We start from the raw sequence: 71,846 nt of genomic DNA, 5'->3' as shown, positions 1-71,846 counted from the left end.
GGTCCAAATGTCAGTTTCAGTGCAGCTTCAAAGAGCTCTACATGATCCCAGACGAGGAATAAGAGTCTTATCTAGAGAAATGATCTGTCATTTTCTAAAAAAAATTAAAATACTGTACTTTTTAACCACAAATGCTTGTCTTGCACTGCTCTGCGATGTGCCACGCTGTCACGATTCCTGTCCTGCACTCCAATTCCCATAATCCTCCCTGCCAGTCACCTGCACACACTCCACCCAGCTGCAGAACATTAACCAGACTATAAAAGACTTTCATTCACCATACATCATTGCTAAGTCTTGTTAACCTTTGTTGCAATTCTGAGCGTTATTATACTGCCTGTCTGCCTGTCACCGATCCTGTCTGTTTACCCGTTTACGATTCTTTGCCACCTGCCTTTGGACTGTTTATTGTTACCTGGATCTGTGAGTGATATCTGCCTGCCCCGATCTACTATCCTGACCACGATTCTGCCTGTCCCTTGTTATACCTGTCTGCTCCTGTTTGACCCTGCCTGTTGGACCATGCTCTTTTTTAATAAATTGCAATTGGATCCCTGCCTGAGTCCCGCTTCATTACACACGCATTACGTAATCACGTTATAAAGATCATGCGTGTTTTGGCCGGAAGTACCGATCCAGTGTCTACAAAGCGAATATGTAAAGACTAACTCAAACGGCCTTTACAATACAAAAAAAAAAGAAGTAAAAGAATGATGTCAGATGATTTTGAACTTGGAGGAGATAATTTTGCTGTAATTTGGCCTATGTCACGCATGACCTTTCCAAAGTGATTACATAATGCATGGCACATTACAGAGCTATTTTACATAAAAACAGCTGTTATTATCATTTTTGAATCTCGCATATTTAAAAAAAACACCCATTTTCCTTCAAAAAACATAGTTGGAGATACAAGAGACCTTGAGCAGTTGTTTAAAACATCAAGGGCCCTATTTTAATGATCTAAGCACATGGTCTGAAGCACACAGTGCAAGTGCACTTGTGTGTCTGAATCCATTTTTGCTAGTTTAACAATGGGAAAAATGGTTGGCGCACTAGGCGCATGGTCTAAAAGGGTTGTCACTATTCTCTTAATGTGAGTAATGGGTGTGTTTTGGGCTTAATGTGCAATAAACCAATCAGAGTGTCATCTCCCATTTCATTTAAAAGCCAGTTGCACCATGGCGGATTTGCTATTTAGATGAATTTGAAAGTGAAAAAACTGAATGTTTCTCTAGCAAGGAAATGCAAGGTTAAAGCGCGAGCAGACCATCAACGGGAAAAGCCGGATTCCACCAAAGCATTTATATCTTTATGCACAGAATAATAATCTTTTATATGTGTGTAATAAGCAGTGTGAAAGCACCTTGTGCACCGTATAGGCGTATATTACTAACAAACACAACTTAAATAGATAGACAAACCATACAAATGAGAACCAGCTGAGGGCCGTAAACCCAGATGTGTATTGGGCAAAAGGACTCTGGGAAATAGAGTTCATAGCAGTGTTGCTGTGGAAGGGGAAGGAGTGCCTTCTGTGGACAACTAGGGTACAACAGCGAGGTACTGTGACAATAGTATCAGCCAGCAATCTAAACAATTTTTCAAAAAGGTGGTATGTTTAGGCTACATATAAATAGCATCTAAACATCTACATTCTCACCTAAAAAACTCCTAAAACTACATTCCGTGAGACAATAATGGTAGTATTTTAAAATTATAGTTGGTTTGCTCTTCATTGACACTCGCTGTGAGAAATGCTGCCTGTATATATCCAGCAGAAACAAGCAAAGTGATTCAAAGTGTGAAACGGTTTTTGAGGCTGGAAAGACTCAGATTCGAGGACCAGATGTAACTGTTGTATAAATATATATATACAGCAAAACAAAACAAAAAAATCATTATTCAATATCAAAAGCATGTTAAATACAATTCAGACATTCAAAAACAAAACATTCAATAACATTACCTACATTAATGTTAGGACAGGGTCCGTGTTTGATTTCAAAAGCACGACTGTTTGTTTGCAGTCGACGGCTTTGAAACCATCTGAACTAAAGATATTTAGGCTTTGTTAAATGCATTGTTTAAATGCGAAATCGTTCTTGTATCATAGAGTAAACAACCAACATGGCTTAAAAATGACCTTCGGTGAATGAATGTTTTTTTCATGAATTCAGTGTTTATTCCTTAACTAAGCCTTTCTGTAGCTACTGTTTGTTTTGCCCTTTAAAGTTTTATACTTTCCGTTTCACTTTTAGAACCATTACTGGAATTGATGACTGCTAGTGGGTGGCGATTATCTGGTGATGGTTTTTTTGTGTGTGTGTGTGTTTGACTGTGCTTTTTTTAACACATTGTTTTAAAGACTTGACAGCTGCAGTGGTAAGTCACACCAACTGTACTATTATTTTATAGTAGGCCAATATTACATTTACATAACAATTAAATTGAAAGTCTTGATCCATGTGGAAATTGTTCTCGTGTGTCTATGATAGAATCAGGTGTCTGCAAACCTTTAGAATTTCATTTATTGCTCATCAATTTTTTAGTTTCTATTATTGGTTATCATTGGCTATTACTGGCTATTGATTGCTTACTGATCATTTAAAATTCTGTAAAATACCACACAATTGTTCATTTTATTTCTTTTTGAGCCTTTAATCCAACATTGAGGGAAAAGTCATAGTTAGTAGTCAGTTAATAGTGGGAACTGGACCCTAAACTAAAGTGTGCTTTTGGTCACACTTTAGTTTAGGGTCCAGTTCTCACTATTAACTGACTACTAACTATGACTTTTCCCTCAATAAACTCCTAGTTACTGCTTATTATTAGTTAGTAAGGTAGTTGCTAAGTATAGGATTGGGTAGGATTATGGGATGTAGAATATGGTCATGCAGATTATGGCATTAATATGTGCTTTATAAGTACTAATAAACAGGCAATATTCTAGTAATATGCATGTTAAGAAGCAACTAGTTTATAGTGAGAATTGGACCCTAAACTAAAGTGCTACTGTACTCTTAAATATAATGTCTTAAAGATGACAAAATTACAAAAGTTGCTAATGATTTGAGGTTTGTCAGAACAGACATGGAAAGCAATGGTTGGAATTCAAGAACAAGAGGGACAACATTTTTTACATTTTTCCTGTAACTACTGCTTTAAGTTTAACATAGACATTACGATGCTCTGACATCATGATGTGCACTTTAAAATGAAATGTATAAAAAATATCTAAAAGAGTGTTTATTTATTTAATTGAAACGTTAAAGAATTAAAGAGTAGAAATAAATAACTGATACACACCCACCACCCACAGGCACACACAACCACCCCCACTCCCCTCACATGTGTGTGTGTGTGTGTGTGTGTGTGTGTGTGTGTGTGTGTGTGTGTGTGTGTGTGTGTGTGTATTCACATGGTCTTTGATGTAGATTAATTACAATAAATTAATAAAACAATGAATAAATCTGAATTTTTAATTGTTTCCCAGATGGCTTTTTCAACTGCTACTTATGGTAAAGGAAACTTTGGAAAGGTGTATAAAGTAACCTTTGGAAATACCCGTGCGGCTCTTAAAAAGGTGCCCTGTACTGTTGCAACTAAAGAAGAAATTCAGAAAGAGAAAAATATATATCGGTAAGTGTATATATATGCTACTTACTAATGCAACAATTCTAGCACATTTTATGCAATTTAAATGCATAAAATTCATACAAATTTGTAAATTGCAAGCTTACTTCACTGTTTTGAGACTACACGAATAATGAATAATATTTGTTGCATTAACTAAAACTGGGCAGTGGAGTTTTAGTTCCCATAATGCTTTGTATGAGACTCGATTGGGAGAATAAATGTTGAAATGAAGTGTTATTTTTTGCTAAAATTGAGCAAAATTGAGAAAGGGGAAGTTTAATTGGCTATAATGTTATGTGAGTGATTACTGCATTCATTACATATAAAATAAAAAAGAAATGACATATTTGGTATGCTAATGTACGCTGAGGCTTGCTGTTAATTTATTTGCATTCAAATGTTTTAGGACTTACTCAAGTCATTCAGGTTCTGGATCTTGGATACTTTCATTTATGATATTTCATATTTTGCACACATGATCTTATTGTAGGTCACTGAATCATTCCAATGTGGTGAAGCTCCTGGCAGATCCCTGGCTGGACTCTATGAGCATGTGGAATATTCCTTTGGAATTCATCTCTGGGAAAACTCTGGAAAAACTTATGTTCAGCTCACAGTCATACATGGAGGTAAAATATTTATTTATTATTATTATTATTTAAATTTTGGTTCATTTTTTTTTTCTTAAAGGTAACTTTTGGACCTTTAGCGGTTAATAAAAGAAAACCGCAGTTACAGTGAACTCTGTTAGAGAGCTACATATGGCAATTTATCCCTTATTCACCTGTTAGTGTTGAGTAATAAAACCCCATCTTCGCAACATATTTACAACATTTCAAATCCATCAGTTCTCATAATTTCCGAAAAAACAAATGTTGATTCTTGTATTATTACGAACTTTGTTGCATACTTTTTTGCCAACAGACTTTCCTTTGCTCAGCATAAAATGGGTAGAGATTTAGCGTGCTCCATTTCAGTGTTGTCAAAAATATTGATGTGTGAGTGATGAGTGATGTATGTACGCAATTTCTCGACAGGTCTTAAATATAAACACTTATAACAGGCTTGTGAATCAGGAAAAGACAAAAACACATTTTGGAAGAGGGATCGAAAACGTATTGACTCGTTATTTAAATATTGCTACTTCTGAACAAAAAAAGTTACATGATGTATCTAAAACTTGGCATTTAGTCAAACAATTACCATTAAATAATGCATCTCCTCCAAAAAGGTTCCAAAAGAGGTTTTTCATCCCGATGCAATTGAAGAACCATTTTATGATCCCTAAAGAACATTTATATATTATTCCCTAGTGTGAAGTATATTTTAATAATTGGAGGAAACTTTTTCCACTGTAAAGAACCTTTTGTGCAATGGATGTCAAAGTTGTTACAGACAGTATATGTTACAGATCCCTTGTTCTCCTAGACTCCATTTCCCAAGATCCTCCTGTTCTCCACACCTGCACTCACTTCCCTCGTCATCTCCCCATCATCACGGATCACCTGCACCTGGACTCTATTGTTAGCACTCCCTTTATATGACACTCACTCCCTTCACTCCTTGTCCGTTCTGAATGTTGTTTACCGTGTATGTTGGCGTTCCTTACCTTTGTTACATTAAAAGCATTATATTATTGTGGAAATCCGCATCTGCCTCATCTCTCTACCAGTACACGTAACAGAAGAACGGACCAAAAACGACCGGATTTTCCACAGGGAAAAAAAATAAAAAAAATAATGGAGACTTTCACCGGCTCCCTGGATCCAGCTCCTCCAACGCCTCTCACCCTGACAGCTAGCGATCGCCTTATTGGGCTCCTGCAGGTAGGTCGTTCGCTGGAGAGGTATGTGGAGGAGTTTGTTGAGCTCGCTTATTTGTCTGACTGGCCTGAAGCAGTTTTGATCTCCCTGTTTCTGGATGGACTAGATGATGACACCATCCGTTTTAGTGAACCCGATTATCGTTTCTCCTTAAGCGAAACCATAAATTCCATTTTATGGTTAAATGATTCCAAATTTATCGTGGATTGGGTTCAGGATGGGTGTCTGTCTCTAGTCCATCCAGAGACACGGTTGGCCGGGCCAGTCAGTCAACCTCCGGCTTCCTCTGCATACCTTTCCAGCGAACTCCCTGCCTGCCCCACACGGAACCTACAATCCTCAAATGGGTCCCGTAAGCGGAGGAGGAGGAAGCAAGCCGCTCCAGTATCTCCAGAGCCCGCTCCAGTATCTCCAGAGCCCGCTCCAGTATCTCCAGAGCCCGCTCCAGTATCTCCAGAGCCAGCTCCAGTATCTCCAGAGCCAGCTCCAGTCCCCACAGAGCCAGCTCCAGTGCCTGTGGGGATTTTAATTGTATTTGAGGGGATGAAATGGCCCTCAACCCCAGTCTCCTCCGAGCCAAGTTCTCCAGTCTCCTCCGAGCCAAGTTCTCCAGTCTCCTCCGAGCCAAGTTCTCCAGTCTCCTCCGAGCCAAGTTCTCCAGTCTCCTCCGAGCCAAGTTCTCCAGTCTCCTCCGAGCCAAGTTCTCCAGTCTCCTCCGAGCCAAGTTCTCCAGTCTCCTCCGAGCCAAGTTCTCCAGTCTCCTCCGAGCCAAGTTCTCCAGTCTCCTCCGAGCCAAGTTCTCCAGTCTCCTCCGAGCCAAGTTCTCCAGTCTCCTCCGAGCCAAGTTCTCCAGTCTCCTCCGAGCCAAGTTCTCCAGTCTCCTCCGAGCCAAGTTCTCCAGTCTCCTCCGAGCCAAGTTCTCCAGTCTCCTCCGAGCCAAGTTCTCCAGTCTCCTCCGAGCCAAGTTCTCCAGTCTCCTCCGAGCCAAGTTCTCCAGTCTCCTCCGAGCCAAGTTCTCCAGTCTCCTCCGAGCCAAGTTCTCCAGTCTCCTCCGAGCCAAGTTCCGCAGTCTCCTCCGAGCCAAGTTCTCCAGTCTCCTCCGAGCCAAGTTCTCCAGTCTCCTCCGAGCCAAGTTCTCCAGTCTCCTCCGAGCCAAGTTCTCCAGTCTCCTCCGAGCCAAGTTCTCCAGTCTCCTCCGAGCCAAGTTCTCCAGTCTCCTCCGAGCCAAGTTCTCCAGTCTCCTCCGAGCCAAGTTCTCCAGTCTCCTCCGAGCCAAGTTCTCCAGTCTCCTCCGAGCCAAGTTCTCCAGTCTCCTCCGAGCCAAGTTCTCCAGTCTCCTCCGAGCCAAGTTCTCCAGTCTCCTCCGAGCCAAGTTCTCCAGTCTCCTCCGAGCCAAGTTCTCCAGTCTCCTCCGAGCCAAGTTCTCCAGTCTCCTCCGAGCCAAGTTCTCCAGTCTCCGCCGCCGAGCAAGCAGCGCCAGTCTCCGCCGCCGAGCAAGCAGCGCCAGTCTCCGCCGCCGAGCAAGCAGCGCCAGTCTCCGCCGCCGAGCAAGCAGCGCCAGTCTCCGCCGCCGAGCAAGCAGCGCCAGTCTCCGCCGCCGAGCAAGCAGCGCCAGTCTCCGCCGCCGAGCAAGCAGCGCCAGTCTCCGCCGCCGAGCAAGCAGCGCCAGTCTCCGCCGCCGAGCAAGCAGCGCCAGTCTCCGCCGCCGAGCAAGCAGCGCCAGTCTCCGCCGCCGAGCAAGCAGCGCCAGTCTCCGCCGCCGAGCAAGCAGCGCCAGTCTCCGCCGCCGAGCAAGCAGCGCCAGTCTCCGCCGCCGAGCAAGCAGCGCCAGTCTCCGCCGCCGAGCAAGCAGCGCCAGTCTCCGCCGCCGAGCAAGCAGCGCCAGTCTCCGCCGCCGAGCAAGCAGCGCCAGTCTCCGCCGCCGAGCAAGCAGCGCCAGTCTCCGCCGCCGAGCAAGCAGCGCCAGTCTCCGCCGCCGAGCAAGCAGCGCCAGTCTCCGCCGCCGAGCAAGCAGCGCCAGTCTCCGCCGCCGAGCAAGCAGCGCCAGTCTCCGCCGCCGAGCAAGCAGCGCCAGTCTCCGCCGCCGAGCAAGCAGCGCCAGTCTCCGCCGCCGAGCAAAGTTCTCCAGTCTCCGCCGCCGAGCAAAGTTCTCCAGTCTCCGCCGCCGAGCAAAGTTCTCCAGTCTCCGCCGCCGAGCAAAGTTCTCCAGTCTCCGCCGCCGAGCAAAGTTCTCCAGTCTCCGCCGCCGAGCAAAGTTCTCCAGTCTCCGCCGCCGAGCAAAGTTCTCCAGTCTCCGCCGCCGAGCAAAGTTCTCCAGTCTCCGCCGCCGAGCAAAGTTCTCCAGTCTCCGCCGCCGAGCAAAGTTCTCCAGTCTCCGCCGCCGAGCAAAGTTCTCCAGTCTCCGCCGCCGAGCAAAGTTCTCCAGTCTCCGCCGCCGAGCAAAGTTCTCCAGTCTCCGCCGCCGAGCAAAGTTCTCCAGTCTCCGCCGCCGAGCCAAGTTCTCCAGTCTCCGCCGCCGAGCCAAGTTCTCCAGTCTCCGCCGCCGAGCCAAGTTCTCCAGTCTCCTCCGAGCCAAGTTCTCCAGTCTCCTCCGAGCCAAGTTCTCCAGTCTCCTCCGAGCCAAGTTCTCCAGTCTCCTCCGAGCCAAGTTCTCCAGTCTCCTCCGAGCCAAGTTCTCCAGTCTCCTCCGAGCCAAGTTCTCCAGTCTCCTCCGAGCCAAGTTCTCCAGTCTCCTCCGAGCCAAGTTCTCCAGTCTCCTCCGAGCCAAGTTCTCCAGTCTCCTCCGAGCCAAGTTCTCCAGTCTCCTCCGAGCCAAGTTCTCCAGTCTCCTCCGAGCCAAGTTCTCCAGTCTCCTCCGAGCCAAGTTCTCCAGTCTCCTCCGAGCCAAGTTCTCCAGTCTCCTCCGAGCCAAGTTCTCCAGTCTCCTCCGAGCCAAGTTCTCCAGTCTCCTCCGAGCCAAGTTCTCCAGTCTCCTCCGAGCCAAGTTCTCCAGTCTCCTCCGAGCCAAGTTCTCCAGTCTCCTCCGAGCCAAGTTCTCCAGTCTCCTCCGAGCCAAGTTCTCCAGTCTCCTCCGAGCCAAGTTCTCCAGTCTCCGCCGCCGAGCAAGCAGCGCCAGTCTCCGCCGCCGAGCAAGCAGCGCCAGTCTCCGCCGCCGAGCAAGCAGCGCCAGTCTCCGCCGCCGAGCAAGCAGCGCCAGTCTCCGCCGCCGAGCAAGCAGCGCCAGTCTCCGCCGCCGAGCAAGCAGCGCCAGTCTCCGCCGCCGAGCAAGCAGCGCCAGTCTCCGCCGCCGAGCAAGCAGCGCCAGTCTCCGCCGCCGAGCAAGCAGCGCCAGTCTCCGCCGCCGAGCAAGCAGCGCCAGTCTCCGCCGCCGAGCAAGCAGCGCCAGTCTCCGCCGCCGAGCAAGCAGCGCCAGTCTCCGCCGCCGAGCAAGCAGCGCCAGTCTCCGCCGCCGAGCAAGCAGCGCCAGTCTCCGCCGCCGAGCAAGCAGCGCCAGTCTCCGCCGCCGAGCAAGCAGCGCCAGTCTCCGCCGCCGAGCAAGCAGCGCCAGTCTCCGCCGCCGAGCAAGCAGCGCCAGTCTCCGCCGCCGAGCAAGCAGCGCCAGTCTCCGCCGCCGAGCAAGCAGCGCCAGTCTCCGCCGCCGAGCAACGTTCTCCAGTCTCCGCCGCCGAGCAACGAGCGCCAGTCTCCGCCGCCGAGCAACGTGCGCCAGTCTCCGCCGCCGAGCAATGTTCTCCAGTCTCCGCCGCCGAGCAAAGTTCTCCAGTCTCCGCCGCCGAGCAAAGTTCTCCAGTCTCCGCCGCCGAGCAAAGTTCTCCAGTCTCCGCCGCCGAGCAAAGTTCTCCAGTCTCCGCCGCCGAGCAAAGTTCTCCAGTCTCCGCCGCCGAGCAAAGTTCTCCAGTCTCCGCCGCCGAGCAAAGTTCTCCAGTCTCCGCCGCCGAGCAAAGTTCTCCAGTCTCCGCCGCCGAGCAAAGTTCTCCAGTCTCCGCCGCCGAGCAAAGTTCTCCAGTCTCCGCCGCCGAGCAAAGTTCTCCAGTCTCCGCCGCCGAGCAAAGTTCTCCAGTCTCCGCCGCCGAGCAAAGTTCTCCAGTCTCCGACGCCGAGCAAAGTTCTCCAGCCGCCGCCGCCTACGAGCCCTCAGCTCCAGCCGCCGCCGCCGAGCCAGCCGCTCCAGCCGCCGCCGCCGAGCCAGCCGCTCCAGCCGCCGAGCCAGCCGCTCCAGCCGCCGCCGCCGAGCCAGCCGCTCCAGCCGCCGCCGAGCCAGCCGCTCCAGCCGCCGCCGCCGAGCCAGCCGCTCCAGCCGCCGCCGCCGAGCCAGCCGCTCCAGCCGCCGCCGCCGAACCAACTGCTCCTATGAACTGTGTTTTTGAACTCTCCAGCCCAAAGACTGTTTCCCCTCCCTGCCTCCCTCTCCCGCCTCCGTCCATATGTCTCAGCACTGTACCTCCACCTCAAGCCCCTTCGCCCAGATCTCCACCTCGGACCTCTGGGCGATTACCTACACCCTGGCTCCAACCTCCCTCGTCTCCACCATGGCCCATCAGTCCACTAGTCTCACCAGTCTCCATCCTGCCCCCGTTCACACCTTGTTCCTTCGTCAGCCTGCCCTCACTTCTGGACTGCACCCCTCCGTCTCTGCTCCGTCCCTCCGTCCCTCAGTTCCAGTTGGCCTCCTCACTCTCCCCGGTGTTCACTTTGTTGTATGTCGCCTGCCTTCTACTGCGGCTTTCTGGAGCCCCGGCTGCGCTTCGGTCGGCGGAGCCGTGGATTCCGCCATCTCCCGCCGGTCCTTCAGCGCCGCCTGGGCTCGACGGCTTCAAGGTTTCGGCTCCTGACCCTCCATGGCTGCCTTCGGCCCCTGACCCTCCATGGCTGCCTTCGGCCCCTGACCCTCCATGGCTGCCTTCGGCCCCTGACCCGCCATGGCGTTTGAGCCCGCCCTGGAGACCTCCACTCCAGTCTGCTCTTCCCCCTGCTCCGGCTTGAGGTCTCCTGGGCGCCCACCCCCCTCCCGGTTGTTACATCTACGGCGCGAGGACGCGCCTACCGGGAGGGGGAGGTACTGTTACAGATCCCTTGTTCTCCTAGACTCCATTTCCCAAGATCCTCCTGTTCTCCACACCTGCACTCACTTCCCTCGTCATCTCCCCATCATCACGGATCACCTGCACCTGGACTCTATTGTTAGCACTCCCTTTATATGACACTCACTCCCTTCACTCCTTGTCCGTTCTGAATGTTGTTTACCGTGTATGTTGGCGTTCCTTACCTTTGTTACATTAAAAGCATTATATTATTGTGGAAATCCGCATCTGCCTCATCTCTCTACCAGTACACGTAACAGTATATGTATTAGAGGATTTTTTTATTAATGCAATCAGTGGTAATATCTTTTTCATTTCTTTCTCTACAGCTAACAAAGCCTGTCATAATCACCATTATCAATGGCATGTGTGAAGGCCTCGCTTACATGCACAGCAAGAGTATCGTCCATCAGGACCTCAAGCCTGACAACATCATGGTGAGATGCTTTGTGTGTCGAGAGTTTTTTTCCGAACAAATGCCCTGTGGACAGATAGACTGTTAATGACAACTATTAACACGATTTTAAGTCAATTTAAAATGTTTTGAGAAATGTAAGTCTAAAAAGGTTTTTTATCAATCTGTATTTCATAGATTATACTGTAGGCTACCACATTATGAACTTCACTCATTTGAAATGGTTTTTCTGTGCATATACTGGTTGCATGAGAATATGGTTATCTTCTCATCATGAGTGACTCGAACTAAAAAGCAACAAAAAGCTAATATTTGAACTTTTATCAGATTTTACAGCTCAGTCATTACAGCATGTCTCATTCACAGGTGGAACACAACACTTATCGGGCCGTCATAATTGACTTAGGACTCGCCAGATTTCAAAGGAACGGGCTTTGCTTTGGCGCAGAAGGAGGCAATTGGTGTTACTCTGCTCCGGAGATTTTCCAAGGAAAATACAGAGACCAGTACTCTGATGTGTGGGCGATGGGCAAAATCATAACAGAGCTCCTGATTGTGCCCAGAGCGAGACTTCCTCCGACCATCACCACTCTTCATGTGATCGCAGCCATGAATATGAATCCATATGCTTTCCCGGTCTCTAGAATGGTAAACAAACTTGTTTTATTCAGACCTTCAATGGCAGAGATTTTAGGACAGATTGTTCAGGCAGGGAGAAGCTGGATTTTGTATACTTCTCTTTTTGGGAACATAGGAATGTAGCTATTTAAAAGATTCTCTAGAAGCTGAGATTTGGCAATGAGTTTATTACTGACTGACAAACTTCACTAACACATTTGCTGTGTTCATGTGCCAGTTATGAACTCGATGAAGTATAAATCTCAAGATAGTAAATGACTACAATTACTGAAAAAAAGATGCATTAAGAAACATCTTTCAGGTTGTGCCTGGGAAATGTAATTAATTTTAATGTAGTTGATTAATACATTTATTTTACATGAATAAAAAGCTCTTTGATATTTTCAGTGCTCTTTGTTGAGATGTTTCACTTTCAGAAACTATCATGCGATGTTCCCTTAAGGAAATGTTTCTGTTCAGAAGTTGTTTTTTCATTCCTCAGAAGACTTCATGGAGATCTCATACTTGTTCAATTTAACTTTCTTTCAGATGTTTCTCTTAAAGGGATAGTTCACCCAAAAAAAAATAATAATAATAATAATAATAATTAATTTAAAAAAAATCCTACTCTGTTAGTCAATGGGGAGCGAGATCTGCTCGGTTACAAACATTCTTCCAAATATCACCCTTTGTGTTCAGCAGAACAAAGAAATATATACAGGTTTGGAAAAACTTGAGGGAGAGTAAATGATGACAGAATTTTCATTTTGGAGTGAACTATCCTTTAAAAGAGTGGCAGTTTGTTTCAGTTTGTAGTTCAACCACTAGAGGGCGTGTTTGATCACCGTTGTTCACAGTTGTTTAAATTATAGACAATTATGAAAAGTGTGATTTTAACATATCTGTGCGTTAACATTGATCATAAACACGGAAACACCTACAGTGTTTGTCAAACCGAGTTGCTTTATTATGTTTTTTCCAAGGCAACTTCTGGGTGTATAATTCTCTTTAAATGTTAAAGAAACCTGTCTGTTTAAAAAAGAAATACATTCTAAGGTATATAACTGAATGTTTCTTGTGTCTCCCAACCTGTTTGATAACATTTCCCAGAAGTCAAAGCAGGGTCTTAAAACATGTTTCCAGTACAGGAAGACTTACAGCATACTTTTCATAACAAAACGATGACAGTGTAATGAAAAAGCTACGCTATTCTTTCATTCTTTCTCTTTCTTTCTTTCAGATTGAATGAATGAATGAATGAACTTGTTCCAAAGAGAACTTTTGTATTTATATTAATTAATCTGTCTAATTATCTTATCAGTTATAGCATACCCTTACAAAAAACAAGCATATTTCAAGTTCATTTTGTTAATTATACTTATTTAAAGTTCAAATATATTTTTACTTTATGTAGTAGGTATACTAATATTGATGTACTAGTAGTATACTTGAAAGTGTACTATTTAAATACTATTTGGGATTAAATTGGCTCACTGTTAGTGTATGAAATACTTTTAAGTATACTTTAAGTGTAACCGTAGTAAACTTTGAGTGCACAACTATTTTATAACTTTGTTTTTTTGTTTGTACTGCAACTATACTACGAGTGAACTTAGTTTACTAGCTCCAGACTCCAGGCATGAAGGGGTCCTTATGAGACCAACCTGACCCCAGAGTCTGGAGCCTCGACTCGGCTTGGTTCCGAGATACGTGCACCTGCTCAAAGTTGGGAATTTGACCGGCATAACTCAGGAACCAAGCCGACTTCAGGCTCCAGACTCATATGGAGGGGTCTGTTAAATACTTCTAGCACCTTTTTAAATTATGAAAGTATAAAGTACTCTCAGTAAACTACTAGTTTAGTAGTTTTATACTGCATGTATACTTATAAGTTTTCTTTAAGTGAACTTAACATCATACTTATAGTTTACTATTTATATATTATTTTGCACTTTAAGAATATTTCTATTAATTTTTATACTTAATATAACTTTAACAGTACTTAATTCCTGCACGCTACCAGTGGACTAGACAACACAAACATTTACATACTCAGAATTAGGTATCTGTTAATCAATATTTTCAACAATGTAAGTTTATAAGACAGTATATGTAAAACTATGTGAAAAAAGGTTTTTAATAGGCTACTCAATCAAAAGAGTAAACAACTACAAGCCAAGTATACTTAAAATACTAAAGTATATCTTGGTCAAAAGATTGAATACAAATATAGGCCAAATATATACTTAGACTTTTCTGTCATCATAAGTCAAGTATACTTAAGTGTAATTTTAAGTACACTCTAAAAAACGCTGGGAAAAATATGGACAAACCCAGGGATTGGGTTGTTTTCAACCAGCCATTTTTTTCAAACAATTTTGGATTTATTTTTTTAGCCAGCAAGAGTAAAAGGCATGTTTTTGCTCACCCCCAAATTTGTGGGGTATTTTAAGCTGAAACTTGACCAGACCAGAGACTTATATTACATCTTGTGAAAGAGGGCATAATAGGTGTCCTTTAACCCAACCTGCTGGGTTTGTCCATATTTAACCCAACTTGGGTTGTTTTTAACCCAGCATTTTTTAGAATGATATTTCTGAGAAAGTAGGCTATACGTTCTTATTTTAGTTCAAAAGAAGTATAGCACACTTGAATAAACTTCTTTTGTTGTTAGGGTATGTACAGGGAAAATTCAATTACATTAATTTTGACAGAAACTTGACCACTTTACTTCACCACCTCGTCTTGTATATGTAAAACCGTGTTTAACGAGTTAAGTAATGTTAGTTAAATGGATCCTTGTCAATGTTTTATATAACCCACGACAAGCGTAAATAATGCACAATATGATTAGATATAAATGTTACATTAAATTAGAACAACACTAACCATTTTTGTAGTACATTTTAAGTTGGTCTACCATGATATTCATGTCAGTGAAATTTAAGGGCAAAATGTTAGTCTAATGCAGTGATTACGCTGAATATCTGCTGAAGCAGCAGTGCGCATTATTTGCAGTTCGATTTTCCAACCACCAGAGGGAGTGTGTGAACGCTTAACATGCAGCAAAACTTCTTTCAGTTGAAGGTCCATTGTTGTGAACGAAAATGTGTTTGTGAAAAAAATTAATATAAATCATATAAAGTTGATGATCCTTTCACCTGTATTGATAGATTAAACTGATCACATTTAACAAAACAAATTGTCTACGAGAAAACAATAAAAGCACCCTCCAACCTTAACCTTGTCTGCATGTGTGACAAAAATAATTTCATTGTACACTACCAGCCAAACGTTTGGACACTCTGACTGAATTTATGCTTCTCACAATCTTAAAAGCCTTTTGATATAAAGGCTTCTGCTTAAACATATGAGATTAGTTAATAATAATACATAATAATAATAAATAATAATAGGCTAATGACCTATAAAAATATGAATAAATTCAACCTTAACTTTTTTAAAGAATGGACCATAAACATCTATTCTATTGCAGCAGGAAGTGGTTTCCTTGGCGATGGTCCATCAGTACAGTGAGATCACCTGAGGGTGTGAGCATCATGTGACAGTGAGAATCTGAATCATCACTGGGGTGTGTCATCGGTGAAGCACCTCTAATGATTGGCTCACAGAGGAGAAAGAGAGATACATTACCTCATAGCAGAGGAAAAAGAGATGAGCTCATACTCACCTGACTCATATTCCCAGCTCAGAGAAGCATTTACACTCAATGTAAAGCCCCAAGTGTTTATGTGAGAGAGAGAGAGAGAGAGAGAGAGAGAGAGAGAGAGAGAGAGGAGAGGGGGAAGGGTCAGTCATAGTGCTCAACAGCAGGAAGACCTGAGTGCTGACCATTGATAACATCTCTTGAAATATAAATGATAAAGTAAGGAATTGCAAAATATAAAAGGCATAAATGGAGTTAGAATCTCTTAGAACAAATGTACTTATTTTTTATTATTAGTATCAGTATTAGAATTATTTACTATTGTTTATTATTATTTACAAATATATAAATACAAATCACATAATCCATATTAAGTGTGATAGATTAATTAATATTGAATTTATATAATATAATGTAATATCAGTTAAGAGTAGATACTGAAATTCCACATGCTTACATTATTACTTTTAAAATATTAAAAAAAATTATAATGCAATTTCAGCATCTACTCTAAAATAATAATATAATAATATAATATCATATATAGTATCATATGATATCATTGTTCATATCATTTTTCTAATTAAAATTAGTTTAAAATGTCAGCATCTGCTCTAAACTGATATAATAGTTCTTTCAGAACACACACACACACATATATATATATATATATATATATATATATATATATATATATATATATATATATATATATATATATATATATATATATATATAAACACACACACACACACACACACTAGTATTATAATTATTTACTATTATCTATTATGATTTACAAATATATAAACACAAATCACATAACCCATATTTAGTGTGATAGGTTAATTAATATTGAATTTGTATAATATAATGTAATATCAGTTAGAAGATGCTGGAATTCCACATGCTTGCATTATTACTATTTAATATAAAAAACAAACAAACAAAAAACAAATGCAAACAGAATTCCAGCATCTGCTCTAAACTAAACTAAACTAATATATAATATAATATAATATAATATAATATAATATAATATAATATAATATAATATAATATAATATAATATAATATAATATCATTTTTCATTCACAACACATTCATTTATATTCAGTCAAACACAAAATTATTCAGATATTTATGATATATTTGTACTAGTGGGTGCAGGACACTATAGTTCATTACTGTAAGTGAGGATAGCAAAATAAAGTAAACTGTGACATATTATACACAAAAATTATTCAGACACTTTGACCTGACCATGTTTTGCTTAAGTGTTATCTGACATAATTAAGATTATTTTTTTCTGACAGTTTAACTCTGAGATCTAGTCATATTTTATTACCATTTTTTAAACTATAGCGAATAAACTGCATTAATGAATGAAATGTTCAAGGTGTCTGAATAAATTTTGGTTTGATTGTATATTTAATATTTAAGGTATTAATGCTGACTGATTCATTTCATTGTTATGTGACACCACATTACCGCATGGCATGTGTACTGACAAATGCTCTACTGGATGATGTCATATTAGGTCATCATTTACAGTATGTGGGTGTAGTAAGTACAATATGAGCATGCAAACACATCTTCTGCTTCTGCGAGGAGAGAGAATCATCAGCACAGACTTCAAAAGTCGTTTCCAGTGACTAGACGCGCAGGTTCCACAAAAAAATCAAAGTGAACGAGTTGAAAGACAAAGGGGGACTTTATAAACAAAAGACCCAGACCCACAGACAGGATGGCCAGGCAGGGAAACATGATCTGTTATCCATAGTTGATATTGATTTAGGCCTTGGGCTCCCAGTAGACACCATTAATGGAGGCAAATGACCTTTTGGACATACTGACTGTCACTAAGGTGCTGGCACTGATCCAGAATGTGTGAGAAAGACCCGTCCTGTACATCTCATATTAGTGTTGCCATCTGATGGACTGATGCTGCAATTATCTCCTTGGAAACTTTGTGCGTCAAACCAGTTAAAAACACTGGGAAACTGTAGATGCAAAGGGTAAGAGATCGAGTGCAGACAATGTAAGAGCTGATCGCCTCTATATTTGCCATGCAAAGAATTTCATAAGCATCTTTCATAAGAAATTGCCTTTGATGGTAAAGAAACATGGCATTCTGTTATTCTGTGTAGACAAAATGAATATAAATGAAACCAGCTGCAAGATTTTGCAAATTAAACTGCAGTCTCATGTTGTCACAACCACATTTTTTTTTTTCACAGCTGATGTATTGCATACATTTGTAAGTTTACAACTGCATTATCATTTATCATCCATTATATATATATATATATATATATATATATATATATATATATATATATATATATATATATATATATATATATATATATATATATATATATATATATATATATATCAAACCAAAATTTATTCAGACGCCTTGAACATTTCATTCATTAATGCAGTTTATTCACTATAGTTTAAAAAATAGTAATGAAATATGACAAGATCTCAGAGTTAAACTGTGTCAGAAAACATTCATTTTAATTTTGTCAGATAGCACTTAAGCAAAACATGGTCGGGTCAAAGTGTCTGAATAATATTTAATTCCAAATTTTTATCAATTTTACTGGTAGAAGAATTTTTGGGTATAATATGTCACAGTTTACTTTATTTTGATATCCTCACTTACAGAAATGTTCTGCATCTACTAGTAAAAATATATCAAAAATATCAAAAATGTCTGAATAATTTTTGGTTTGACTGTATGTATGTATGTATGTATATATATATATATATATTTACACAAATATTTACATGTATACATATATTATGTATATTTTTGTTTGTTTTTGTTAAATATACACATATTTATATGTGTGTGTATTTATATATACATAGTACATACACAGCACACACATATTATATAAACGTGTGTGTGTGTGTGTATGCCTACAATTTTACAGCATGTTTTAATTATAATAACCCTATTATTATAATGTTGTTACCTAACCCTTGCCTATAAATAATATTTAATAGCTTTGCATGTGACAACATGCCCCACTTTAAGGTCAATGTATGTTAAATCAATTAAATTTTTTTTTTAATATGCACATGTATTTTTCAAAACAATATTTTTGTGTATTTTTATGTTCAAAAAGCTTTTTGATGGTATAAATATTTGTCAGTACAGAAACTGGTTTTCAAAAATAACCCTGAAAATATTCACTGGAATAAAAAGTGTGACAACGAGTGTTATTAATTTGCTTAATATTAATAAAATCTATTTTTGTATCAGTTCTACAATTCAAGCTACAATATATTTGTTATTATTATTATTATTATTATAGCTGCTGCTGTTGTGGTTGTTGTTGTTGTTGTTCCAGATTTCATCTTTGCCGCCAGGCGTGGCATCATGAGGACAGTGGCGTCTGAGGTGGAAACACGAACGGTCTTTGTTCAAGGTTTGCCTGCGATGTAGCTAGACACGTGCTCCCTCTCTCTCTCTCTCTCTCTCTCTCTCTCTCTCACTCGACCATAAATGTGCAGTGCAGATCCTGCAACGTCTGTCTGATAACTCCCCGTGTCTCTTCTTCTCGCTGCCCGTGTGCTCTTCCTCTCAGTGTAACAGCACTCCATGCGCAACGGTAGTCCAAACAACAACTCAGTGACCCGCTGCAACCAACGGCAAACAGGGTGGGCGGACCCCCAAATTATGTCAGTTTAACTCTTTCAGATTGGGGAAATATTGAGGACAGATGTTTCGGTTCCTCTGCTTAAAAACCACGAATATTAGCCGCAAAATTTCAGTCATGTTATGACACTCCATTGATCATGAATCATAACAGAACTGTTGTTGTAGATGCAGAAAGCAGCTGGACGGTGTTGTTTTCAGGCGCACATGTGTTATCGTCCTGGCACGCCTCTCCACACAACAGAATGCGATGAACTATGATGTTGAAGCCTAATATTTACGCATAAAATTATGTTTTGGATTATTCATTAGGAGTGAGTTGTGGGTTGCTACAAAGGAGTCTGAAATGCAACGGGATGGATGGATGGGTGGATGGATAGATGGATGGATGGTGACTGTCTCAGCGAGGCAGGGCATGGCAAGCTGTTTGAACATTTATCCTTAAATTTCTCAAACTGCATCAAAATGCGCCGGAAATACTAACACAATATTATAAAAAATATACATAAATTCATTTAAAAATAACTAACAATTTTCATAGAACAGACATCATTTTCTATGTGTAATGCTGCCCTATACACTGCAATTCACATTAATATTTTTTATGAATGATGCTGACTCGTGGGTGATAACTCACTTGTTGAGCTTTGATAATAATTAAATTATACCATGCAAAAAAATTACCTTTTTTAAATGTCCTATAAATGTAACTAGATAAATAATAATAATAATAATAAATTAAAATAGTAAAATAATATTGCAAAACCTTAAACAGAGTGTCTATTTACACTAAGTGCAAATAGCGTCCCTTGTTGGCAAAAGCCATTTACACTAGCTCCACCCACCAATGTCTGATTGGGCAACAGTAGCAAGTAAGACTCGCATGCCTGGCTTTTAACGCGATCCATGCCAGTTCGAATCCGCCTTTTGCCAAGCTCGCTCTTCTCTGTTTTCCCATATCATATCAGAAAGGCATTTATTTTCAATAAAAATGAAAATAATGTTCTAAAAGTGGAAATAACGAGTATTTAATAATATTAAACGTGTTTATTGGGTAGGGTTAAGGGAAGGTGTAGGCAAGGGTTTTTATTTTCCCTATAAGGCAGCATCCATTTAATAAATATAATCATTTACACTCTATGATATTATTACATTCTGTTAATGTACAAAAATAATGAGCTGCAAATCTGCCAATATAAAGTATAGCCTCTAATTACTAGGGCTGTGATGAGATCTCGCGAGAGGAGGCGAAAAGCAGTTTCGTGATAGTGTGAGGGTGAAATTAGGAAAGAATATGCCACCGCTACGTTTACATTACGCCTCCACTGTCATTTTGCTTTTTGTAGAAATAAAAAAACATTTAATTCAGTTGGATAACTGTCGCCGCCGCTCCCTATTCACAGAGTACACGCGATCGCGAAAGTGAAAGTAAACGCGAACGCGTATTCAATCCGATGTCAATACCCCGCATTTGAAAGCGGCTCCCTGATGCATGCAAATATCTTCCAATATGAAAGCTATCTCAGGCTGGGCTGTGTAGTTGTATTAATCTCTCAGCTCTATATCATGCTTAAAGAAAAATATGGTCTCTATTTGGACTTTGAATATTGAGAGAGTGCTTTGATTATGGTTGCACTTATTGTTTGCACTTAAGACTAAAAGAAAACTGATTTTTATGGTAATACTTTACTATAAGGTTTCAACGTTAGTTAACTTTACAAGAACTAAAGGAAGAATAATACTTCTATACTATTTTAGTTAATGTTAATTTCAGCATTTACTATATTGTTAAAATCAAAAGTTGTATTTGTTAACATTACTTAATGCACTATCATGAACTAACCATGAATTACTATTTTTATGTTTAACTAACATTAACAAAGATTAATAAATACTGTAGCAAAGATATTGCTCATTGCTGATGTTGGTTAATACATTAATATTTTAAATGAGACCTTATTGTAAAGTTTTACCATTTTTATTTATACTCTTTATTTCTATGATCAATTTGTGGAAAGGAGTTCAGTTAGGAGGTCAAAGGTTGTAGAAGCTCATAAATCATTTACAGTAAGGCCTGTAGAGAATACAGGAGAGAAGCCAGTTTGCGGCAAAACGTTTTACAGTGCTTGAATATTGTTGTCTTTTACTGCATATGATAATTCATACTCAGAAAGTAGAACTGAAATGACATTAATTACAAGATGATTAGTTAAAACATTTCAAATACACCTGCAGATCATTTTTCATCTTTGTGTAAAAATCTCATCTCGTTCTTGTGAACTCAATCTCGTATCTCGTCTCGTGAGCTAAGGGTCTCGTCACACCCCTACTAATTACTATTTAAACTTCTTGCAAACAACTGCTAGTTTTACATGGTGTAAATAGAATACATCAATATTTTCACCTAGTGTAAATAGCATCTCCAGCTATCAGTGTAAATCTATTGCTAAGTAAATATGTTATTTTAACTTAGTGTAAATAGCCTCTATTGCTATTAGACACTACCAATATTAAAATATGTATATTGTTTTTATTGTTAAATAGTTTTTTAATCTTTTGTAAACAATATTTTTGTTTTAAGTAACGATAAACAAAATTTTAATTACTGGTAAAATCCCTGTAAAGATTCTGTTAAATTATAGTTGATTTTTATCTGTTTTTATTGTTAAAATATTGTTTTTACTTATTAAAAGTGGAACAAAACAGTTGTTACAATTTTGTTTATTTGTTTATTGTTACTTAAACATAAAAATGAAACAGTATCGTAAAATCAAATTAAATAAAATATCGCTCAGTCATATAAAAAATAAAAAATAAAAGATTGATTCTAGGGAATACATGCTGCGACGGCTTGCCACAGGCGGGGACTGAGCGAACCAGACGGGGTGGAGCATCAGTTAGCCTGGCCCTTCTCGGCGCAGACATCCTTGTGTCCCGTTCGCCTTCTGCGTATCGGAACCGGAGAAGGGGCTGGTCTGTGGGAGGGACTAGCGCAAAGGGGGGACTTGGACCAGGAGGGGGCGGGGTGGCGGCGAGGGTGCTGTTCCTCCAGTCTCTTACCAGTGTCTTTGTCTCACACTCTTTTGTTAGCCATGCCTAGCTTGCTGGTTCTAGCAGGGATCATGGAGAAAAATGGGGGCTACGGCGGGGATTTGGCCGGCTCCGGCTTCGGCAGCGAGGGTCTCCTAGTGCCACCCGAGGAGGAGGAGGATGATTCCCGTGCCCTTAGAGTTGCGCTGGGCCAACTGTCGCTGCTGGGTCTTGGAGAGGGCGAGGACGGGGCTCCTGCGGGTGGTGGTGGTGGAGGAGTTCAAGACAGGAGTAACAATAACCACCACAATCACATCCCATCGGAATCAGGGATGTTACAAGGGAAGAACAAGTTGTGCGCCCTTTACGAGAGCTCGCCGACCGAAACCAAAGGACGGGGCTGCAACATAACGGAGTGCGTCCCTGTGCCAAGCTCCGAACATGTGGCCGAAATAGTGGGGAGGCAAGGTAAATACAACGATGCGCACTTTCACATGCTTTCAAACTCGTTCTCCAGGGTGTGCTGCTCAAACTAAGTATGGAGCTGTCTTAACAAAGAAAAAGGGAGTGGTAATGCTTATTAACGTGTCTGTTTTTGCCAAACTGTGCCAGTATTTCAGCGCGTAGATGCCATATACATGGGCATTTCCTCTTAGCTTTAAGCAAAGTTACCAGCGGGTACGAGAACAAAGGCGTTATTCCACATCCACGCCTTCAATGTCACCACGCTGCTTTCCCTTTGTCGTCTGAGGGCGCGTAATTCTGTTTTTTTGAAACAGAAAATGGAACGCGTGTGCGCTCGCTGGATACAATGTAACAGTCAACGGTCTTTGTTGACTGGATACATTGTGTCATTCGCTCCTTCGCGCGCCTCTGTAGTTCCTGGGGGCTTTCATATGCAGCAGCACCACGTTGTTTTTGTCAGACAAAGAGGACTTGTCGGGTAACTTAAGTCCACCGCTTATGCCCATAATATCGCTAAGCTCATAAAAGTGGCTCTCGTGAGCACCTAAAAGTGCTGAAATTCTGACAGCGTTGTCAGACAAAGAAGTGAAAGTCCTTGTGTGCGTTGAGGGCAAAGCTGGTGAGGGGGGGAAATGGAAAAAATACAAACGTGACTTGGCGGAAAAGTTCTATTTTGAATGTGTGATGATATTTGGAATAAGTTGAGGAGGTTGTTGACCCCGTTGTCTCATTATGATTAATAAGAAGTCACATCATGACACGTTGAAAGCACAGTATGCAGTATTCTGGAAAGCCATGTTGCATTTGGTCCTGGAGAGACAGACTATAAAGACTGTATTAGAGTCACGCCCCGTCTACCAGTACAACAGCCCTGCACTCAAAGCAGGGGGTCAGGAAGCCTCCACGGAGCACGCCGTCCATTCATTAAGAGCGTAATATCTTACCCAGATGAAATATGCACCAATAAACGTCCACAGCAAGTGGGTTCCCTGCATATAACGACTTTGTCAAGTTGTAAAGTGGCTTCAGAAGTGATCGCCTGAATCCAACTTGGGATGCAGTGAGCGCGTGGATTGCAAACTGCTGATTAAGAGGATTTGAAATGGGGTCTTTACCTCATTAGTTACTGATATCACGGCCACATCCTGTGCTGAATAACTAGACATTTGTTTGGCCTGTATTAGGTTAATTTAATTGCATTTTTCTATGAATAGATAGGTGCATTTGGCCTGATGGCGAAAAAAGCAGCACACTTATGTATCCCTTGTTATCGCCATTAGTTGGAATTTGAGCTGTAAGGTTCCAGTGCTTTGTTCACCTGCAGTGGCTGCCATGCCTGTTAGGAGAGGTGCTCCTGCAGCGAGAGGGACGATTCAGCGGCGGGAGGGAATCTGTGCTCCCCGCTGTCAGTGCTAGACAGTCCATCCAGGTTATTTTTTTAGCTTCTGCTCTACACAATGAGGCATGAAACCAGTGTGCTGAGATCTATCCATTGAACGGGCCCCTGGGCGGAGAAAGCCACCCCACTCTTGATAGGACACCACTGAGGTGCTAATAAATACTCTGGTGCTGTACATGAGGCAGATGCTTTGGAGCACCACACCTTCTTATGAATTCGTATCTCAACAATAACTTTATGGGGGATTGAGCTTGCATTCTTTGTCCTCGAGTAAACTTCATCTGTAGATGCAAGAGAATAGTTGGGAAATTTACATAATTTGTGTTTCAGTGCTGAATAATATCATAGTACCTGTAACTGTCAGTTAGCACATGGCACTCTTGCAGAGGAGACGTCATTCAGACAACAGTGATTTTTAAGAGCTGCTGTAATCACAGGTTTGTTTTTTTGCCTTTTAATAGGATACGTCAACACAGACTGGAATTTTTTAATATGCTAAATGGGATTTATTATGGTAAATACTTAAGATAATTAAAAGCTAACATTTCTTTCTATGTTATTATGAATGAGCAGCAAAAAATATTACTGAGACAATGTAATGCAGCAAAAACAAAGGCATTGTTTTAATCGATTTGTACGTTTACAACAGAGAAGAATGAACAGCAATTTCTAAATTCACTTTGGGCCTCATTCATTAAACACGAGCAGAAGAAATTTCAGTGCACATTGTTTAATCAATACATTTATGAACAGAAATGACAATGAAAAAAAGATTAACACTGATTTTTATTCTGTTTATGAATAAGGTCCAGTGGGTTTAATGGCATGCAACAAATTGCAAGACAAAAAAAAGAAAAGGGGGTACATTAGTATACTGTGCACAAAAATGCTCAATTTTATCACCAAAAATTGTATTTTAATATACTGTGTACAAAAAGAAAAAGTGTATTAGTATATTTTAGGGGTGTAACGATACTCTCATGTCACAATTCGATACATATCATGATACGATATTATTACTATACTCTAAGATATATGGTAAAAGGATTACAAAAAAAATGTATTGTTGATTAAAATGCTAAATTTGGTATTACGTTGGGGGTGAAAATGAACAGGCTTGGACTTGGTTCTGATAACCCAATGCACAGGACAATGTTGACACCAGAATAAAAATATTCATGATTCTAACGCTGAAACACATTTATTTTAGATGAATGTTTGCACTCTGTCACTGACTAGATATATTTAAAATAATGTAGGCCACTTTTTGCAGGTAACATAAGACATTTAGCATCATCAAGACCCACAAATATTCCCCTATTGCATTATTTTTATTATACATTATTTTCAACATAGTAGTTTAACGTAATACTGACACTAAAACTCTGTAAACTCATTTTTTCCCCTCACACAGTCATTTTCATTTTGAGTGAACTACACACAATACATTGTCACCATCTGCAATAACGATTTTTGTATTGTGATATATTGTGACACGATATATTGTTACACCCCTAGTATATTTTGTATATATTAGGTTACAGCAAGGGCAGGCCCAGACTGAATCTGCTGACTTTTTCAAGCATGGTAAAATGATAAAACATGGTCAATTTATAGATGATAAACTGTGTTAAACAGACTATACCTGTATTGAGAACTGAAAACACAATCAGATTATCCAAAATGTTTAAATAAATTGCACTCCAGAGATGGAGAACGTCTAAAACTTTGTGAATGAGTTCTACTGCAGATTCGGTGCATGGGTGACCTTTTGACCCTGAAACAAATGAGCAAAATAAGTATTCATTGACAGATTTTAGTAGTACCACTACTATAACACTCCTTCTCCACTCAACAGGTTGCAAAATCAAAGCTTTGCGTGCAAAGACAAACACCTACATCAAGACCCCCGTCAGAGGCGAAGAACCAGTCTTCCTCATCACCGGCCGCAAAGAGGATGTGGCCCTGGCCAGACGCGAAATCATCTCTGCTGCAGAGCACTTCTCCATGCTGCGGGCCTCCAGGAATAAGTTGGGAGTCTCTTTCAGCGGCTCGCCTCCTGCACCGCTACCTGGCCAGACCACCATACAGGTGCGGGTGCCCTACCGTGTCGTGGGTTTGGTGGTCGGACCCAAAGGCTCGACTATAAAACGCATCCAGCAGCAAACGTGCACTTACATCGTAACTCCTAGCCGCGACCGCGACCCCGTCTTTGAGATCACCGGCTCCCCCGGGAACGCCGAACGGGCTCGGGAGGAAATCGAGGCACACATTGCTTTCCGCACGGGTGGCCTGCACGACCACAACAATGAGAACGACTGCTTGGGCCCTGACAGTGGCAACGGGGGTCTGGAGAGCCGCCTGCAGCAGGTGTGGGGGCTACAGGGGGCCCCGCGCAAGCCGCTTGCCAGCAGCTACCGCCAGAATTTCTCAGACACCATGGTCGGAAGTAGCGGAGGAGGAGGAGGAGGAGGAGGTGGAGGAGGAGGTGGGATTTACAGTAAAGGTGACTTTACCAACCACGGCAATGGGGACAAGCCGTGCTCTTACTTCGGCTCAGAGGGCACTCAAAGCTGGGGCGATCCCGACTATCCCAAACAGGTGGCTTACTATGCCCAGCAGCGCTCCAAAAGCTTTGGAGGCCTGCCGCTCCCTCTGACCAGACTGTCGCCGGGTCTGCCCGAACCGTGCGGCACCAGCAACTCCAACGCCGTCGGGTCTCCTCACGCCCAGGCGCGCCGCGCCCACAGCGAGCCCACCGCCACCACGGCCGCGTTCACCGGACGCCTCCCCGTGCCGGATTCACCGCCTGCCGTGGCTCGGGACTGCATGACCTGTTTTGAGAGCAAGGTGACGGCCGCTCTGGTCCCGTGTGGTCATAACCTCTTCTGCATGGAGTGCGCCATCCGAATTTGTGAGCTAAACCATCCAGAGTGCCCTGTCTGCCACACCCTGGTCACACAGGCCATCCGAATATTCTCTTAAAGAGTCGTTTTTCTTTTGTTTTTGTGCTTTGTTTTTACTCTGTAGAATCAGTTTACTTTTAATCTTTTTTTATTTGGCCAGTATTCACTTTTTTATTTTTCAGAAAACACAAAACCAAAACAAGCAGATATTTTAGAACACACTGCTTGCTTTACTAAAAAAAGAGGAAGAAGTATTTTCAGATTTTTCTTTTATATGTACACATATATACATATATATTTTATAAAGGTTTTTTTAAAAATGGAAAGAACGTAGTTCTTAGCATGTTCATTTTTTGTTTTTTCTTTATTTTATTTAATTTTTTACTGGTGCTGTTTTTTCCACATGCTGTGTGTGGACAGTAACAGGAGAAATAATGTGAACATTTTACACTTTTCCTTTGCTGGGGAGGTATTAAAAAAATATCATTACAAGTTTATTTCCTAAGATTGGAGTATAGTTTTTCATCCCAGCATCTAGTATTCTGTCTTAAGGCAAACTAGAATCTTAAATCTTTGCACCTTAAAACTGATGTAAAGTGATTGTCACAAAACAAAACATTACATTGCTAGATGTCTATGCGAAATAGATGGTATAGAGATGGCCAATATAGGCTGATATATATACGACCTGATGTCGGTGTGGCTTTAAATTTGGATCATATTCTAAACAACACGATTACACAATTAGTATCTGCTTTGCTAATCAATATTTGAACGGGTAATTGACGAGTAAAACAGGGAGTTTCTCTTTATTGGTTTTGTTTTGTTTCTGCACCAGTCAGCCTATTATGTGATGCATCTAAAAAGGTCTTATTAGGTACAATACAAGAAAAGAACAAATTGATTGGTAAGCTCAAAAAAACCTTGGAATTCATCCAGCGATCTGTTTTTTAAAAGGTCTTTCCCCAATTTCCTTTTAGTAAAGTTTTTATTCTCATTTCTGCACTCAGTAGGTTTATGATTTTTTTCAATTTCCGCACATTTATTTCGTAAAACGCTGATTACGAGCATAAGGCATGAGATGAAGTACAAAAAAAAAGCTGAGGGGGTGATTGAGGGGAGGGGGTCTGTAATCTGATCCTGAATAGACCAAATAGACAAAAGCAAGCAAGACTCCGAGCTACAGTACAATGTAAATCACCCACTCACGAGGTCCTGCATTTGAGTTGCAAAGCGTCCTCTGACTGTCTGTCTGTACTGAGGCAGGTGTTGCATATCGTACTTTAGATTAAGTTTTTTTTTTTTCCCTCGAAAGGGTCGGGCTGTCAGGGGGGGTGGAAATTGTGCTCTAATTCTACTCCGTGCGTACGCTGTAAAGACTACAGAGCTCCGGAGCTCCTCCCAGAGAGTATATTGTTTTGTCGCAGTGGTGGTACAATCCCTGGAGCGCCCCGACATGGCCTGCCCTAGGAGGAGCTGATAATTAGCCATACATCAGAGTCCAGGTGCAAAGCAACTGCTGTAGGAAGGAGGGGCGGCGTACAGTGGCGTGAATGAGGATGGACGAGACGCTGCGCAGGGGGCTAAACTAGGTGCAGCTGGGGCCCCTCCTGTCGATCGCTCGCTCTCCCGTTTTGGTATTCCCAACGGGGAGAAAGGGGGCCTCTTTTGTCCTGCCATGGGGTAAAAAAAATTCAAGAGCAGATTTTATTTCAAAGAGAATCTGGGTAGAGATAGACCCAAAGCAGTTTTATTCAACTTCCCCAATCTCTCAGAATTCCGTTTAATGTGCACGAGAGGCAGGCCACCGAAGTTTCCATGGAGTCTTCCTTCATGAGCGGGACATCCTGCCGTGACCCCCTCGAGACAGCCCTGCCAGTGCACGGTCACAAGCAGCCAATCAGAGAACGACCTTGAACTCCACAATGAAATCAGACAATTGTAATTGACAAGAAAGCAGGGGGGGAAACGCCCAATTTGGTGGCCGCTCATGCTGAATCAAATTACACACCCACTGCCTGTCTCATTGCAGGCTAGGGGATTTCGGAATAGGGGATTAGAGCATTCGTAGGTTGGGAAACTGTCTTTTTTTTCCCCCTCTTGCTAGAAGGCCACTACAAAAGAATGGAGCCACTGAAAATGTACTCTCTTTGAAATGGGTCAGTTTTTCCCCCATCGAGCCTCTCTGCGCCATTGCCACATGTGCGCGGTGTTAGAAGATATGCTAGGGTAAGCTTGTGATTGTATTTAACTTACTATAACGATTTACCTATGAGCCATTAGCATCTTAAATATTAGTTTGGAAAACTTTTGACGCTCAGTTGACTGTTACAGTAGTTTTTCTGCCTCGTTTGGTTTTAATGTATTTAACGGCCGCATTAGCGCCTGACAGTGTTTTTGTTTTGCTTTTTCTTTAAAAGAATAAGTACTTTCTATAAGTGTCAATGTAATAAGGTACTTTCTTTAACTGAAATATATTTCAAGTCCCTTTAAGAAACAAAATTGAAAAAGGCTTAACAAATGAAAGCTCTTAAAAGCACCTTATTTTTAAGATGAATCAAAAGCATGTGCATTTCTCGACAGCGAACTCAAATGGCAAATATTATCGTTATTATTGCACTTAGGTTATTTTTTGGGTTAGTTTGTTGTATTGCACGGATGGCGTATTTTGAACAAGTCACTTGGCGTTATTTCTAAACGTCGCAGTCTTTAGAAAAAGCATCTTAATTTCCTTTCAAATGAAATGACACCAGTACGACGGTATTGAATAGAGGTTTTTCTTACCTTCTTTTCCGTTTTTTCAAATCCCCAGCACTGATCAGGGACAGACGCTCATCCGTTGAAGGAATGTATGATTGTGCATTTCGGTCATTTATACATACATATAAAAACCAAAACCATTTTGAAAAAAAAATATTCATTATGCAAACTGTAATAACTCGAATTTTAGAATCTGATTCAGAACATTTGTCTGTCATTTTGTTCTCCTGCCTCTTTTTAAGGTCACCAGGTCAGCGTACGCAGGAAACAGCAATAACTGTCTTAATACTTAATAAAATCAGTTAATCTTTATATCTAAAAATGCACTGTTACAAAAATGCTTTGCAGTGGTTGATAACCCTAAGAATTGTTTAAAAGCCATGCACATTGTATTTACACAATAAAAGCCCTTTTTAAGAGCAAAACAAAAGCAGTAATGACTTTCCCGAATTGAAAATGCAGCACTTCGAAAGTTTAGTTTCTTAATCAAACATCGCAACTTCAGAGTGATGATATTGTTCAAAGAATGTAGCCTGAATCAATGGAGAAGGTGCAGAGCGAGATATTATTCAATACAGGCTTTGAAAGGGAGACATTTTAACTGTTAAAGACTTTATACAGCCAATCACAGCAAAACCTTTTTTGAGTATTATTTATTTGATAGGAATAAGACTATATTTATTGACATTTAGGGAGATATATAATAAAGACTGACTACCATAGGCATATCATTAAATATTTTTCACTATATAAGCAATTCTGAAAATATTGTAATAGTCTCTAATAGCCTACTTGCTAGTTTGTAATATTACGTAAGGCGTCATCCCAATAGAAATTTAGTAAATTAAGTGTGAAGGTAATGATGCCCCAAAATCTGAAAGCTCTTCAGAAAATGCATAACCAAAAATTAGGGTTATCACAATCAATAGGGGAATGAATTCAGATAGTTTAGTTTGTACAGCATTTGCTTTGCCTATACTGAACGCATAAACGGTTATGACAATATAAACATTTCTACACATCCTATTGACAGGATATACAACATGTAAGAGCAGCTCAGAAGAAATTAAAAAAATATCTATTTAAAAATGCATATCAGAACGATCTAATAATCTTCATTCAGATCATTTCAGAAATGACAAGGGCACTACTGTTATGCCTAATCCGAAATAATAACTGCTCATGCAAAAAGCCATTCTGATCGAGAGGGGGGAGTGGTCACAACGTAAGACAACAGATTCACAAGGAAAAGTGGTCCGGTTCGGAGTCAAACTGGTTTAACAAGAATGTGTTGTCTAACGTGAAGCTTAAAATTAAGAACCACTGTGAATCGTTTCCGCTTCTGCTTTTTTTTCTCAGTAATTAATTATGTGGTGTTGTTAAATAGTTGCAATTCAACAGCTTCTCTTGCTTCTTTTTGGTTGTGCATGCTGGGAAATTATTTTACAGAGCATTATTTACCTTTGAACAGCCTGTGTAGATAAAATATAACAGAGCCACTTGTACTACAGAGATCTTTAGTGAGGACTAAATGTCATGATGTACAATGATACCAGTTTATTTTTCCAAACATATTTCTCTTACCCAACATAAAGTATCTAATGCACAAATCTGCACAGTTTTGCTCATATGTTTACACACCCCTGACAGAATCTGTTTAGGTGCATTTTAAGATTGTATTTTTCATTTAGTACGGCCCAAAATAATTTTTATGCTCATTCAGAATTCGCATAGTGCGTTTTCTCCTCGAGCTTCAATGATTGTTTGCAGCCGTTCGTGAAAGCTGCATGAGTCCCTCAATTGTCCCGAGTGTCAAAGCTGAAGATCAACATCGTATAGCCGCTGTGGGGAAGAAGTGCAGAGCATGCTGGGAAACCAAAGAACTTGGGGGGATGTTTGTCAAGAACAGTGGGCTGCGTCAGAGACTCAAAACTATCGCTTAAGATTACAAACAGTCATTGATGCTAGACGAGGAAACGCATGATATTAAACAAGGGCATGTGAACAATGTTTGAACAATTTTGCCTTGTAGGGTGTACTAAAAAGTAAAACGAAATGCAAGGGATTTGCAAATTTATGAGCTGAACTGTACCTTACTGCATTCCCATAACAGAGATATTTGCATTTTTTAGGTTTAATATTGTCAAATTTTCTATACGCCCGACTAGGCGAACAGTATATACCCTTCTTACATAGCAGATAGCAAAGCTGCATGTATTTATCTATAACCGCTGCAGCGTCCGTTCCATAGAATCACCAGAGAACATATACATGATGCACTTAAGCAATTATAATGCCTTTCAGTATAGTACAAAGGGCAAATGATGTTTTTGAATGTAAAAATGGCCACCCAACCAATGTCTAATTTTGCCTTTTGTTTCTTATTCAAAAGTGAGCTTTAAGTTGAAAATCATGGCTAGAGAAATACCACCATATCTGTTTAGGTTCTTCCTCACAGCATTTATACAAAGCAACTTAAAAGGGAAATATAGCTGTTTCGTAAGATTCTATTTTGCTAACATGCATTATTATTTCATAGACAGAGGAAGAGGTCAGTATCTGGATGTTATTTATGAATATCTTTAATGAAGCAAACATATTTATAAGTAACTTCAAGACGTTTTGTTTTTTAATTAATAAATTAAAAAGTTAATATATTTCTAAAACGCATGAAGTTGATTTCTACTAAAATGATTAAAACTATAGAATTTTTATTTATGAAAGTTAGAAAAATCCTTCACACTTCTGACAGCGTAAAACGAGTGGGGTGGGGTTTCAAAGGCTTATATTTTAAAACGTCAGATACGTGCCGTTTTAATGATGGGATAACGGCGGAAATATTTTATAGCATTCGGGGGAATTTTAAGTCACTTCAACTTTGTGCCTCAATACCGCGTTTTTGCATACTAGACGCACTCAGAAGTGTTGTGTACTCGTCCTTTAACACCTCATAGCTGAGTGAATAAAGGGTCCCTTCCTTTTTTCTTTTTTTTTATTAAATTGCTTTGTTTTTAAATGCAATTGTTATGAAGTGATAACAGGCTGAAGTATAACAGGGTGAAACTGAAAAATGATTGTGCATAGTACACACGCATAGTAACACAAGCAAAAGTCAACTACATGTAACGACGTTCCGATTTCCAATCGTTTCAAAATATGCATGACAAAACTTAAAAAAAAAAATACAAAAAAATACAAAAAAAACAACAACAAATCACACTTTTTTTCTGCAAATCAGACGTTCCGTTATCATATTTGCTTCCAGATATGTGAACGGAATGCAGATTTCGAGCACACTCACAGTAATACCGTTATTTGCATGTAACTTGTATCATCTCTTAACTGGCAACCTGTTTTGTCACATACAAATGAGGCTTATGTACAAACTGCACTCAAGGGCTGATGATTGCGTTTCATTATTACCGAGAGTGTCTCAAACATGTCAAAGCGGTGAACTATTGTTTACAAGAGAAGCATAGTCTCTCAATACTTACTTCATGGTGAACACGCATCTCGACTTTGTTTTGGCTCTGTGGTGGCAATGATAGTTGTGTAGTGGTTTCAATTTCAGTCAGACAGGAACATGGGTGGGGGGGTTAGGACGGTCATTGACGTGACCTCGCTTGGGATGAGTTACTCCAGTCCGACAGTCTGTATTTGGTAGCTTCCAGCACAGTAGAAGTGTTTCATACAGCTCTCATAGTGGTCTTAGTGCATTAGTTTGGTCAAGCATCTCCTGGTACTAGTGTTCAATTTATTGTTGATAAACGAGGGGTTTGCCATATCATAGACGAGGCTAGCCGATACTCCACGAGTCGTTTTTAATTTCATAATTCAGTATGGTGTCTACACGGGGCACGCAAACTGCAGGTTTTTTCCTTAGGACATGTTCTTTGTGACCTTCATTTTTGATATTTGATCAATGTATCTATGCCATACTAGCTTTGATTTTTTTGGTTATTTTCAAGAAATTGTATTGTAAATGTTTCTAATAAAACAAACTGAATAATCTGTCACCGCTACCCTGAATTCTGTTGGTCGCACACCTGGTGATTTGAAACAAAACTGATTTTATTCATAAATGTCATTAAAGTACACAGAAAACTGCAAAAATGAACAAAAAATAAAATAAAATAACCACCAAATATTTTAAAAATAGAAGTGTACATTGGTTCCCACGTTCATGGAAGCCTGGAAAAGTCATGGAAATTAATAACATTTCAAGAAGCTCATAAATATTTCATCCGCTAGAAATTGCTCTTTGTGAGTGCAATCTCTCTATACCATGATTTTCCTTTTCCACTATTCAAGAACGACTGGAAAGGTCATGTGGAAGTCACCGGGAACCCTGAAAAACACACAAGCTTCCAAGTGTCTATGTAAACCCAAGTTTAAAAAACCCAACAGCTGATAAACATCCATGTTCATTGAAAATATATAAACGTATTTGCAATATTCAGAGCCTTTGTTCAGGAGTCCCACTGGGAAAAGAACAGGCACGATGACAGAATCTTCCCAAAGCAATAATTATCAACGTCTCCAGCTAAACGGCTGATATTCAGCATAACAGATTGATGGCATTAGCATAAATCTTTCAGGCAAGGCATTTAGGGAAGCACCTCGTGTCGTGTCTTTAAACAAATTACAACGCTACTATAAAAATAAAGCCAAAAAACACGACCCCCGCGGTCCTGTCCTGAGGCGAGGAGAATACGAACGCCACGGCAAACATATACAAAGATAAAACCGCACCAAAAGCGTAGAAGACAGAAAAGCTGGGACAGTGAGTGAGATCTCAAGAGACCTGCTGCTCTTCGGGTTACATGTAGCAGATAACAAGGGTGGCCAGCGAGGAATTCGCTTCCAGTAAGAAAACCTCAGCAGTACATCACAAGCCATCAGTTCCCCTGCCTTGCAATATAATATGGTCAATGTACCCAATGATAGAAGCTCCTCTTAGAGAACCGAATCCCACCTGCCGCTCATTTTCCAAGCACAAAAAAAAGACTATCAGTCAAAAGACAACACCCAGAAACCAGCGAAAGCAAAACTAATCATGCAAATGTCCACTGAGCCACAGAAAGTGCAATAAAATAAAAAGAAAAAGCAGAAAAAAATGCCTGACACGCATCAGTAGGGATGGGAATCGTATGGTATTTAATGGAACGGTTCACACATATATCAAAAATTGTATCAATTTTAATTTTATGGGTGAACTCTTCCTCATGATTTTTTTTGTAATTCTGAGGAAAATCAAAGAATGGACAATGTTTGGAAAATTTATATTCCATTCTTTATCCTCTTAACAAGTCTGTTGTGAAATTATGAGAGAATTTTTAACAGAACCATAATAACAAATCATAAATGAATAATCTAATATGGTAACACTTTACAATAAGGTTTCTTTAGTTAACATTTGTTAACTACCTTATTTGACATGAACTAAGAATGAACAATATTTCTACAGCATTTATTAATCTTAGTTCATTTAAACATTTACTAATGCATTATTAAAATCAAATGTTGTTAACATTAGTTAATGCACTGTGAACTGACATGAACGAAGAGTAATAAATACTGTAACAAATGTATTGCTCATTATAAATACATTAACTAATGTTAACAAATGAGACCTTGTTGTAATGTGTCACACATAATATAATTTATTTTTTTTTTCTGGGGGAAGCTTTACATAAGAAATACACATGACAAAAGGTGAGTTTCCAAACTTTTTAAGTGGGAAACAAAAATCATGTGCCTGAAAGTTTATTGCGGATTTTAAATTCATAATTGACATGAAATAACATGCATAATGATCGCCATGCCATCAGACATGTTTAATGCAGCTCAGGTGCGTGTGTTGTATATTTTCTGCATATTTTATTATGCCGACGCAGAGGAATGCATACATTCAAAAACTGATAACAGGCTGCATGAAAATAATTTGGTAAGTTTTGTTTTTTGAGAACCAGATAACAATTCCCAACCCTAAATCTGAATACACCATACTCTCTTATACTCAAACAGTACAGCACATACATCTGTCTATTAGCTTAACCTATCAACATTACTCTGATCCACAGAAAACACTCCCAGCGCTCGTACAAATGAGTGCCGTGACTGGAAGAAGAAACCCCTTGAGAAATTCCGATCAATAATCTAGTGATAGAAAAAAAACATTTACAGAAGCATGGCAAAAGAAAGCAAAAATACCACAGTATAAGATCATATTTGCATTCAATAAATACATAAGAGCCGTTAAACAGGCGGCTATGATGACCATAGTGTGATATTCTCTGGAGTAGAGATGCATGGAAAAGTTGTCAGACTACTTCTGTGGTGGCACACTAAAAGAAAAAATATATTCATTTCACTAGTGAATCCCCATTGTGATCAGAAACCATTCAAGAGTTATTTAAAGGTAGCATTACACATTCTGCACTTTTTCTTGTTCTTCCAGCCCATTGTTTGTATGGAGACTGTGATAAAAAGTGAAAAAAGCAGCCACGTCTGAGCGCCCCAGCTAACTGCTCATATCTAATTAGTCTGAAACAAGAAGCGTGGCTTCTTAGTTCTCAGAAAATGTTTGATCCATTCAATTTCAACATCCCTTATTGTCCAATTTTGAAGATTATTACTCACTGATTCTGGGCATAACCAAGTAAGTCCGTTACATATATTAACCACACCACGCATAGGGAATACAACGCAGTCGGACGGTCACGGTCAACCTCGCAGCCCAGCCCAGCAAAGTTGTCGATTTTCCCCAGATCCCATGGTGGCGCTGTGGCAGATCAGTTATTCTGACAGCAGGCACCCTGCTTGCCAGAATTCTGTGTGGGCTGTACAGTAATGGGAACCACTTTGGAACCACTGGGGGAGAAGCTGTCATCGCCACGCCCTGACATCTGCCTCTGGGACACGATACGGTAGATTTCTGTGTGAGAGAGAGTCGGGCAGAGATTACAGCATTACGGAGGGTTACCTGATAAAAGTGATCGTTCGGGTATGATATTGACAGTGAAACAAATTCAGCTGTGGTTCATTGTGACACATAGAAATGAACAGTGTAACTGTTAAACACTGTGTGGCTGAACAGAGGTGTTTCCCAGGCCAAACCAAAAAAAATAAAAATAACAGTAAACAAAAGAAAAGAAAAAAAACTGCAAAAAGCAAACCACTATTTCTGTGAAGTCAAACATTTAAAGTTTGACCCCAAAACACAGTTTCACTCATTCACAGGAAAAGAAGAGTATTTCGTTGGCTTGGAGTTTGCTGCCATCTAGAGGCAATACTTATTAACATACAAAATCACTCTGGTTTTGGATTGCCTACTACATCTGACTGAAACAAAAACTCAACAAATGTCACATGTAAAATAGATTCTTTTAAAAAAAATAAATAATAATAATTACTCCTTTTTTAGTTAAAGAAAATGTTCCCCTGTTTTTTATATATATAATTCTTTATATATAAATTTCATGACTAAGCAGAAATTTTTATTTGAGATTCACTCAACCCTAAATTCTCATTACTATAATGTGACAAAATAATGATATTATTTAAAATTTAAATGACATTTGTAAAGTAGCCAGCTGTATTTATTATGCTTTTATTATTTTTTAAATTAAAAGGCTTTTCTGGATGATTTTCATTTCTGTACTGTATGGAATTTTTTTCACATAGTAATGACAATACATTTATGTTTCATTTCACCCTAAAATTAAAATAATAATAATACGAATAATAATAATAAATAAAAATGTACGATATTTGAAAATGCCTCCAAAATTCTTATGGCAATGCATCATGGTTTACATGACATGGTTGTTTATTATATTATGGGTGACATTACAATAAGGTCTCATTTGTTAACATTAGGAAATGTTTTACAATACATATTAATTTAATTAATATATATTTTTATTGATTATATTTTTATTCAACTTTGTACTTCTTGTCTTTATTTTGTTTGTATACATGTTGATATGCCACCGAGGAGAAGCACAACATTTCGTTGCATAACTTTGCAATGACAGATAAATTATTCTTATTCTTAATGAGCAATACATTTGTTACAGTATTTATTACTCCTTGTTCATGTCAGTTCACAGTGCATTAACTAATGTTAACAAATACAACATTTGATTTTAATAATGCATTAGTAAATGTTTAAATTAAATGCTGTAGAAATATTGTTCATTCTTAGTTCATGACAAATAAGGTAGTTAACAAATGTTAACTAATGAAACCTTATTGTAAAGCGTTACCATATTAGGTTATTCATTTATGATTTGTTATTATGGTTCTGTTAAAAATTCTCTTGTAATTTCACAACAGACATGTTAAGAGGAAAAAGAATGGAATATAAATTTTCCAAACATTGTCCATTCTTTGATTTTCCTCAGAATTACTAAAAAATAACCAATATATCTTGTTGAAACCACCGTTATTTGACTATGGTGATGTGGAGTACAGGAATGCATGTGAAGGTGTTCTAGAACAATTAGATGTGTTATAGCGTGCAGCTATTAGATTTATCACTGATACACCTTACGAAACACATCAGTGTGAATTGTACTCCCTTTTAAATGGGATGTCATTACATATTAGACGGGAATTACACTGGTGTATTTTTATTTATAAAATCCTGTTAGGTTTGTTACCCAAATATCTTCAAGATTTGCTCCAACATCATATACAACCAGATCATCCAATCATATTCTTTTGATTATCCTTAGAAAGAAAACTGTTTATGGTTGTTACGCTTTTTTTTTGGATTTGCAGCTTCAAATAATTGGTATGTGCTACAAAATTCACTGAAATTAGAAAAATATATTTCAATCTCTGCATTAAAAAAATAAAATAAAAAAAAAATAGCAGGAAGTGTTTTAAAATGTTTTGATTGAATGTATATGTGTGTATAGTAATGTATGTTTGTTAAGATATTTTAACTATCCTGCCAGGCTTGTGCTTAAAATAAGAACTTGTTCTTATTTGACTTGCCAGGTTAAATAATGTTAAATAAATAATAATAATGAGATTCACCCTTTTAGATGATTTGCTCAGGACTGACCTGTAAGAATGGTCTGAAATGCAAGTTCAACATTAGAAGAGTCCAGCGCTGAGGTCTCCAGGAAAGAAAGTCCATGCTTCTCTGTAAAAAACACACAATTCAACAGAGCACTTCACATCTCCTAAAACACAAATATATTATATTATATTATATTATATTATATTATATTATATTATATTATATTATATTATATTATATTATATTATATTATATTATATTATATTATATTATATATATTTTTTTAACATTATATCAAGTTTCTTAAATACATTATCAAAGAAAAATGGTATAAATATCTAGATAGAACACACCAGCTAACAAAGACTAATTCTGAGATAAACAAGTTATGCAACATATATAAAAATCACTACATTCAGTATTTGAGATAACTGAGAAAAAGGTTAACAGCAGGTATCTAAAAAAACGGCAAAACATGGTGCTAGCCACACCAATGCCATGGGTTCAATTCCTAACACCACAAGTATAATGTAAAATATAAAATATCTATGAAGTAAATATAACAGCACCTGTGAATTCAGTGTCACGTGATCCTTCAGAAATTACACTGATTTTCTCAAGAAACATTTCTTATAATTTCAATGTTGAAAACAGAGGTGCAGCTTCATATTTTTGTTGAAACTGTGATACATTTTTTACAGGATAGAAAGTTTAAAAGAACAGCTAGCATTTATTTGAAAATATTCTTCTGTGTATTCAGTCACACTTTTGTCTTTATAAATGTCTTTGCTGTCAAAATTTCTCACTGACCCCAAACTTTTGAATGATAGTGTAGATTCAAGTCACTATATGGCATATTAGGTCTTTTTTATAGTGAAATGTTTATTTAAACGCTACCATTCATTATTATTTATTTTGGGTGTAGATTTTTTCTAGCTGCATTAAGGTGTAACTTTATACATTTGATTCGTCATAAAAATGACTCAACAGAAACTTAATATTATGAGTAGCATGAGACTTACAGGTCAAACTAGCTTCCCCAACACTAACCTGCAAACGCTTTGGCTTCATCCATAGGAACAGCCCTCAGATGGCGCAGGTCGCTTTTGTTCCCTACTAACATGATGACAATATTGCTGTCAGCATGATCCTGCAGTTCCTTCAGCCAGCGCTCAGCGTTCTCATAGGTCAGATGCTTGGCGATGTCATACACCAGCAGGGCTCCTACGGCACCTCTGTAATACCTTTGAATACACACATTTAAAAGATGCATTTATTAAGGATTGAAAATATACACAATTTATTCCAAAACCTAAAGTGCTCAATAATGGTGTGGTTACCAAGAAGTATGGTCTTGTGATTATTACTGTTATTAGAGTCTACATCAAGCACATGCTCATTCAACTGGCCTTACTTCTTGGGAGTCTTTGGGATCCCATAGTATTATCAGGTAAAAATGGATGAGCAGGTAGAGTCATTTTTAACTTGATGTGAAAGATTTCTGGTGTCAGTCGCTTATAGTTATTTTAACTTTGCAAAAATTATTATGTTGCTCAGTGTTGCAAAGAAAGTGGTATTTGGTAACAAATTTACATTATAGTTTTGAATTGCTTGAAATATGATTGAAATCACTTCAAAAAGGAAAATACAGTTAAGTGCAACATGTACAGCGCAAGTCTATCATATATACTACATAATATTATAATGAGAACATTATAACTGTGTGCTTGGGACATGGCTTTTAATGGTGAGACTTGTTTTGTAATTAGGCTATTAAATATTATAAAAATTGTGATTTTGATTTATCGGCAAATATATCGGTTATCCGCTTTTAAATATAAGAAATAATCGGTATCGGCCAAAATTTTCATATCAGTGCATCCCTAAAAAATAGCTTACTTCTATGCAGAAAAACATGGCAGGCCCTGAAAAGTAATGTATATATTATGTCTTTTTTTACTGAAAGGCCAAGAAACTGAATTCTTGTGTTTCAAATCAGAATTAATTAATTAAAATTATTCATATAGCACATGAAAAAATGACATCAAAGATGCCAAATGGGACACAACGTTGCATCTGCATAGATGATGAAAGTGTCACAAAAATGGGTAAAAATCATTAAAACTTGTACAAACTTGGCCTAAAATTATGCTTTTTGTCTCCAAATATTTATGTATACTTTGCAAATGCTGTATCATATTTTTAAGGTTCGACACGCATTCCCACATATTTTTGTCAGGTGTGATTTTTCAGGACACCAACTTTCGAGGTATTATATATTATATTTTATTTTATTTTTATATATGCACAAAATAAATAAACTTAAATTAGCTAATGTCTCGATCGATTTTATGAAGACACTTACGCTGATGTGATGGCCCTGTATCTCTCCTGTCCAGCCGTATCCCAGATCTGGGCCTTGACGGTCTTGCCCTCCACATGGATACTGCGTGTGGCAAACTCCACCCCGATGGTGCTCTTGCTCTCCAGGTTGAACTCATTGCGGGTGAAGCGAGAGAGCAGGTTACTCTTGCCCACACCAGAATCTCCAATCAGAACCACTGCGGATGACAAGGACAACGGTGCGTGAGATCAACTGGCTCAACTTTATGGTGCTTTTATACACTACTGTGTGTGCTATTGACACTGGAGACACACATGACACTGCGAGAGCTCTTTCAAGCAGATTCCATTTGTGCGCTGGCATAAACCGGCATCCCTCCACCACACAATAGCAATTAAGAGTCAAATGTTTCGCACACAGAGGGTGTGTTTCCACAAAGCTTTTAACAATGAGTGAAAAGGGCATGACCAAAGAGCAACTCCCTTTTTCACCCACACAGGCAGACTTATGAAATACTTGTAATGTCTCTCTTCCGCTGACAGAGGCAAAAATCGAATAGATATTATTGGGAAATTATATTTACAGTTACACTATTGTTCAGGTAGTTTGGGGTCAGTAAGATTTTTTAAAAGAATCTAATACTTTAATTTAGCAAGGTTGCATTAAATGGATCAAAAGTGACGGTAAAGATTTTTTACATTGTTATAAAAAAATTCTGTTTTAAATCAATACTTTCTATTCTTCAATAAATCCCGGGGGAAAAAAACATGCTACAGTTTTCCACAAAAAATAAAAAATAAAAAATTTAAGCAGCAGAATGGTTTTCAACATTCATAATGATAATAAAATGTTTCTTGAGCAGCAAATCAGCATATCAGAATGATTTCTGAAGGATCAGGTGACATTGAAGACTGGAGTATTGATGCTGAAAATTCAGCTTTAAAATATATTCAAAAGGAAATAAGTTATTTTAAATTGTAATAATTTTTGACAATTTTGTTATTTTTTGCAGCCTTGGTGAGCATAATTTTTTTTTTTTTTTTTAAAAACATTTAAAAATTGACCCGAACCCAAACTTTTGAACAGTAGTTTATAATTTGTGCCTGAGGTTTCTGAACTTAAATGGATAGTACACCCAAAAATATTTTTTTTAATTTTTATTTACTGACCCTCATGTCTTTCCAAACCTGTATGGTTTTTCCATAGAACACAAAAAGATCATCTTAATTTTTATTTTCATATAAAGACTGGTGACCAAAATTCACACACACACACACACACACACACACACACACACACACACACACACACAGACACACAGACACACAGAGACACAGAGACACAGAGACACAGAGACACAGAGACACAGACACACACACACAATCTCATTCTCAAATCTGTATATTCAAACTATCATTTCACATTCACTTTGGACATGTGAGAACCAATTGTTTTTGGCAATTGATTTCAAATAAGATTTCAAAGCTTCAGCGGATGCAAGGACTATCAGTGAATAACAACTTGCATTTCAGTCTGTTCATCAAACAAAGTTAACATAGAACATCACAAGACCTGAATATAACATGATTCAATTTTCATATTCATTAAACCCAAATCTAAAACACTTTTGGCTAATGCTGTCAACTCATCAACATGAAAGAATAAAATCCACCAACACAAATCTCAGCTATATTTGTTCTAATGCTAATGGTTTGAGTTAAACACACAGGAAAGCACTTTGACAAAGAATTTGCTTGTTTTAAAGTTAGTGGAAGGGCATGTTTAGAGAGCAGAGCAGTGATTGAACAGCACTGATTAATTCATGATCAAACAGCAAAAGGTGCACGGACATCTTAAACACACAAGGAGGTCGAGGGCAGAACTATGACTAATGGAAGCGTCAAATCCAAGGACATAACCACCACAGACATTAAGGAGGTCAATATTCTCATTAGTATTCACATTAATCTATCACTAGGAGAAATTCTTAAACAGGACAAAACAAGACAAATGGACGATCTAATCTTCCAGATGGTTTTTGCTGCATTGGGTAAGATTTCGTGACCTCAGTGAGTTTTATAAACCTCCCGAATGCAAACCCATCCTGATTTATACAGGTCTTACCAGTTTAACTGTGCGTATATTGCAGACACTATTGAATGAAACCTCAAAATCAGTTTCACCCACTAAAGACAAAATGTTTTTAATCTTTTCCATGTGCCAACTGTATTAAATGTTCAGGTAACACTTTACAATAAGGTTCATTAGTTAACATGAACAATGAACTGCACTTATACAGCATTATTATTAATCTTTGTTAGTGTAATTTCAACATTTACTAAATACATTATTAAAATCTTGTTAACATTAGTTAATGCACTGTGAAATAACATGAACAAATGTATTTTCATTAACTAACGTTAACAAAGATGAGTAAATAGAGTAACAAATGTATTGCTCATGGTTAGTTCATGTTAGTTAATACATTGTTTAACTAATTAACCTTATTGTAAAGTGTTACCAAACTGTCAATGTCTGATCTATATTAAATTATAAAACAAAAAAGAAGCCAATCATGTTGTTTATTATATAATCAAGCAAAAATTACACTTGACTTGACTAAATTGTATATTTTTAACCCTTTTTATGTATTTGCCCTGAAAAACCATGGTGTTAACAACAGCAGGTAAGTTGTTTCTACATAGTCTAAGAGGAACATTAGCTGGTTGACCTGCCAACATGTCCCAAAAACCAGCTTGTCCAGCTTAAGCCAACTGTTTTTTTGCTGGTCCAAAGTGGTCTACCAGCTATTGACCAACTTGGAACTTGGAATTGCAAGTTGCAATGTTGCAATCCACAGGTTGAATGTGCTAATGTGTGTTTTAGAGTAAAAAAAAGAAGACTTCCTATAAGAAAAGAGACATGCAGCATATGAAGACGACATACAGGAGCTCATTTGAAAGTCAGCTGTTCTGGAAGTGTAGTAACGTGGTACTCACCTTTAAAGAGATAGTCATACTCGTCCTCTCTACCCGTCATGACTTTAATCTTCTTTACGGCTTAATAATAAGAACTCAGTGTTTTCAAAATATTAAGACGTTGTGCTCTTCTGGAGAACCACAAGGTGCTTTTATATTTATTACAAAGCCAAAAAAACTTCGCATCAGCTGATCACGAGCGCTTCATTACGCGCGTCATGCGTTAAAGACAGTCAGAATCAAAAATACAAATATATAATGTATATCTCCTTCTGTCGACAGTTATATATAATATAATCGTTACGCAAAAAGGTCCCGAATTCGTCTAAATTTTAGCTAAACAACTTTGATACGATGTTGCTGTGCTACGTCAACCAAGTTTCGCCCTGCTGTCTCATCTTAAGGCAAACACTTACGTCACTGTGCTGAGATGTAGCCCCGCCTTTCCGGTGATCTTATTGGCTAGAAACACTGTCTATCACACGAGTGTGCCTCTGCCACCCAATGAAATGTTTGACGGGGCTTCCGCACAGGTGTGTAACGTCACAGGTGTGTCGTTTATAGTTGTCAGGAGATATAAACACAAAGTATAATGATATTAAAATATACGTCTTTGAATAAAAACATACGGTATAATAAACACACGAGGTAGCCTGTCAGTGCAGTAGAACAAATAGCTTAAAGGAAAGCAGAGAGTCGCAGGTGTATGTCAGATGAGCTCTTCCACATTCCACAGCGTGACTTCACTCATGCTTTACAGGGGATGATGGGACCTGCAAATGCCACGTAGGAGGTAATGAGGAGGAGGCAGGACTGCGCAACATTCAGTGACTGAACCGAGAATGCCTTTTAATTTTTCAATTATTAAAATAAAATGAAATTGAATTGAGGTAGTATCTCATCTTTTATGGGTGTAAATTGTCCATATATATATATATATATATATATATATATATATATATATATATATATATATATATATATACAATTGTCTGTCATGTAGAATACGCGTCCCCCGCACTTTTTGCATGACCTGTCGTTTTATTCTTTAAGGGTTAGTTCACCCAAAAAAGAAAATTCTGTCATTTATTTCTCACTCTCATGCTGTTATACACCCGTAAGACCTTCGTTAATCTTTGGAACACAAATTAAGATATTTTTGTTGAAATCTGATGGCTCAGTGAGGCCTCTATAGCCAGCAATGATATTTCCTCTCTCAAGATCCATTAATGTACTACAAACATATTTAATTCAAAACACTGCTTCAGGAAGAATCAGAGCATAATGAATCAGCGTGTCGAATCAGCAGTTCGGATATTTGGCACTCCGAACCACTGATTCGACACGCTGATTCATTTATGTTCTGAAGCTTCCTGAAGCAGTGAAATCGGCCATCACTATATAAGTCGTTATTTTGTTTTTGTTTTTTGGCGCACCAAAATTCTCGTCGCTTTATAATATTAATACTGAACCACTGTACTCACATGAACTGATATAACCCTCAGGTTGTGTTCAAAACCCTATAACACATGTGATGTTCCCGGTCAAAAATGACCGGCCCATAAAAAAAAGCATATAAATCGCTCATTATACCATATTTTCACCCAATCTTGGATTCAATCTTTTTGTCAACAAGTTCTCTTTCAATTAGGACTGGTTTTATATTTTGATTTGGATCTGAATAATCATAGGCCTCATTTATTTGAGAGTAGGCATTTCATTTTTTTAGTAATTTTTTTTAAATTTTTGAATAATTTTGGAAATATTAAATAAAATCTGAAGAAAATTGGTATTGTTGATCACACTAGTCTACTCTAATGTTTCACCAGGAATTTTGTTTTGAAACTTTTGTTTTGTAAAAAAATATGGCACATAGTCACACTTGTGGTGTTCCCGGTCAAAAATGACCGGCCTATAAAAAATAGCTTATAAATCACTCATTATACCATATTTTCACCCAATCTTGGATTCAATCTTTTTGTCAACTTGTTCTCTTTCAATTAGGACTGGTTTTATATTTCTGTTTGCATCTGATTAATCATGGGCCTCATTTATCTGAGAGTAGGCATCTCATTTTTTGAGTAAAAAACAAATAATTTATGAGTAAATTTGGAAATATTAAAAAAAAAATATGAAAAAAATGGCTACTGTTGATCACACTAGTCTACTCTAATGTTTCACCAGGAATTTTGTTTTGAAACTTTTGTTTTGTAAAAAATATGGCACATAGTCACACTTGTGGTGTTCCCGGTCAAAAATGACCGGCCTATAAAAAATAGCTTATAAATCACTCATTATAACATATTTTTACCCAATCTTGGATTCAATCTTTTTGTCAACTTGTTCTCTTTCAATTAGGACTGGTTTTATATCCTGTTTGCATCTGATTAATCATGGGCCTCATTTATCTGAGAGTAGGCATCTCATTTTTTGAGTAAAAAACAAATAATTTATGAGTAAATTTTGAAATATTAAAAAAAATATGAAAAAAATGGCTACTGTTGATCACACTAGTCTACTCTAATGTTTCACCAGGAATTTTGTTTTGAAACTTTTGTTTTGTAAAAAATATGGCACATAGTCACACTTGTGGTGTTCCCGGTCAAAAATGACCGGCCTATAAAAAATAGCTTATAAATCACTCATTATAACATATTTTTACCCAATCTTGGATTCAATCTTTTTATCAGCTTGTTCTCTTTCAATTAGGACTGGTTTTATATCCTGTTTGCATCTGATTAATCGTGGGCCTCATTTATCTGAGAGTAGGCATGGTCAAAATGGTCACAATGGCCGACCATTGAAAGTGAATGGGAGAGATTGAAAATAACAGAACAATTTAGTTTTCAGGAGCATGTTCATTATTTTCATGTACACATATGAGCATATGTGCTTGCAAACATCGAGCCCTTGGACCTGTGCATGTAAACTTTTGCAGCTCGTTTTTGTATTTGGTTGCGTTGTGAACTTTTGCAGCGAGTTTCTGTATTTGGTTGCGTTGTGAACTTTTGCAGCGCGTTTTTGTATTTGGTTGCGTTGTGAATTTTTGCAGCGCGTTTTTGTATTTGGTTGCGTTGTGAACTTTTGCAGCGCGTTTCTGTGTTTGGTTGCGTTGTGAACTTTTGCAGCGAGTTTCTGTATTTGGTTGCGTTGTGAACTTTTGCAGCGCGTTTTTGTATTTGGTTGCGTTGTGAACTTTTGCAGCGCGTTTCTGTGTTTGGTTGCGTTGTGAACTTTTGCAGCGCGTTTCTGCATTTGGTTGCGTTGTGAACTTTTGCAGCGCGTTTCTGTATTTGGTTGCGTTGTGAACTTTTGCAGCGCGTTTCTGTATTTGGTTGCGTTGTGAACTTTTGCAGCGCGTTTCTGTGTTTGGTTGCGTTGTGAACTTTTGCAGCGCGTTTCTGTATTTGGTTGCGTTGTGAACTTTTGCAGCGCGTTTCTGTATTTGGTTGCGTTGTGAACTTTTGCAGCGCGTTTCTGTATTTGGTTGCGTTGTGAACTTTTGCAGCGCGTTTCTGTATTTGGTTGCGTTGTGAACTTTTGCAGCGCGTTTCTGTATTTGGTTGCGTTGTGAACTTTTGCAGCGCGTTTCTGTATTTGGTTGCGTTGTGAACTTTTGCAGCGCGTTTCTGTATTTGGTTGCGTTGTGAACTTTTGCAGCGCGTTTCTGTATTTGGTTGCGTTGTGAACTTTTGCAGCGCGTTTCTGTGTTTGGTTGCGTTGTGAACTTATGCAGCATGTTTTTGTATTTGGTTGCGTTGTGAATTTTTGCAGCGCATTTCTGTGTTTGGTTGCGTTGTGAACTTTTGCAGCATGTTTTTGTATTTGGTTGCGTTGTGAACTTTTGCAGCGCGTTTCTGTGTTTGGTTGCGTTGTGAACTTTTGCAGCGCGTTTCTGTGTTTGGTTGCGTTGTGAACTTTTGCAGCATGTTTTTGTATTTGGTTGCGTTGTGAATTTTTGCAGCGCATTTCTGTATTTGGTTGCGTTGTGAACTTTTGCAGCGTGTTTTTGTATTTGGTTGCGTTGTGAACTTTTGCAGCACATGTGTTGTCAAACTCATGAAGAAGTTACCCGTTGTACTCCAGTGAAGTCCACAATATGGAGAAAAATCCTGCAAAGTTTTCCTCAACCTTATTTTCCTTTCAACTGAAGAAAGAAAGACATGGGGTGAGTGAATTATCAGGAAATTTTAATTATAAAGCAAATCCTTCTTCTTTTGAAGCCGGGTCACTGCAGTCACGGCCAGTTTGTGTGTGTGTGTGTGTGTGTGTGTGTGTGTGTGTGTGTGGTAATGTCAGATGGATAAATGTATATTAGATGCAGGTTAGGGTAGGATCAAATTTCTCTCTGTGGAAAAGAATGTGTGTAATACTCAAAAAAGTTTGTATGTTTTAACGTGTGTGTGTCTGGGTAGCGTGTGTATAAATGTATCGATACATGCACAGGTCCAAGGGCTCGATGTTTGCAAGCACATATGCTCATATATGTACATGAAAATAATGAACATGCTCCTGAAAACTAAATTGTTCTGTTATTTTCAGTCTCTCCCATTCACTTTCAATGGTCGGCCATTGTGACCATTTTTGACCATGCCTACTCTCAGATAAATGAGGCCCATGATTAATCAGATGCAAACAGAAATATAAAACCAGTCCTAATTGAAAGAGAACAAGCTGATAAAAAGATTGAATCCAAGATTGGGTGAAAATATGGTATAATGAGTGATTTATAAGCTATTTTTTATAGGCCGGTCATTTTTGACCGGGAACACCACAAGTGTGACTATGTGCCATATTTTTTACAAAACAAAAGTTTCAAAACAAAATTCCTGGTGAAACATTAGAGTAGACTAGTGTGATCAACAGTAGCCATTTTTTTCATATTTTTTTTTAATATTTCCAAATTTACCCACAAATTATTTGTTTTTTACTCAAAAAATGAGATGCCTACTCTCAGATAAATGAGGCCCATGATTAATCAGATGCAAACAGAAATATAAAACCAGTCCTAATTGAAAGAGAACAAGCTGATAAAAAGATTGAATCCAAGATTGGGTAAAAATATGGTATAATGAGTGATTTATAAGCTATTTTTTATAGGCCGGTCATTTTTGACCGGGAACACCACAAGTGTGACTATGTGCCATATTTTTTACAAAACAAAAGTTTCAAAACAAAATTCCTGGTGAAACATTAGAGTAGACTAGTGTGATCAACAATACCAATTTTCTTCAGATTTTATTTAATATTTCCAAAATTATTCAAAAATTTTAAAAAATTTACTCAAAAAATGAGATGCCTACTCTCAGATAAATGAGGCCCATGATTAATCAGATGCAAACAGAAATATAAAACCAGTCCTAATTGAAAGAGAACAAGTTGACAAAAAGATTGAATCCAAGATTGGGTGAAAATATGGTATAATGAGTGATTTATAAGCTATTTTTTATGGGCCGGTCATTTTTGACCGGGAACACCACGAGTGTAACAAGGTAACAAAACCCCCACAAAAAATTAAGAAAATGTCCAAAAAAATATTGAGATTTAGTTATACCCTTTGGGAACAAAGTCACTAAGTTTCAGTCCAAAGCGATAACATTAACTAGTATTTTCGGGAAAAAGAAAATTGGTGTTCGGGTCAAATTGACCCGAACACAACATGAGGGTTAAATATGTTTTTAGTACATTAATGGATCTTGAGAGAGGAAATGTCATTGCTGGCTATGCAGGCCTCACTGAGCCACCGGATTTCAACAAAAATATCTTAATTTGTGTTCTGAAGATGAACGAAGGTCTTATGGGTGTGGAACGGCATGAGGGTAAGTAATAAATGACATTATTTTCATTTTTGGGTGAACCCTTTAACTAAAATGAGGCGATCTAAACATTACGGAGTGCTCACTCTTGTGTATATATGTCATTCATACTGGAAGCCAGAGGGCGCTCTCTCGCAGAATTCAAAATGGTTTCCTATAAGTAATCCAGCTATTCGCTGTAGCAGCAGCTGAAAAAAAAATATGCAGAAATGTATTGACTGATGAAACGTGAAGAAAAATACACGATTGCGACAAGATATGGTTTATGTGTGTTTTTCAAGCCATCTCAAGGTACTTATTGACAATGAAGTATATGAAAAATGCAGTGCTAATTGACAACATTTTTAATGTTTTGGAAAGAAGTCTCTTATGTTCGCCAAGACTGCATTTAGACTACTCAAAAAATACAGTAAAACAGTAATATTGCCAAATATTATTACAAATTAAAATAGGTGTTTTCTGTGTGAATATACTTTAAAATGTAATTTATTCCTGTGATCAAAGATGAATTTTTAGCATGATTTGATGATTTGCTTGTGGAAAACATGATACTTTCTGGATTCTTTGATGACCAGAGAGTTCATCAAAATGTAATGCATCCTTAATGAATAAAAGTGTTCTCTTTTTTTATCTTACCACAAATGTTTGAATGGTATCATGGTTTCCACAAAAATATTAGGCAGAACAACTATTTTCAACATTGATAATAATCAGAAATGTTTCTTGAGCATCAAATATTATAAAGATTTTTGAAGGATCATGTGACACTGAAGACTGGAGTAATGATGCTGAAAACAGGAATAAATTACAGATTACTATATATTCACAAAGAAAACAATATTTCACAATATTACTGTTTTTTTTTTTTTTTTTTTTTTAAATAAATCCAGCCTTGTTGAGCAGAAGATACATAAGCCCATTTCAATTGCACAGTTACATAATGTTTCCAAACTTTTGATAGGTACTGTATTTTCTTCTTTATTCTTTATTTTTTACATTGTATAAAATCCATAAGGACTTAATGCACATGTTTGTCGTAAATAATCATAAAATTGTCATACAATATAGGGAAAAATATTAGATATTGGTTATTGTTCAGAAGTGTATTTGATTTCTCATTAAAAGCAAATTGATTTCAAATTAAAAGCATAAAAGAGATTTAAATCATTTAGACAAAGGTCAGATAAAAACTGGTATTACACCCAACATTTCTGTCTCCCACACTTCTAAAATGACGGCTATGCCCCTGTTGTCTGTGCATTTTCAAACTTTGATGTATAAACGGTTTCCTTTTTGTTGTTGTTGGACATTTTTTTCAAAATGCACTTAAAATTCATTGTGGAAAAAAACAATTCAGACATTTTTCTTACATATTCCTGCTTTAATTATAATTGAAAAAAAATTACATGTTGGATATACTTCTTTTGCTTTAACAACAGCAATTGATAATACCTCCAGCATCAGTGATCATATTATCATAATGATAATGAAAATATAATGTGCAAAAATGTCAAGCATTCATTATGAAGATAAAAATCAGCACTTAGCTGATTATTTTATATATATATATATATATATATATATATATATATATATATATATATATATATATATATATATATATATATATATATATATATATATATATATATTAATAGCACAAAATATTGATTGAGCTGATTAGTGTTAAATAATAAAAAATGTTAAAATTAATTAAATGTTAAAATAAATGTGTAAATGGAAAAATATGTTCTTTCCTCAATCTTACATACTATTTAAAGTGATAATGTTATTTCTCCAGCATGCTGAGTAACATTAATTGCTTGTTGTATTTCTCATTTGTAAGTGACCTTGGATAAAAGCATGTGCTTAAAGTATGTAAGTAAGAAAAAAAAAGGTTTGGCTTGAGATTTCTTAAATTACAGGTACAAACAAAAATCTAATATACTAAGAGGGAACATATGGAGGAAAATACATTCAAATGTATTTGAAAAAGAGACTATAGTCTCAATATGACTTCCCCTGGTTAAATAAAGGAATAATAAAAAATTAGGTCAAATAATCCTTGTCAAACCTGACAAATATTAAAAAGCCTACATAATATTTATGAATACAAATATGGCTATGTCAGTTAATGAAATGAATTTCCTTTTGCTTTTTTGCCATACTGGTTCTTTCTGTTGTACAAGCTGAATTCACAACTCCATTAGGATCCTTGTGAAGTCCTTCTGAACATCCAGAACGTTCTTTCACATGTTCTTGCAGCAGGCCTTCTTCTCCACCTGTGCATCATCTGATTTGGGTTGGGACAACGTCACAGCATTGATAGAGCCTCGAGTCACTTCTTTGCTACTCACCTTTTTATGGATTTCTGAGAGAAACAGTAATGACAACATGATTATGGTAATGAGGTCGAGTGCTTGTATACACTATTTCAAGTCTGACTGAAGAGGATAAATCCAGAGGGCAAGGAACACATGTAAAGTACATGTAAATAAGGTCTGATGTGTTCAGAATAAACAGTAGCTTTACCTGCAAGCACAGTGTTGAATGCCTCCTCAACATTTACTGACCCCAAAGCTGAGGTTTCCATATACAGAAGACCATTCTTTTCTAGAAAAAAAATGACAATAACATATTAATAAAAATAGACTTGTAAGTTGCTGGAGTAAGTTTTCATATATATATATATATATATATACCAATAACAACTCATTATAATTTGTAATATTTATATATATATATATCAATCATAAAAATAGGACCTGCAAAGTCCTTTGCGTCCTCTGTTGGAACGGTCCGTATTGCTGCCAGGTCCGATTTATTGCCCACAAGCATGACTACGATATGAGCATCTGCGTGATCGTAGAGTTCCTTCAACCAGCGCTCGGCACTTTCATACGTCAAGTGCTTTGAAATGTCGTAGACTAGTAGGGCTCCAACTGCTCCTCGATAATATCTGAAGCATAGGAAACCAGATCATATCAGGTCAGGTGATTGGATTTACTTCCTTTTTTGATTCAATAGAACACTGTCATAAAACATTATGTAATATAGAATGACAACAGAATATGATTTAGAATGACAGGTGAGAAATGAATTGTACAGCAACAGGTAGTGAAATATGCAATGCTACATTATTTTCAGATTGCTCAAGAATGGATGAATGACAATTCAATAATGCATTTGCATATATACATATTCAAAGTGGTGACCACAGTTGTAGAGAGAATTATTCTGACATTCTCACACAAAGTTATTGTATTCAGAAGACTTGCAAAGTAAATAGTGAATGATATAGTAAAATATTATAATATAAATACACTACCATTCAAAAGTTTCTCTTTAAAAGGAAATTGATAGTTTTATTTATTATAAAAAATATTTATATCAAATAAATTCTGGTCTTTTTAACTTTCTATTCCTCAAAAAAGTCCTAAAACTTGCATCACAGTTTCCACAAAAATATGAAGCAGCACAACTGTTTTTAACATTGATAATAATAAGAATATTTTCTTGAGCAGCAGATCAGCATATTAGAATGATTTCTGAAGGATCATGTGACACTGAAGACTGGAGTAATGATGCTGAAAATTCAGCTTTGATCACAGGAATAAATTACATTTTGAAATAACTGAAATAGAAACCAGAAAATGAACATTTTTACTGTATTTTTGATCCAATAAATTATAAGAATTTTGAATGGTAGTATATATTGTTGTCAACAAGTGTGTTATGTTCCACAGAAGAAAAAAAAAACATGGCGTGATGCTGAGTAATGAATTATCATTTTATGGTGAATTAGGGGCGGATTTGCTTGTTTAGCAGCACCATTTGTATGGTCTTTAAACGTTATACCATGCAAAACTCACGCAGAAGTGATGGCCCGGTACCGCTCCAGTCCGGCTGTGTCCCAGATCTGAGCTTTGATGGTGAGACCATTTAGCTGCACAGTTCTTGTGCTGAACTCCACTCCGATGGTCGTCCGGCTGTCATGATTAAATTCATTCTTGGTGAACCGTGACAGCAAGTTGCTCTTCCCAACACCAGATTCTCCAATAAGAACCACTGCAACAAAACATGGAGATGCATATGAGTCACAGAGTCTACACTCTTCAATACCTTATGCCAAAAAGGAGAAATGTCTTAAATAATTGCATAATACTTTGTGGTTATTTTAATTTTTTTCTAGTGATAAATTATGTTCATGTGACATGGCCAATGGTGTCCCATACTCGGAATTTGTTTCTGGTGTTTATTTAAAAGGATTTAAATAAAAATATAAAAGGATTTAAAACAAAGTTAAGGTTCTATATATGAAGCGCCTGACAGAAGCCTTTAAGTTTATAATATATAACCTTTTCTACTGAGTGTATAGAAATGCCACCAACCTAGACTTGGTGTTATGGCTATATAGTGTCTTCTTGCTATAGAGCACTCACTGAACCCACCCATAAAAATTTTTGATAAACCCCACGATTGTTTTACACAATTACTTGGTATATTTAGCAACACTAAAATCAATGATTAGTTGCGGATTAAAGGACCAGCCATTTAGAGACTCATGATGCAATCGTCTACAATGTAATGTTTGTTGTCTTGAACTTTAAGAAATATCTGGAGTTTAAGAAATTATTTGATAATAAGGAGTGATTCTGACTTTAAATTCTGATTTGATAAGCCATATTCAAAACATTTATATTAACGCATTTGGCAGACACTTTTTGATTGAATATAAGGTTTTGGGTGCAAGGTCAAATCCCTGAGAACACACAAATTCATAAGTTGCTTTAGATTAAAGCTTCTGCCAAACACATAAATGCATCTTTATCTAGTGAGAAATGCTAACACCACTTCTCCCTAACGTCATAAACTTATTCAGCAATTTATAGAGTGAGAAAACAAATCAAGGGTTATTCATCTCTACAATGTTCCATCATTTTACTACAAGTAGGTCATGTTTCAATGCAATTATCACTCTTTTGAATTGCAACATTAAGATGTAATACATCTTATGCAATCACACATCGGCATCCTTATGAGGAAATAGTCTGGGCTTGTTGTTCATTAAAACTTGAGACAGAAGTAGATATAATCCTTGTATTATCCTGCCTGAACAAACCCACACTGGATGAACAGTTTAACACTTCACCACATGAAAACCCTGGTAATTGTAGGTGCAAACAAGAATGACTCAAACATGTCAGAAGTAAAGTCAACACTCCACCCATGCAGGACTATCATGACATTGCTGGGATTGGAGGTAATTTATCATATTATGTCAGGAAATGGGACGATAATAGAGTGTTGGAAAAAATAAATACACATGGTTTTCATAGTAGCCAATAAGAAGTATTAATTAACTCATGCACAAATATCTGTGTATTTAAAAGTGTTGTTATTTCTGATTAAACCATCGGGACAAGTGAGAAACATATTAAAGCTGACCCTTTAAATGATTATGATCTTGCTTCTTTTAAATGGTTTCCTCTAAGTATTTCCTGTTCTTGTTGCTTCAATTTAATTGTGATGAAACCAACGTTTTGTCGTTTGTGTATTGCTCTGGCAGATCAGTTTCACAATGGGCTTCAACAGGTATAACTATTTCCCCTCCTATACTGAGTAACAGAACTCAGTAATCTTGTGTAAACAAACCCTTGTTGTCATGGAAATCACATTTCAACCATCCTATAGGACTGCATTTGCTTTGTGGTAAACCAACCCTCAGAGCTTTACTTAAAGGAGGAATTCAGTTGCAGGTATAATATAACAATGTCCAAAGTAAATGACATTCTCTGCAAGTACTGCAAAAACATTGGATGAATGGTTTTCCTGATAATTAAACTAATTAAACATCACCTGAAAGACAGTTTAAGGTTACAATAGATTGTTTAACACGCATTGCCACCGTAACTATATGCAGAAGTGTCAAAACTTACCTTTGAAAACAAAGTTGTAGGCCTCATCAGACCCCATATTGTCACTCTTGTAAGCAGATCTACCTTCACTAATCTAGATTAATGCTGCATGAGTCAAAATCCCAAGGAGAATCAAGAATGACAGTTTCCCCTTGCTATACTACAGCGGCTGACCAAAAAGAGCAGAAAAACAGCACTACATAATAATGAAATCCTAGTTTATGGTGGACAGTTCACTTGTTTGTACAAGGAACTAGCTCTGTTATTTAGCCTGGCAGTTCCGCTATCAGATGTGCTGTACCTGGGGAAGGTGGGCGTGACTTTAGCTGCGCTCAAGTCAGGTCAAACAGGTAGGGCGAGCACAGGTGCAGTCATACGAAACTGTGTGCAATAGTGCACCTGCTCGGCCAATGAAAATACGACATACACACCATCCACAACCAATCATTTTCTTCTAAGCAGTCTCTCCCAAGATGAGGAAGACATTTACCATGGAAGAGCCCCTCCCTTGGTAGATATTTTGGATTACATGATTGAAACACACATTATAACTGACATAACAGTGATATTTTATCTTTAAACACATTGCAACATACAATGTTCAGGGGAATAAAATAGATATATTCCTGATTTTGTAAGTATTGGTTTTAAAGGGGTGGTTGATTATGATTTCACTTTTTTAAGTTTAGTTAGTGTGTAATGTTGCTGTTTGAGCATAAACAACATCTTTGCTGCCGTTCCATGGCTGCAGCAGTGCAATGATATTATACAGCGTCTCTCACAAACGTCTCCATGGTTGCAAGGCACGTTCTCTGTGCAAGCAGGGGCTCACGGGCGCTGTGTAATATCATTGCACTGCTGCAGCCATGGAACGGCAGCAAAGTTCCTTGATTATTACGCCTGAATGAGAGTATAGTTCCTAGCCATATCAGCCTAAAAAATCACAACTTTTTATTTTCCGTCTGTCTTAGTACACGATTTAACTACAGAAGAGTCACGTTTTAAATAGGAAAAATATCAAAACTCTTTGGTCATTTTTTAAGCGCGATGCTAACGGTCTAATCAGATTCAATGAACTATGCTAAGCTATGCTAAAAGTGGTACCGCCAGAACCGGAGATCGGCTGAATGGATTCGAAAACGGTAAAACTCAACTGTTTAACTCTAGGGGAGTTGGAAAATGAGCCTATTTTCAAAAAAAGTGGAGTGTTCCTTTAAAGAATTCTGTTTAAGGACTACAAGCTTCTTCTCAGGGTGGGGACATCACTAACCCCCAAATTTACATAAACCCCGCCCCTAAGAACATTCAACAAAGGGGGTGATGCCATGTTGGGCTGCTTTAGAGAAGAAGAAGAGTTTTTGTAGTAGAGGTTTGGCAATCACCATTTTGGCTGCGTGAGATTCTCCAGCTTTGTTGTTGTTGAGCAACCGAAGTGTGAGCTGTTAAAGCTCCGCCCTCTTCTGGAAAAGGGGCTGGGAGCAGCAGCCCATTTGCATTTAAAGAGACACACACAGAAATGGCATGTTTTTGCTCACACCCAAATGGGGCAAATTTGACAAGCTATGGTAAATGATCTGTGGGGTATTTTGAGCTGAAACTTCACAGACATATTCTGGGCACACCAGAGACTTCTTTACATCTTGTAAAAGGGGCAGTATAGGTCCCCTTTAATATTATTCCAGACATAATAAAAAAAAAGTGTTTTAAAGAAGGAAAAACAACAACATGTTGCAAAAACAAAATAGATTTATTTAATATTTCTGACACACAACACTATGGAAGCTTGTTTTAGCCACGAAATATATGAAATATATATATATATATATTTTTTTTTTTTTAAAGTAATTTTCCCCCTTGCAATTCCAAGTTTATATCTCACACTTCAGACTTTATTACTTGCAGTTATGATAAAATTCAGGGTAAAAAAAAAAAAATGGAGAAAAAAACAACGTCAGAATTTCAAGATATAAACCCGCAATTCTGACTTTTTTCCTCGCAATTGTGAGCTTATATCTCTTATATCTTCTAACATTTTTTCACAGAATTGGAAGTTATTAACTCACAATTGCAAGTTAGAATTGTGAGATATAAACTTGCAATTACATGGAAAAAAGTCAGAATTATGAGATTTAAAAAACAAAACCGCAGTTACCCTATTTATGCTTTTTTTCTGTGGCAGAAGCAAGTTTCCATAAGACAGCCTGATCACTGACTGCAAAAAAATCCTGAGACAAACAAAAAAGGAAAATAAAAAAGGGAAATGCAGTTCAAATGGATTAATTAATGTTTATGCAATAATACTTATTTTGGGTTTTATAACCACATAATTTGATACAGCAATCAACTTGAGTATGCAAATAAATAAAGCCATAGATATTATTGTATAAAGGCCAAGATCTTGTACACAAATCCACACGTCAAAGTAGATCCTACGACGCTGCCACTTGTGTTAGCGGTTCCTCAAGGTACTGCACTAAAGCCTCAGCCTGTGAACATAAAAAAACACAGTTATTTATGACTGTTCATCATGTTCATAATTCTCAATGACTAAGGCACACCTCACCTTGGCTTTAAGCATCCCAAAGCCGACTGTCTCCTTGGCATACATGCAAAGCAACAAGTTAGCAACACGTGTAATGGCCACCCTTCCTTCCTGTAAAGACAGAGAAAATGCAACACATATTAAAGAAAGACTATTGTAGTAGTTCATCATGTTAGTATTATTTCTGGTATGGTTTAATTTCCAGAAACAGATTTGCATGGAAAAGAGCAGTTGCTCTGCTGAATTTGCATATCTTACAAATATGTGTAGAACTTGCATATCTTTAAGATTGGCATTCACAATCATTTACTATAACCCAACTGTAAAATTTTATTCTTACCATACAATCCATCAGTATGAATTTCAGTTTGTCCTCATTAAAGGCCTGGTGTCCGTTTTTGTCGTAAGCCGCCCAGATGTTGCTGGCAATAGCTGCAGTGACTCTTGCATCGGTGTCTCCATATCCAGAATACGCCAACAGGGAGCCTTCGTTGTTCAATAACCTAAAATAAAATAAAACACACCACAAAAACACTTTATATAGTTTGACTTTGACTTGTAATGTGGGCAAAAATTATATGAACACCACAATGACATCTGCAAACAACATTTTTGCTCAGTCTTTTTAATTAACTGTGTCTGGGTGTTTTTAGTGGATGTATGTCAGTCACTTCTCTTTGAGCTCACAAAAAATGTGTGTTATATTAAACTGTTTTAAATAAATGGTATTTGATTTGATATTTAATCTAATGCAAAGACATTCTGATATTTCTAAGTATAACAATTATCCAATCACGTTTGGATCTACTGCACGAATATGACATTTGTTGATGATTTAACACGCAAGACAACATTACCCAACAAAATACCTTAAGTGAACATGTTTTGAATAACACAAATGCACATTATCATTGTTTCATGTGAGATTATATGCCAGCTAAAGCTATTGATATGAACAAAGGTTGAATTTCATATACTTACAGCGTGCTTTGTACTCCGCTTGTGTTCGCTTGACTGAGTACTTGTGTTAATGCTTTAGGACGCAACATAATTCAAATGAAAAGAGCAAATATAGTAATAAACGTTTAAAATATACGCGAGATTACAGCAACAACTTCTAGCACCCCAACAAGAACATCAGCTGACTTCTTACTTCCGCGCTGATGGTTCATGGGAAATGTAGTGTCATGGTAGTGCCTACGAACTACAAAAGCGTGGCCTAGAGATAAATTGGAGGGGAAAAAAGCAGAAAACTGAACGAAACACGAATTATTAATTTCCTTTTTTTAAAGGGCGGTATTAAAATGAAGGAAACCACAAAACAGTGTTATTTTTTTGCAGGCTAAAAATTAAAGTTATTTTAAGGGAATTATTAGTCATTTTTGGGCGCAAAAACGTTTTCTTTTATATTTTGGCGATACATAAATATGTTATAAAATCACAAATAATGTCAGTACTTCTTTTTTGACGGTCTGGCACGGATTCTACCGTATAAACCGCTCGAGCTGTATCGTGTTGCTTGGCTCCTAAGCAAACGCTTTCTTTACTATAGCATGTTATTAGCGTTTATCTATTTTCTTAACGATGCCATACTTGTATGTAAATACAATATATACTTCTGAGACCTCCCAACCTTTTGTCTTGACTTCCTTTGTGGGGTGAGGGCTTCAGCTGCAACAAGTAAACCCCTCAGTTAAAATTGTAAAGGTATTAGCACAAAAGGATTTCTTAACTTCAAAAGATTTGTTGATACTAGCTCGACACAACATGTACATTTTTAAATGTAAAGGTTCCTCATTGGCATCTATTGAGAACCTTTAACATCCATTGAGCATTTCAAATGCACTAAATGTTATTTATTGTGAGGGGAAAAAAACCTTCTTCACTCTAAGAAAAAAATGTCTGCTCTTTGGGGAACCCAAAATGGTTAGAACCTTTATTTTTATGAGTGCATGGTTTTGAGACTTTGACCAATGAACTTCCATAATTTTTTAAATTATCTTTTAAAAATCATTTTTATAGTAAATGCACCCACAAAGAAAAAATTTACAGATGAGCATAACAGAATCTGAATTCACCATAACGCGTCCAGTCCTGGATTTCACAGTTTTAAAATTCCAGGTTTTCAAAGGCCAACTTATCATATTGTTGGCCAAAGTACATTACCAAGATATGTTATTTAAGGTATCTAGCAAAGCAGTCTTAATGCTTAAAGCTTTGTGATAGCAGACATAAACGCATGTAGTACAATGTATCAAGACGAACAAATGACTTTTGTGTGACCTCCAATAGCCTGACAATAATCGCAACCCTCAGGTGAATTAAAATCATTGTTGTTATAAGAGAATATGATCATGCAATACTTCTTAAACCATTATAAAAGCACTGCAAAGAGTGACTCACATTGGATTCAAGACAAAATCAGATGTTGGCTTAAATGAAATACAAACCTCAATTAATGCAGGTTTCTGTATTGTAATTCAAGTAGAATAAAGAGTGGATTATGGATGTGCAGCAAAAAAAATGAACATTTTAATTCACATCAAAACTCTGTTAGTAGATGGCTGTTGGTTAGCACTGAGAGAAGCTAGCATCACTATCATGCTGTAACCAGTTTGTTTTGCCAGAGCAACTTGAGGATGATGTATCCAGTATACAATACAAGTGTGTTCCAGGCACTAGAATACTCCTATGTCAAAGCATGAAGATATGGTCAAAACAAATGGTGTCTGCGTTCGCCACTGCTTGTTAAGCTGAGAAATATTTTATTGATGCTTTGTTACAGCCTTACCCATATGACAAGCCTTTACGGTCAATTGAGGTACACTCCTCACAAAAGGCAAACGACTAAGAGATGACTGAACATCTTTTCAAAATCTCATCTCCAAATTCATTCCTTTCTAAAATAGCTGAAGTGTAAGCGATCAGAGTCAAGGTGTTATAGTGCTCCAACATGTTCATGTCTATTAGATTTCGATTAACACATCAAATGTCAAGGAACGCTCAAATCAACGTCAACTGAGGAAGGTGGAAAGGGAGTAAAGGGTAAGCTCTACATTTCTGCAATAAATACTGGTTTGATCAGGCATGAATTAGGAGAAATAGAGAAATTAAGGAAACCAAGCATTCTCACAGAAGACAAGAATCTCTCTGGCCTCGGAATTCAAGCGGATGGATTTTATTCCCCTAACCACCGAGTAGTGCCTCAGGTGAGAATGATCTAATTGTAAGGAATGGTAACTTAGACTTGGTTCAGCAAATGTAAGCTCTGTCCCATCTTACTAGTGATGAGGGATTAGTGTGACGTCATTCCACAGCGATTCTGGTTTGGTTTGTTTTTTTTGTTCAAGGAAACAAATTTGAAACCTCATTGCTTTTGATTCAGAGATCAACTGATCGAAGCAACAACAAAAAAGGAAAAAAACAAAAAAAAAAAACAAGATTGGAGTAATTGGAATTCTGTCTATGTAGGACTTGTCAGATTTTATGTGATGAAGGACTATGTTTGCTTCTTGTCTCCCTTCGCACGCTCTCAGCTGATGGAATTAAGAAGGCTGGGAGCCGAGCAGTCTTTCGATGGCGGCATTGATGTCGCCCCCGGTGGCGATGAGGGCCTGCAGGTTGGCTTCCCTGTTGATGAAGCCCATGGCACTCAGCTGCTCCAGCTGTTGCTGGAAACGCACTTCTGGAGTCTGAGTCTGCAAAGCAAAATAAAATAAAGTAAGTACAGTCAAATTTACACACTACACTGTTAAGAACTGTAAATAACAGCAGCAACAAAGAAACACGAGTACCGATGCACTCCCTCCAGCAAACATCTGTAACATCTGTTGCATGAGCTGCTGCTGGGCGGGATTAGTTCCAGCAGCAGGGGTGGGGGCGGGGCCCTGGCCTGAGGGCGGAGGATTCTCAGGAGTCACATTCACACCTGTGGGCAATGGGGCACCAGGAATCCCAGTAGGAATCCCAGCAGGCATCCCTGCAGGCATCCCACCAGGCACCAGACTAGAAAGAAGCAAGGAATTTAATTGGGAAAGAGCAGATATTGACACACTGCTTATTTGATTGTTGAATCTAACAACCAATTGTTCCCATAAATGGAATAACACAAACATGTTTAAAGGGTTAGTACACCCAAAAATGAAAAGTATCCCATGAGTTACTCACCCTCAAGCCATCCTAGGTGTTTATGGACTATCTTCTGTCAGATGAACACAATCGGAGATATATTCCTCCAAGCTTTATAATGGTTGTGAACGAGGGGCCACATTTTGAAGCCAAAATAAACTCATCCATCCATAATAAAAGTAATCCATACAGCTCCAGGGGATTAATAAAGGCCATCTGAAGTGAAGCGATGGGTATTTGCAAGAAGAATATCCATATTTAAAAAAACTTTAACTATAATAACTAGCTTTCAGCAAACGGCTGTACGCGTGATTTGTGGCAGAAGAGAAACCTCTGATCCAACGCAATGACGAATGTGGAAGCTCGGAGGAGAGAGCAAAACATAAGACCGATCATGAATTAGAAGTCTAAAATGATCATTTTTAAAGAGAAATGTCTGAGAATTTTGATAGAAGAGCAGCTTCAGTTTGTTGCCCAGCCTTAGTCTAAGCTTAAGCTAGTCCTACATCCTGCGTCATACATCGCGTCAGGGGTTACTCATTTCGCGCAAGTCGAGTTGCGCAGTATGCACACGGTCGTCTGCCGGAATCTAGTTATTTGAATTTATGGTTTTAGATTGTTTTTTTTGTTTTTTTTTTACAAAAACACATCAATTCACTTCAGAAGACCTTTATTAACCCCCTGGAGCCGTATAGATTACTTTTATTACGGATGGATGATTTATTTTTTTTTTGCTTCAAAATGTGGCCCCCTGTTTACAACCATTAAAAAGCTTGGAGGAGCCAGGATATTATCTTTAAATATAACGGATTGTGTTCGTCTGAAAGAGGTCGTCATATATACCTAGGGTGGCTTGAGGGTGAGTAAATCATGGGATAATTTTCATTGTTGGGTGAACTATCCCTTTAATAGGCAAACATGTGTGCTGTAATCTAGAGGAAGCTGGATTTACTTGGCAACAAAGCCAAGAGGGAAATAACTAGTAGAAAGAGGATGTGTTCTCTAGAGGTTCTCACTCTGTAGAGAATTAAGTACTGTAAGCAATATAACTCTCAGTATACTCTCAAAAATATTTAACTGGGAATATAAAATAGTATATATAATAAAAAAATTGTGTGTGTGTGTATGTATATATATATATATATATATATATATATATAAATAAAAAATAATATATTACACTGCAAAAAAAAACAAAAAAAAAAAACACTGCACCTGGGCATGAGACCAGGGGCTTCAGTTTGAAGGGTTTGCAGTCCTTCCTGGATCTGCATAAGGGCTCGCATGGCTCGAGGATTTGTCATGACAGAAAGGGCTTCGGGGTTCTGCATCTGCAAGTCCAAAAACAAGTCAGTTAGCACAATAGTACATGAAACCCAAATCTACAACAATTCCAATGGGACACACCTGCTGTAGAAATACAGGTAGCTGCTGTCTCATTTGCTCCTGCAGCTGTGGATTTCCGGCAAAGAGGGGGTTGTTCATCAATACCTGAAAAATGTATTTGTATTAATATGAGATCATCATAGCAAATCAAAACTTATGGGAACTACCAAATGATGGTCTTGCTACCTGTGAGGCAACATCAGGATTTTGGGCCAGGGACTGCATCATGGTGCGCATATAAGGAGCAGAAAGCATGTTCTGCATAAGCTGAGGGTTCTCAGAGATCTGTTGCATTAGGCTTTGCATGCCAGGACTGTTGAACATGCCTAACAGTGAACCACACACACACACACAAAAAGTTTAACATGAAATCAATTCATTTGAGATCCTTTGTAATACTACATGGCGATGTAAATTTCACCCTTTTATGCAGTATTTGACCAGAATAAATATTTGATTAATTATTGACAAAATAATCTGTGCACTTAAATGATATGCTTGCAAATTCTCCACAACATAACCTCAAACCAATCCATGCACCTTGCTTTACAATTAAAGATAAATGTTTACATAAAATGCTATTACCGTTTCCAAGGTTAGAGGAGGCAATGCCCAAAGGGTTGGACACACTGGGTGTGGTCGAGCTTGTGGTGGAGCTGGTGGTGGTAGCTGTCCCAGAGGTGGTGGTGGCAGCGGTGGTGTCAGGGGGACCCCAGGGATTTGGCAGGGGCTCTCGGTTTTCTGTCCTGGAGGGCTGTGTTCCAGAGTTTTCAGCATTTCCACCCAATGCAGAGAAAGGGTTATTTCCAAACTATTCAAAAGAAGATGACGCAATATAACATTTACTGTTGTCATTTCAAATTAGAGTTACGACTTAACACAATATGTTCACTTCAGCATTGCAATTGATCAATATTGTAGGCGACAACCAGATTTTAATTTTTTTTTTAAAGTTTTAAATAAATAAATAAATCTGACCTGTTCACGTGCAGCGCTAAACATGGGCTCTTGAATGTCAGTGTACATCCTCCGAAGAGCATTGTAACCCCCGGGAATACTCTCTAAGTTGCTAAGCGCCCGGTCTTGGTTACGCATCATCTCTTGCATCATGGCTGGGTTCCGTGCCAACTCCATTGTCTAAAAAAAAAAAAAAAAAAAAAAAAAAAAAAAAAGTGTGTTGTAAAATCAAATCAAGCCAAATTAACGTGTCAGTTTCAATGCTGTAGTACATGACTAATAACATACCTGTCTCATGAGCTCTGGGTTGTTAAGCATGTGTGAAATCTCTGGGTTGCGCTCCATTAGTTGCTGCATCTGTGGATTGGCCACTATCATCTGCCGCATCAGGTCAGGGTTGGACATCATGCTCTGCACAAGCGGGTTCTCCATGATCTGAGACAGCATCTCGGGGTTAGACATGAGCTGTCGCTGCATCTGTTGCTGAAGCTCCATGAAGTTGGCAGATCCCATACCGAGGTTGGCCAGGCCCGACAGATCACCAAACCCAGCTGAAAACACATAAGGACAAAAAGCAAGATAAAAGCATAGTATTATCTTACAATGAACTGTATTAGGATTCACAATATTCGTCTTTCCAACTATTATTTGTATGAAAGGAACTAAATTTAGGGTTGGAATGGGGAGCAATCTGTCAATAAATTGAACAAATATTCTTCTTGTGAACATTGCAACAAAATTCTGGAACCACACCAGTTTGTGTTGCAATGATTACATGACCTAGAATTTAAGTATGAACATACTAAAATATTCTCTCAAATATTATAAACATATTACAGTTATTCTCTCTTGTATGTTGCAACCAGTGGTTTTTTGTATTTATTTACCATTACAATATTGATAAATATTTATTTTTATATTTTCAGTTATTTCATTACAAATTAAACGTTTTTGTAATTGTGTTGTACTTTTTCTTTTTTTCTAATAGTTTAATTTTATTATTATATTTATACTATTTTATTTTTGTTTTTTTAATATCTATAATTAGCTTTAATTTATATTCCAGTTTTAGTAATTTTAGTACTTCAACTTAACATTTTTCATTCAGCTGCCAAGGAAAGGTTTCACTTCAATTTTCATTTCATTTCAGCATTATTTCAATTAAAAACAATTTTAATAGGTTAACAATAATAACATCAGTCACAACACAAAACATTACAACAACATTGTGGAATTATATTTAAAAACAGACAATAACAAACTTAAAAACATAATTCACCTAGTATATTGGCTGGCTGTGAGGGGGTTGGGGATGTCCCAATGCCCTGGGGTGTGCCCAGGTTGCCAGCCGGACTGGGGTTAGCGGTTCCGTCACTGTTGCCCTGTGATGGTCCAGGGCCAGAAGAGGCAGAGGTCTGCGAGCTACCATTACCTGAAGTCCTACAAACACAAAACACCCTAAAAGTGAGCCATTCAAACTGCACAGGCATCATATTTTAACACAAATATGGCTTTGCATATGGAAACGCCAATTCCGTTTCGACCCTAAAAGCTGGTCCTCTTACTTTTGTGCGGTTTTGATGACCAGGTGAACCGTGAGTCCGTCTTTGATGCCATGCTGACCGAGCGTGTCTCCATCCTTCAGGATCTTACCGGCAAAAATCAGAACCAACTGGTCTTGCTTCGCCTTAAATCTTTTGGAGATTTCTTCTTTAAACTGTTAAGAGGTCAAAACATGCGGGATATGATGTTACAAATTAAATCAGAGCAACCCAACACCACTTTGGAGGAACATTACGTTCCCTTTTATTAAGCCTAAGCTCGTAAACATCAGCATAAAACAGCTATTAGTCAAATAAACTGAGTCTCATAGCACAACATTTAAATGAAAAGTCACTTAACGTGTTATTTCGTTTATCCATAACATTTTCAAGGCAAAAATACTAGCAAAACAGAAAGAGCGCGACCAATGATGACAGACTAGAACCTTCTACATGAGCAGGCCGTTTCTTTAAAGGCAACCGCGAGTTAGAAAACCCAACTTCACATACGTTATATAAAACAAAATACAATGAATAAATTGCTCAGAATAGCCTCATTAAAGTGATATCAAAAGTGAAAGTCATTTTAAATATCCACTGCGTAGATTTTCGGCTCTGGCTATTCGTCGTCAATCGTTAGCTCGCCGGCTAAAGCTGTTAGCCGCTGGTGTAACAAACGCCCGGGTGACACAAACAACACGAAATCGCGAAAAAATCACCTGTGCGACAGATGAGTCTTCGGCGATGGCTATTTCTTCTTTATCCTTCGGTGTTTTGACGGTGACCTTAATGATAGTCGCGCTAGCGGCGGCATTTTCTTCAGTGTTCGTCTCCACGGCCGGATCCGTGCCGCTATTCTCCGCCATCTTTACTCTTCTTTTACTTCATTACATCATCGCACCAACAAGCAGCGGGGAAAAGTGCTGCAAACGCCGTCTGTTCCACAGCGGCCTCTGGTGGTGTGGCGTGTCATCGACTTCACTTACTGCACTAACTATAATATGACTCAAAGTTCGCGGTTATTGGCACCTTTGTGCAGCATGTACATGTAGAAGACCACAAAAACAAACCATTTAATGAATGTGCGAAAGCCAGGCAACCACACAATAGTAAGTGGATCAATTTGCTTCTTGTTGAAGGTGGCAAAGTCTTTTTGAGGCTCTTGGTATTACCTTCCATCACTTCATCTTGTGTGTAATATCAAAGTTAATTTAAGACTTGGTAATATTAAAGGCTATAGATTAACACAAGACGCGTCACTCCTATCGGTCTTTGTCAGACACGTGATTTTGTTGTGTGTGACGTCACCGCGGCGCCATATTTGTGGTATCCCTGCTGACTGTGAGAATGAAAGAGATTACACGAGTTGAGATAACAAGCATATAACTCGCAAATATGAAAAAGCACAAGAACAAAGTTAAAATTTCATATCGCGATAAACTCACCAAAGATGCCAGGGACCGTTATTTGGAGAAATTTCCATCCATTCATAACATAGATCTGTACGAACTGACTGCAGTAAGTTGGAGTGCTACTGACCCCGCATTGCTACCTAAATCATCATACTTAAATATTGTTAACTGTCTTGTTTATGGCATAAACGCATAGTGAACAATTTAAAAACTATAAATCCCTCGAAGCTCACAGATATTTCACTAATGGGTGCAGGATTTATTTATGTTCTGAAGGAAGGACTGCGATAACAGTATAGTAACGATAATGATGATGATGTCGTGTTAACTACCGTATATAACAAATACATGATTAAGGATGGTTTAGTGTTATCAGGAAGAATTTTGAACTAATACTACCCTTTTTTTCATGCATTTTTTTTTCTTTATTGCATTAAGTACATAAACCAATGTATAACACTATAAACATTGTTCCAATAAACAAGGCATCATCAGAGATGTATGTAGAATTTAATAGTGTATTTTATTATAGTACATTCTGATATAGTATACCTTTTAGAGCCAAAATAATTTGTAAATTATTGTCCTCCATCTACCTGTGTTGTCTGGGTCAATGACATTATGAGTCTTTTTTTTGTCCAAAAGCCTTAATAATAATAAAAACAAAGATATGTCATGCAAGTTAAATATCTGATTTATAGATTGTGTATATTATTAATTATCCTATTAATACTATAAGTGCATATAACATAAATCTACAAATCACCCTGAAAAATTTTATTATACATGCTTTATTGTTCATGCAAGACTGGATAAAGCATCAGCACATTTTTACACTACAATTCTACAAAAGATTCAAACATGCGCAGAGGCACAAAAAAAAAAAAAAAAAAATTGTAATAACGCCATAAAGGTTCCCAGGTTTGGCAGACCCGTATAGTACATTAACATCATCTCCAAAACAAACATCAGACATCCTGTACATATCAAGTCGGTTTACTTCTGCACATGCAGATCACCATCTCCTCCAGCCTCCTGCATCTTCTCAGTGTGAAGATGATCACTCTCTCCAGCCTGATGGACCATAGTGTTAGCTGACTGACTTGGGTAAAGTTGGTTTTATATTCGCACATCCGTATTCAATAGCCTTGTTAATCACACTACACTGGACATTCAGTGGACATTCACAAGTAAATATGTCATTAAACAATACTTGCCTATTTTGATCGACTGTGAAAAATGTTATAAGTTGACAATCGTTGGTTGTCAATATCATGTCGCTGCTTAAAATTCGCAAACATTAATTTATTGCATATTTATTGGAAAGTCTCAATTTATCAGAAGTCTGAATGTGCAAATATAAAACCAACTTTACCCAAGTAGCTGACTGGATTGTTTTCCTTACGTCTGTGTGTGCATCTCAATCAGCTCTGAGCTCTTGAATCAGTATATTGTGTATACAAATTTTGTGACTGAGACCGTCCTGATCAGTGCCCTAACTAATGAACTAGGGAGCTGATTGAGACACAGCCTGTGTTTAATGCTGATGTGGCCTTAATGTAGGGAGGGATGGTGTCCAGTTGGGGTCAGTCTCCATAATCTTTAAGCAGGCTGATCTGCAATGAAATGAAAAGGTCCACAGACCACAGCTGTAAAAAGTAGTCAGAAAATAAGAATCAGTATATGGATACAGAGCAAAAATGTCGTACCTTAAGTATAAAAATGCTGTAGCAAAATTAAGAAAAAAAATGTAGACATATTCAAGTAAAGGGATTCAGTTTAAATTGACTTGTTTCATAGCACATACAATCCAAAACAATGCGTTGCTATAACGTTTTCTACTTTAGAAAACAGAAACCTCTAACTTACCTTTGTGAAATGTAGAAAGCAAACATACATGAATGGAGATATCTTGACGAAAGTGATGTCTCACCGCGGCAACCCATGCGATCCAGCGCCTGTTATTGCCTCTACATACTCTCCGTACAGCCTTTTTTCAAGTAGGAAACCGACTAAATCTAATCTCGTAGTAAAGTTTTTGACATTTTCTATCGTGGGACATATTATTGCAGCTTTTCACACAACAAAAGTGTGCCATTTTTACAATGAAAAGTAGCCAAAGAAGAAACAACTCTGCACTGATACAGAGATTGTTTGGATACCTCAGAAATGGCGGCGACACCCATAATGCACTTCGGTTTTCACGAGTGTGACGTCACCTGACAAAGACCGATTGTTTTTAAAGGGAGAAAGTGCAGCGGAATAAGTCCCGGCTTCTAAATAAGAGCCAATCGCTGATTCATAAATTCATTGTGTCACTGCAGCGGCCGTTAGAAGCTCAATGCATATACGTCACTTTCCCGCCAGAACGTGCTCCCTGAGCTGGACTGAGTGGCAAAAGAACCTGCTGCATGACTGGATTTAATAGGGGAAACTGCGAAAACGCGAGTAAAACAAACGATTACACTAAAGATTTGTCTCGAAAGTGTTCCTTGTGACATGTCAAAAAAACCTAATCCATGGATATTGACATGCAGCCAGGAATTGTGTTTCCTGACATACATGTATATGTGCCTGATTTCGATGCCGGGGAAGCATATAATGCAAATCTTCCTGTGAACACTTTATATAAATACAATATAGGTAGGTTTAAATCCGAGTAATCACTTATTAATGTTATATATATTATCATATCGTCCAGCCCTAAAACGTGTATAGTTTTTGTCAGTGTTTATTTAAAAACCCAATTATGCAGAATATAAGATGGTAAATATTTAATTGATGAGTTGTCAACACAATATTTAACAATACAAATAGGGTATGATTGTACCCCAAAATCCATCGTTTCAACACAAAATGCTAATCCATGTTTCTCTGCCTGGAGTCAGTTGTTTCTGTGAATGGCAGCGATCCATTTGCTTATTTTTTTTCTGTAGCTTTCGGCCTCAAATATAACATAGATTTTGTGTCAAATCTTTTTGTAGTCAATCACAAAGCTTTAACCCGTTTTGGATGTGTTTTGTGTGTTTTTCGTGGCATTCACCCTGAAAACCAATGCTGCCACTCAGTGGGCGTAACCGCAATCATAACGGTCGACGGCGATGTCACGTGCATACCCTCTGAAATGAGGCACAAAAGACGCGCATTTAGGACTGCGCATGCGCATTAGCTTGATTCATCCTGAAAAATACCGTTTTTTATCATGATTCGAGCATTTAGAAACAACATTTATGAGACATGTGATTTCAAATATGAAATTTAATCGAAAGCTTGGCAAACAGCTTTGGAGAACTTGATGTTTCCCCAATCAAAAAGATATGAGCTGTCCGAGAGCTGCCCGAGAAGTGTTTCAAAGATGGCCACCGTGTGAAATGTCTTGTCTTAAAGGGACTTTGGTTAGGGTCAATTTGACCCACACTGTACTTTCAAACTGCTCGAAATACTGGTTAAACTATCTTGAATTTTTGTGAATATTTATCATTTAGGGTCATGAATGTACGTGCATGCAAAGTTTCGATGCATAGATGTGTTTTGGTAGGGCTGTATTTGGACATGTTTTGTTATAGGCTACTTGTGAGGACAAAATGTCCCCATAAGGATAGTAAAACTTGAGATTACCTAATTTGTGAGGATTTTTGCTGGTCCTCACAAGGAAAATTGATTAGTAAACATAATAAAATGTTTTTTTTGTTGTTTTTTGAAAATGCAAAAAGTTTTCTGTGATGAGGAGGTTTAGGGTATAAAATATACAGTTTGTACTGTATAAAAACCATTATGTCCATGGTGGTCCTCACAAGTATAGCAAAACAAACGTGTGTGTGTGTGTGTGTGTGTGTATGGCAAGCTTCAATAGAGGTATTCTGTTTTTAAATGAATCTTTAGGTTTTTTTTATAGTGTCTATTTTTGCATAAAATCCAATGTGGCACAACACAATTGGTTGAACCCAGTTTTTGAACACAATTAGAGGGTTCAAACATGAACAAATTCTGATCTGCACAGGGAATACTTGGTGTTGTTTTGGTGCAGACTTTAATTTGTTCTACATGAAGCACAAAATAATACACACTTTAAGAATGCGTTATGTGAATACAGCAATAATTTCTTATACAGGATGCATTCGACTCTAAAATACATGACAGTAGCTTCTTAACATGTTCATATCAAAATAATTTGCAGTGTAGTAGTGTATGTTTAAGCTATTTTGACCACTACATGTAGGCCTAGGTGAGCCCAGTCTCAATCTGTTACCGTAATACCAAAAAACAACAGATAGATGGCGCAATTTACATGTATACAGTAATCAATCATTT

At 38.1% G+C, this 71,846-nt stretch overlaps 5 protein-coding genes across 6 annotated transcripts; 1 reads left to right on the top strand and 4 right to left on the bottom strand.

Annotated features, from left to right (window-relative positions):
* Nucleotides 1–22,011: 22,011 nt before the first annotated feature.
* mex3a (mex-3 RNA binding family member A) lies at nt 22,012–33,392 on the top strand. Its single transcript, XM_067410926.1, has 2 exons — nt 22,012–22,417; nt 25,672–33,392. The coding sequence occupies exons 1-2, from the start codon at nt 22,012–22,014 to the stop codon at nt 26,796–26,798; spliced, it is 1,533 nt and encodes a 510-aa protein (XP_067267027.1). The 3' UTR covers nt 26,799–33,392.
* A 140-nt stretch (nt 33,393–33,532) lies between these two features.
* On the bottom strand, nt 33,533–44,258 carry rab11al (RAB11a, member RAS oncogene family, like). Its single transcript, XM_067410938.1, has 5 exons — nt 43,857–44,258; nt 40,879–41,074; nt 39,564–39,757; nt 38,556–38,636; nt 33,533–36,416 (listed from the first exon to the last, which is right to left on the bottom strand). Exons 1-5 carry the CDS (start codon nt 43,894–43,896, stop codon nt 36,274–36,276), a joined length of 654 nt encoding a protein of 217 aa, XP_067267039.1. The 5' UTR covers nt 43,897–44,258; the 3' UTR covers nt 33,533–36,273.
* Nucleotides 44,259–51,330: 7,072 nt separating this feature from the next.
* On the bottom strand, nt 51,331–55,877 carry rab25b (RAB25, member RAS oncogene family b). The gene is made up of 5 exons (XM_067397068.1): nt 55,591–55,877; nt 53,524–53,719; nt 52,417–52,610; nt 52,184–52,264; nt 51,331–52,022 (listed from the first exon to the last, which is right to left on the bottom strand). The coding sequence occupies exons 1-5, from the start codon at nt 55,625–55,627 to the stop codon at nt 51,901–51,903; spliced, it is 630 nt and encodes a 209-aa protein (XP_067253169.1). The 5' UTR covers nt 55,628–55,877; the 3' UTR covers nt 51,331–51,900.
* A 1,496-nt stretch (nt 55,878–57,373) lies between these two features.
* On the bottom strand, nt 57,374–59,262 carry lamtor2 (late endosomal/lysosomal adaptor, MAPK and MTOR activator 2). Its single transcript, XM_067397059.1, has 4 exons — nt 59,093–59,262; nt 58,452–58,614; nt 58,133–58,222; nt 57,374–58,055 (listed from the first exon to the last, which is right to left on the bottom strand). Exons 1-4 carry the CDS (start codon nt 59,158–59,160, stop codon nt 57,999–58,001), a joined length of 378 nt encoding a protein of 125 aa, XP_067253160.1. The 5' UTR covers nt 59,161–59,262; the 3' UTR covers nt 57,374–57,998.
* A 2,152-nt stretch (nt 59,263–61,414) lies between these two features.
* On the bottom strand, nt 61,415–66,995 carry ubqln4 (ubiquilin 4). 2 transcript variants are annotated; one of them, XM_067397038.1, is made up of 11 exons: nt 66,843–66,995; nt 66,148–66,299; nt 65,862–66,022; nt 64,871–65,133; nt 64,604–64,762; nt 64,211–64,436; nt 63,812–63,951; nt 63,647–63,730; nt 63,455–63,570; nt 61,906–62,116; nt 61,415–61,809 (listed from the first exon to the last, which is right to left on the bottom strand). In XM_067397038.1, exons 1-11 carry the CDS (start codon nt 66,987–66,989, stop codon nt 61,657–61,659), a joined length of 1,812 nt encoding a protein of 603 aa, XP_067253139.1. In that variant the 5' UTR covers nt 66,990–66,995; the 3' UTR covers nt 61,415–61,656. The 2 variants fall into 2 exon arrangements, with proteins under 2 accessions (XP_067253139.1, XP_067253147.1); XM_067397046.1 differs by having other exon boundaries at nt 64,211–64,379.
* Nucleotides 66,996–71,846: the final 4,851 nt, after the last annotated feature.

The sequence above is a fragment of the Chanodichthys erythropterus genome, chromosome 2 (genome assembly GCF_024489055.1).
Source record: "Chanodichthys erythropterus isolate Z2021 chromosome 2, ASM2448905v1, whole genome shotgun sequence".
In the NCBI taxonomy this organism is placed as follows: Eukaryota; Metazoa; Chordata; class Actinopteri; order Cypriniformes; family Xenocyprididae; genus Chanodichthys; species Chanodichthys erythropterus.
This window is presented reverse-complemented; position numbering and strand designations above follow the sequence as displayed.

Coding starts and splice junctions, on each gene's coding strand:
- mex3a (XM_067410926.1), top strand. CDS start 22,012: ATGCCTAGCTTGCTGGTTCTAGCAGGGATCATGGAGAAAAATGGGGGC. Junction 22,418..25,671: donor CGAAATAGTGGGGAGGCAAG/GTAAATACAACG, acceptor TCCACTCAACAG/GTTGCAAAATCAAAGCTTTG.
- rab25b (XM_067397068.1), bottom strand. CDS start 55,627: ATGGGGTCTGATGAGGCCTACAACTTTGTTTTCAAAG. Junction 53,720..55,590: donor CTACAACTTTGTTTTCAAAG/GTAAGTTTTGAC, acceptor GTTTTGTTGCAG/TGGTTCTTATTGGAGAATCT. Junction 52,611..53,523: donor TACCGGGCCATCACTTCTGC/GTGAGTTTTGCA, acceptor CCTATGCTTCAG/ATATTATCGAGGAGCAGTTG.
- ubqln4 (XM_067397038.1), bottom strand. CDS start 66,989: ATGGCGGAGAATAGCGGCACGGATCCGGCCGTGGAGACGAACACTGAA. Junction 65,134..65,861: donor ACAGCCAGCCAATATACTAG/GTGAATTATGTT, acceptor ATGTGTTTTCAG/CTGGGTTTGGTGATCTGTCG. Junction 63,731..63,811: donor ATCCTGATGTTGCCTCACAG/GTAGCAAGACCA, acceptor TACATTTTTCAG/GTATTGATGAACAACCCCCT.
- rab11al (XM_067410938.1), bottom strand. CDS start 43,896: ATGACGGGTAGAGAGGACGAGTATGACTATCTCTTTAAAG. Junction 41,075..43,856: donor GTATGACTATCTCTTTAAAG/GTGAGTACCACG, acceptor TGTCATCCGCAG/TGGTTCTGATTGGAGATTCT. Junction 39,758..40,878: donor TACAGGGCCATCACATCAGC/GTAAGTGTCTTC, acceptor GTGTATTCAAAG/GTATTACAGAGGTGCCGTAG.
- lamtor2 (XM_067397059.1), bottom strand. CDS start 59,160: ATGTTGCGTCCTAAAGCATTAACACAAGTACTCAGTCAAGCGAACACA. Junction 58,223..58,451: donor TCATACTGATGGATTGTATG/GTAAGAATAAAA, acceptor CTGTCTTTACAG/GAAGGAAGGGTGGCCATTAC. Junction 58,056..58,132: donor TTGGGATGCTTAAAGCCAAG/GTGAGGTGTGCC, acceptor TTATGTTCACAG/GCTGAGGCTTTAGTGCAGTA.